This window comes from Adiantum capillus-veneris, chromosome 27, assembly GCF_014529385.1.
Source record: "Adiantum capillus-veneris isolate H3 chromosome 27, ASM1452938v2, whole genome shotgun sequence".
Classification (NCBI taxonomy): Eukaryota; Viridiplantae; Streptophyta; class Polypodiopsida; order Polypodiales; family Pteridaceae; genus Adiantum; species Adiantum capillus-veneris.
In genome coordinates, this window is record NC_140957.1 from 18,214,750 (window position 1) to 18,286,838 (window position 72,089).

At 39.7% G+C, this 72,089-nt stretch overlaps 1 pseudogene; it reads left to right on the forward strand.

Moving 5' to 3' along the window:
- The first annotated feature begins 36,061 nt into the window (after positions 1-36,061).
- LOC147421583 (uncharacterized) lies at positions 36,062-44,193 on the forward strand (annotated as a pseudogene).
- The last annotated feature ends 27,896 nt before the right edge of the window (positions 44,194-72,089 follow it).

Consider the following 72,089-nt stretch of genomic DNA (forward strand, 5'->3'; position numbering starts at 1 on the left):
TGACCTTCATAGATTTGCTTCTTCAATGAGGGCACCCTACGTGCATTCAGTCTAGTCCACATGTGACACATGCTCTGACACTGTATCCGCTTGTTTGAAGCCCTGCATGTATACACATGATAATAGATCAGCTTGAGAAAAACCAAGTTTACAGTGTCTGAGTGAGGAGTGTAAATAGATCACTTGAGCATTCTGTTAGTCCAGGATAGTCATTCATGGTCCACATTAGAATGCCTATGATCAAAGCATTCCGTCGACCTGTGTGTCGGCTCATATCCACCACTTCTATGCATTAGGAGAAATATGGACTTTGCATGGGCCTTGTAAGGAATCCTAATTTTTAGGGATTAAGGCTAATGTTGTGTAGGGTTAAGGGGACAAGGACATTCAAGACGCTAGTTTTGAGTAGACTTTTCTAGCCTTTTTTTTAGACACATGCAGGATGTGGACCTAAGAGGTCACTTTCTCTCTCTAGCTTTTGGAAAGTGAAGGGAGTAAAGGGGTGTGGCCACATCAGCAAAAACGTGGGTCACTAAGAGCCAAAATTTGACTTTTTTTCAAAAAAGTAATTTTTACTTATTCTTTACTTAAAACTCCCTCCCAACATATATACACATCAAAAAAGCATTTTTTTTGATATTTTTTTAAACCTATAAACACTAAAAGTCCACTTTTTCAAAAACAAAATCCCCCCCCCAAAAAAAACCTTTGTTCTCTCCTCCTCCTTCCTCCTCTCTCCCTCTCCTCTCCCTCCCTACCCCCTTCTCTCCTCCTGCTCCCCTCTCTCTCCGTCTCCCCCCCTGCCCCCTTCTCTCCTCCCATGTTCCTCCCTCTCCCTCCCCCCTCTTTCTTTTCATTCTTTGCTTCCTCACGCAACAGCTACCATGGTGCTCACGGACATCACAAATCGTATGCCTCCACCACCATGTACTGCACAAAACAAAAGTGTACATATTGCTTATCCGCGGTGTTTGCACCGAAGGCCGCACGTGAGGGTGAGCAGAGGTCATCCCAAGATCGTCATACTGTCGGTGAGACGAATGTGTATGGTTCTTCAATATCTTGGGAGGGGAGAAGTAGTCTTGTTAGGCTATTGCAATTGGTTGTGTATGGGTGCAGGTGCTTCTTTACATTCGTGGATGCACGAATGTCAAGCTCTTCAGCTCAAAACAGTGGCATTACAAGAAACAGTGGATGCAGATTAGAGAGGTCAAGTGTCACCACTTTTCCTCTAAAACAGCCTTCTTTGTTACATCTTGCAGGTAGGTGCTTCAAATCCATCCTTATTAGAGGTGGATAATCTCATCCTAATGCAAGAATGGCTCAAGGAACTGGCATAACATGATGCTTTTACGGTGGCACAAAGCTCTCCTCAAGCAATGTGGCTCCCCCTACACCAAAAATCACTATGCTAACATGGAGAGATCCCTAGTAGGACAATACAACAACTTTTCATTAGCAGCACACCCTTTCCTAACATGAGGGCACCCCCACAAGAGATATTTTTATATTATAGGTCACCCCATGAGCATACCATGTCATGGAATGGATGTAAGAACTATGACTGCACTACCCCTTGGAAGTTGTATACGAATGTATGTTTATAAAAGTTAATGAGAAGAAGTTTGGACTTTTTTGTTTGTTGATGTGTAAGAGCACTCTTGGTCTACCGTATTTTAGATTGTTTGATAAGTTAAATAAGATTTGTAGTCATTTAAAGTGTCAATTTTTTTTTTTTTGTAAGATTGTACACGAGAAGACATGATAAAGTACAAGAGATCTTGATGGAATAAACCTCGATGAGATTCCCACCATGCACTTGTGACACCATACCTCTCCTTGAACCCTTTGACTTCTATCGTTGTGGGGAGTCCAATGGGGGGCTATTTTCAAATTTTTAGCATAACTTTTTTTTGAAGGAAATTTTGGTTATTCTAAAGTTTATACACAGTCTAGGAGTTCATTCTGATTGTTTTTCTTCAGTTTCAAATTTTGACCGAGTGCACTCCTTGGAAGCCACTTTTGAAGGTGCTAGGGCGAGATTTTGGGAAAGTTTTGTATGTAGGAAATACAGTCCTTAACACAATAAAAAACAATGGTTCTTTGAGTATTTTCAGATTCCATGGTTTTAATGCTCACTGGAGCCCGTAGATTAAGAAAAAAGTAAAAAATGTATGTTTTACATCATTTTTAAATAAATTGTCAACTTGCACGTTGATTTTTGGAGAATGCGAGAAAGATATGATTTTTTCTCATCACATGATGGTCGAAGAACGCGATGAGATGAACAAATTCATGTGAGACAAGCCCAGACAGATTCGGAGCCGATTGAAATCTAGAAGCTGCTGAAAACATAACACTTGAATCATAGCCATGCATCAAAAATATGCTCACACGGTGAAGGAGGTGCTTCAAAGCTATGGAAATCAGTATAAAATGCAAGCAATAGAGTTGGAGGCTATTCAAGAAGTTAAAGAGGCTCACATCATTTCAGATGACTTTGCAATGACAAAATGATTAAGAGTTGTGTCTACTGTCTCCATAGTGATTTGGCTTTTCGGTTTATCCAGGTGTTTTAAGTTAAGTGGTTCTGGCCATGAAGAGTTAAATTTAAATCAAATATTAACATTTTTTCCATCCTAAGGGGCAAACAAAGCTAGAAAATGCAAAAAAAGGGTGGCCACAAGGGCGCGCAGATGGTCCATCTAGCAGTTTTGGATGGGCCATCTGCACGCCCTTGTGGCCACCCTCTTTTTTTTTCATTTTCTAGCTTTGTTTGCCCCTTAGGATAGAAAAAATGTTAATAGCTGATGAAACCAGATGTTTATGTAGCATAAGACTAGATTTTTATATTGTGCAATGTAATTTGGCCTTTTGGTGCAGGGAACTAGTAAGTTGAGTTGAAGGAAGGCATAATGTGCTTGAAAAGTTAAATTTTACATTCATCTCACCTTTTCCAAGGTCCTGGAGTGCAACAATAGCCTAATTATGCAAAAAAAAGGGTGGCCATAAGGGCGCGCAGATGGCCCATCCAACAGTTTTGGATGGCTCACCTGCGTGCCCTTGTGGCCACCCTATTTTTTGCATTATATGGCCTTGTCTACCCCTTATAATAGCAAGAATGTTAATATTTGATGAAACCAGATGTTATGCAGCATGAGACTAGATTTTTATACTGTCCAATGTGATTTGCTCTTTTGGTGCAGGGAACTAGTATGTTGAGTTGAAGGAAGGCATAATGTGCTTGAAAAGTTCAATTTTAGATTCATCTCATCTTTTCCAGGGTCCTAGAGTGCAGCAATAGCCTAATTATGCAAAAAAAGGGTGGCCACAAGGGCCCATATATGTCCCATCTAGCAGTTTTGGATGGCTCCCTACGCGCCCTTGTGGCCACCCCTTTTTTTGCATTATATGGCCTTGTCTGCACCCCAGGATACCAATTTTTTTTTAGATTAAGTGAAAGCAAATATTTATGCAACATGACAGTACAAATTCCACTTCTTTTCACTCAGATGTAATTAGAGCTCCCCCCCCCCCTCCCCCCTCTTTCTTTGTGTTCAAAGGTCCGGAGCATTCACTATGTAAAATTTTCCTATATCACGTGCGTTCACTAGAATGGATTAAAAGTACCCCTTATAGGCCTTATCTACACATGTTTTTGCAACTTTACAAGAATATAAAATCCCTTCTGTTGAACACATGTGCTATGTTACATATACTTTAGTGAACTCCCCATGTCAACGGCCTCACAAATCCTGTGCACTAAACATTAAACACTAGAAATCCATCAAACAATGAGCCAATTTTTACTTCCTTGTGTCCACCTAGTGTTCTTGGGAATGTTTTGGTTAAGCCATTTCTTTGGTATTTGAAACCACATGTGACCCCTATTGTTATAGTATCCAACCAAAGGTTTCTTGATTGGAGGTTTACATAGGCTCGAGTGGTACATATCTTCTATGTTAGCAATGCATGTATCTATAATTTATGTTTAGACTTTCTCTATCCAAATGAGCTACATGGTAAAAATAAAATCCGGAATTTAACAGTTAAGTTCACAAGGTGATAGCTATTGGTATCATCTTTAGCAATACCAAAGAAATAGCTACCAATAGCTAATGAATAGGGATATTTAAGAAGATTTCATACCAAAAAGTTGTCAACACTACTCAAAAAGTTGGAAACTCAAAGGCTTTACAATATATGTATGATGAAACAAGAATCAATAATAAGTCACCCCTATACATAGACACCTCCATCTCAAGTGATCATTTCTCTAATCAAGTTTGATATATGCATAGTATGGAAGCAATAACATGTTGGAAAGCAAGAGTTTAGCTTTCTTAACTTGTGAAACATTGCTAATCATATATATTCAACATCCCCAAATGAGGACATCTTGACAAAGTTTATGATCCACTTTAATAAGAATAACCATTAATGATTAAACTGAAATCAAAATATTGCTTGAATTTCTTCAAGGTGAAGTGATTAAGACTTGCGACTTGAATCATCGTACAGGCAAATCAAAATATCCATAAAAGTAAACAATATTTCTCAGATCTGTATGAAACTTCAATAATCTAAATTAAATACTCTCACTCAATGCGACACCATTTAACAAAAAAACATATTTATATTGCATTTATAGAGGAATCCAGCCTCATGAAAAATAATTACAAATGGAGACAATGTTGTTGCTGTTAGGCTTCTCTTACAAGTATTTGTCTTCCTCATCTAGAGATTCATATACACTTGAGTATTTGTGTGTCTATGACACTAGGGAAGATAGTAGTACTATATGGATGGCTTCTATGAGAGCTCCTAGAGAGTCCCTATTGGTTCAAGATTCTAAAAAACACCTACTATTCTTATCAAAATCTTTTAACATGGTAGTGAAAGGTTCCTCAAGGAACAAAAATAGAGTGATTTCCATCTCTGCACATGGTTGCTTGCTCATGTCCTCTTAAAACAAGTTGAATCTATAAGTAAACAAAAGATTATGTGAGCACAAAGTTATAAAGTACAAAATGATATCATTCCAATTATCTAATGACAATTATACGAAGAATAAATTACAAGAAAAATCTTTGACAACTCTCCATAGATAACACAACTTACTTACATTGTGAGACTCAAATCACATGCTACACAACTATAGATGGCGCACCAAAGCCATCAACAAAATAGCACCACCCACATTAGGGAAAATTTGGACTCACAAAGGGGCCTTATAAGGAGTTTGACTTCCTCTCTCATGTCCAAAACGGGCGTGCGGTAAATTCTTTTTAACATCAACTCTAAACTTGGCGGAGATTTGGCAATTAGAATCTACTCTTCAAGCTCTTTCTATTGATATATACCACGCCACAAGATTCCTCATATTTTGAAAGATTCTATTTTTGACTCTCTAGATTCTAGACGGAGTTGTCACATCACAAGAGAATAAAAAATAGAATCTTTCAAAATATGAAGAATCTCATGGCGTGCTATATATCAAGAGAAAGAGCTTGAAGAGTAGATTCTAACTGTCAAATCTCCGTCAAGTTTAGAGTTGATTTGTAAAAAATTTACCGCACGCCCGTTTTGGACATGAGAGAGGAAGTCAAACTCCTTATAAGGCCCCTTTGTGAGTCCAAATTTTGCCTAATGGTTTTATGAGGTGTGAAGCCTAAACACTGAAAGCCATAAAGAGGTTAATTCTCTCCATCATGATAAACTTAAAGATGGAGATGATGTTAAGCTCTGAATGTAAGCTACAAGGGTAGTTTTCTTACCATTCTATCTTTATGTTGGAGATGAACCCTTGCAATGCCCAGTCGATATTCACACGTCCTATTGTTGTGGTATGCAACTCATGTGAGTTCATAGTTTTGCCACCTTCGGGAGTAGAGGTTTCCATGTAGTGTGAATGAATGAAAGTAGAAGGAGTAGAATCTTGTTTCATGTTGTAATGGAGGTGAGAGAAGGGAGAGGAGCTAGCTTGGTGTGAAACTATGTGGTGGGCAAGGGGAAGAGATGGAGGAGGAGCTTGCTTGGTGCTACAATGGAGGTGGGAGAAAGCTAGCAGAGAGATAATGATGGACTAAAGGGGGTGCATGTGGTTGTGGCAGCAATGGAGAGCTTGAAAAAGGGTTTGTAGAGAGAGAAAAACACTTTTAACTATAGAATAGGTTTGGAAAGACTTTGGAGGGTGAAAATGATGTTTTGATTTGTTTTTTTAAAAAATAATTTTTTTGGATTTTTTAATGCACGTTTTTAACTTTTGAAGGTCAAAAATACTTTTTTGACCATGAAATAGGTTTGGGGATCTTTTAAGGAGGGAAAACTTGAAATTTGAATTTTTTTGAAAATTTGAAAATTTTTGAAAATTTTTAAATCCGGGCCAAAAAGTGGGGGAAAAGAGGTCAAAGTGGTCCCCCCCCACCCCACCCCTCTTTCCCCTAGCCACCTCCCTTACCTTCTCACTAGGCAAGAGGCAATTAAGAGGTGTAAGGCTACCTTGTCCCCCTACTTTTTGGAGGGTATAGAGTGTGTCCACCACCCTCTTCCTATTGGCTGACCTCTAATTAACCTTAATCCCAAAGGGCCCCTAGGGTCATATTTTTCCTAATGACCAATCCACAATTGTTGTAGCTCTTCCAATAGTGGACGAAGATACACATCCATATTCTTCACTTTATATCACCCCAGCACAATCAAGCTTAGCCATAGGTGCCCCTTCTTCGTAGTCAACCACGGGGGAATGTTGTAGTTGATGATGACAACGGGCCATACACTACAAGATGTTGATCTTTGACCAAATGGATTTACGCCATCCATAGCCAGGCCTAAGCATAAATTTCGAGCTTTCCTAGCAAAAATCCACTACAAGAGGTATTTAATAGTAGCGACGCTCGTAGTGCGACGCTCAAACATGAAAAACCACGGCGTCGCTATGTTACAAGTAACATAGAGACACCTATAGCAACGCCGCCAGGGCTAAAACAAATAACCGAGAGCGTCCGAAAACTCAGATCTCAGAGTTGAGTTTTTGACGCGTGCTCAAGCAAAGAAGGTAACACGCGCTCTCCCTCTCTCTCTATTTCTTCTCCACACACACACACACACATACAAATACACACACACGAGGAGAGTGAGGAGAGCCAGGTATGCTCCTTCCCTCTCGTCACTCTCATGTTCCCTTCCTCTCTTTCTCTCTCCCCCTCTCTCTCTCTCTCTCTCTCTCACACACACACACACACACACATTGTGTTTTAGAGAGCTAAGTTGCATTATTCGTTTTTTGGGGGACGTATAATACGTGAATAATGGACGTATTATTCGTTTATCTAAATTATACGACCGTATTATATGGTGCCACATCAGCATAAACGGCCAATCGTATAACTTATTGGTTTTTCGATCGAAAAACTTTTCGATCGAAATTATTTTCGATCAAAAATTATAACGATCGAATATGTTAGTATATATAGCAGCACGCGACAGGCCTCACACCATCTTTCACAGTCAGTGTTTTCCATGTGAGTACTCTCACCAAACTATCAAAAAAGTAATTTGTAAAAAAATAAAACAATTTGAATTTAATAAAAATTAAAATTCAATAGAATTTAAGTTTTGTGATTCAAATTTATGTATTTGTTTTGAAAAACTTAGTAAATAGTTGAAAGTTTGTATTTTGTGAAGAGCTTAATCTCTCACCTGATACAAACTGTAATTATAAGAATCACTTGTCAATGTGTTCAATTAATTGACACTTGAAAGTGACTAATATAAAAAAAGTAAGATATTATCGTTGTGTGTAGAGTGTTCTCTCACATGAGATAATTAGTTTAAAAATATAATTACATAAAAATTAATTTTATGTAATTTAAAGTTTGATTTTGATGTGTAGAGACTTTCTCTCACTTCAAAATGAATATAATGAAACAAAATTACATTTTTTCCTTTTGTGTAGAGCTGTTCACACTGCTATGCTCTCACTAGAGTAAAAATTTAGGAAAAACATGTCCAAAAATATTGATATTCTCTTATCTTTATTTGGACTGCAAAATCTACCGTACTGTGTGAGAGCATACACATGCTCACATTGTAGATAGATAATCGCTTAAAAATCTATGGTAAAGTGTAAGAACTTTTTGTTCGCACTTTACATAGATATGATAATTATCAAGTATTGTAAGTGATTATCGTTTTGACATTTAAAAATGTCACTTATAGCTCTTGTATGTATAGCAATTTATAATGATAATCATTTTAATACTTGATTTAATTGTAATTATTGATTATCGTAATGTGTTAAAGCTACAAGCTTGCACTTTAGATAAATCGATGTAATTTATATGTAATCCAATGGTATTGTTTTTTATTATTGTATTTTTGTTCAATCATTGTTTTTAATTATTTTAATTTCGTTCAATCATTGTTAGTTAAATTAATTTAATGTTTTAATTGATTTTGATTATGAAAATGATCATTGACTTTGTTTTTACTAGCAAATTACTTTTGTGCATCATGGTGAAAGGACAAGAGTGGAGTTATGTGCATGAGTTGAAAGCTGGGAGAAATACATTTCGACTTAAATGTAAATTTTGTGGCCACGAGTTCAGTGGTAATGCAACCAGAATTAAAGAGCATTTATTTAAAGTCCCTGGCAATGTTGAAAAGTGCGGAGTACCACCAAAAGATATTCATGAAAAATTTGCCATGTATTCTCGCAAAGTAAAGTTGATTCTTGCAGCTAAACATAAAGGTGATGTTTCTAAAGATATTCATGCGAATATTGAACCATATGTATGCAATGAGAGAGGCAATAGAAGAGGTGTGTACCACTCAAGTAAACGATCAAAGTTCTCAATTGAACCCTCTTCATGGACATGCTTCTACATCAGGAGGAGTTCCTAGCACAAGCAAATCTGGCAGAGCGTCATCCAATGGACAGACAATGCCTGAAGCATTAGGTAAACAATGGTTGCTTGAGTTGCATTTGAAATGGACACAAGCATTTGTTGCGTGTGGCATATCGTTCAATGCTATGCGCAATCCAATATTTCAAGATGCTTTGATGAGTACAGCCAAAAAAGGATTTGTGCTTCCTGACTGTAACAAGATGCGAACTGAATATCTTGATAAAGTCAAAGACAATACTGAAGCCATTCTCAAACGCACAGTTCTAGAGTTTGTTCTAGCATATGGATGCACCATAGCATTGGATGGATGGACTAATTGTCAGAAAAAACCTTTAATCAATGTAATGCTTATTAACCTAACCCTAGAGGGGCTATGTTCGTGGAAGCAATTGACAGCTCATTGAAAGAGAAGACTATCACCTACCTAGCAGGGATGTATGAGCGTGCAATTGCAAAGGCAGGTGGACCAAAGAATGTGACTTCTATTGTCACAGATAATGCGGCCAACTACAAAGGAGTAGGAAGAGCTATTTAAGTCAAGTATCCGGAGATTTCTTGGGTACCATGTGCAACTCACACTTTAAAGTTGCTTTTAAAAGATATTGGTAAAATGGCATGTGTGAAGCAAACTTTATTGGATGCAAATCATGTGGTGAAATTCATTAGAGAGCATCAATTTTTGTATACTCTTTTTTGAACCAAGTCACCAAATAAAGCTTTGCAAATATTTTGCGCGACAAGGTTTGCTACGGCATACTATGTTCTTGCTGCTTTGCAAGAGTTGAAGCCTGCATTGATGGAAACCTTAGCAGACAGAAGATGGGATGGATGGCTCAGCAAGTATCCAAGTTATCAGGAAGCAGCTGGTCGATGTGCGCAAATAGTAAACTCGCGAGTCTTTTGACGTAATGTAGAAAGAATAGTAACTGTGTCAAAGCCATTTGTAGATCTTTTGAGAGCAGTTGACACAGATTCTTTTATTTTTGGTCGGCTCTACTGGTATATGTCAGAGGCTATACGGAAGCTAAGAGAAAATGTCAGTTTTGGTACAAAGGATAAAGCTACCATGATTACAATTGTTAACAAGCATTGGGTGCAGTTGCATTCGCCATTGCATGGTGCGGCTTTTGTATTGGATCCTAAGTTTCAAATGCATCAGCAATCTGCCAACAAAGAAGTTATGTCCGACTTCAAAATAGTGTGCTCCCAACTCTTAGGACACGAAGATGAAAAAACATCTTTCCATCAGCGAGTAGATTATGCCAACAGAACTGGTATGTTTCAGGATCCGTGGTATATAGATGCCATTGGCAAAACAGGTGCACCTTTATGATGGAAGGAGTATGGTGGAGAGAAAGTGGAGTTGCAACACATTGCAGTTAGAGTTTTATCAGTAGCTGCATCAAGTGGAAGTTGTGAGCGAAACTGGTTAGCATTCGACTTTGTGCACACTAAAAAGAGAAACAGACTTCATACTAAATGGGCTGCTGATTTGGTGTATGTTTTTTGCAATATGAGACTTATTTATAAGCCTCAAAACATTGCAACTAGAGCCGCTCCAAAGAAATATGGAGTCTTCCAAACACATGAAGCTATTTCTACAGAAGTTGATAATGATGATGATATGGAATGGGAGATAGTTTCGGAATACTCAGATATGGACGAAGTAGATGATATGGTTGCAGTTTTTGAAGATGGAGATGATTTGTGAGAGTACCATTGTAATACTTACTCAACAAGTTTTTGTATATGATGAAAGAAAGTGTTATCTCGTTGCCGTTCACATCAAAACGTCTCTCTTTCTCTCTCTCTCTCTCTCTCTCTCTCTCTCTCTCTCTCTCTCTCTCTCTCTCTCTCTCTCTCTCTCTCTCTCTCTCTCTCAGACGCACATATTCACTCACACTCAAATATAAACTGCCGATAATATCTTGTCGAATAAAAATTACATAAAGTCGATGTAGGTTTGAAATTACAACAAGGTTCTGGGAAATTACTCAATCGAAAAGATTTTGATATAATTTTGAGATTACAAAAAGCTTCTGAGTGACTTATGAGTTTGATAGATTTTCTATAAGTTCGTCTATGGTAAAATCTGTAATTCCTAGCTCAGGGGATGGTTGAGAAACATCCTTATGTGAAGTGGTAGTATCATCTGGCAAAGGTCCATACAATGATTCATATCGTTGAAGCTTTGCTTGTGCATCACTTAACTCTATTTCAAGCTCAAGAATATGGCCACGAAGCATGTCCGGTGTTTCTCCTTGGCTGGCAAGGTCTTGTCCTAGGCTGGCTAATTTAGTCAGTGTTTTTGACTCTTCAAGAAGTAAAACAATAGGACGCTTGCGAGGAGGCATCGGATCATTTGCATTGCATGCTGCCACCTTTTCTGCAATGTGTCCACGTCCAACGCCAGCGGTGCCTGGACGATCTGACCAATCCACTCTCTTCAGCAAAACATATCGAACATAGCATTGATGGATAAATTGAATTGCTACTTGGTTGTTGTTTGGTAGGCATCTCTCTTGTCGTATAAACCTTTGTAGCAATACACGTTGTCGAGAAATTTGCGGTCTATGAGAGGTAGTATAATGGGATCCTTTCTGGGCCAAAGAGAAACACTATACGTTGTTGAAAGTGTATTTTACGGCTAATCCATACGTTAATTCTAATACATCGTACAGAGTGAAAGCGATAGAAATGATCATCATGTGGGTTATTCATCTAGGATAGTATGTGAGAAATGTAGATATGAGAGAAGCAAAGAGATGAGAAGTTTCCCTCCCAAGCCCTATTCTTGCCCGTAGGCAATAAGGATACTGCGGGGAGAGATGTACCTGTAGCAAAGAGAACCTAGAATTTGTAGAGAGGATGAATTACTAAGAATGAGAGAGATAGGTTTGGTTAAGGAGATTAGATACATATATATATATATATATATATATATGTTGGATTAGAGATGAAAAAGAAAACAACAAGAAATCAAGAAAACATCAATGTAGAACACATCTTACTTGACAAATCCTTCGGCACCATTATTGATGGAGAGAGAAGAAGAGTGGAGAATTCCACTTTGATTGATACACCAAGTCCAATATCTTCTTTGATTAGAGTTGATCTTCCAAAGATAGCGTACAAGAATGGCTAGTCTTCCTCTAGGAGAAAGTGTAGGCTTGGGCTTATGTTAATGGCTAAGTACAATTAGGCATTACTACTCACTCCCTCAAGAATTCCTCTCATCAATGGCTTGAATGCTTCAGTTTTTTCCAAAGAAGAAGAGGTCCCCTTTTATAGGTGAAGGGAACCCCCAAGGGTTTACACAAGAAGAGAGGAGCCAGTGTGAATAGAAACTGGAAAAGTTGGAAATGAGCTGTCCCTGCATGATGTGGGCAGACTGGGGTCCAGTATTTTGATCATATCTCCTCAACCGTGGTTCCAAATAAAAAAGTAAAAATATGGATAAAAACTTCAGCTCATTAGCTATGATTTTCATTTTAAAATCGTTTTCCAATTCGGATTGGAACCTTGTGTAAAAAATTCATCAAAATAGGGTCCATTTATGGCAGCAAAAGCCTTCATGTGGTCTCCTTAGCCTAGACTTTCATTTAATTCCAAAGGACACCTCATGCCATATGAAAGCATGACATTGCTCCTTGAAAAAGTTTTGTAATCATGCTTGCAATAATGCATTAAAATAAGTGTATCTTTGAAATCATGCCACCTAGTGTCCCACTAGGATTTGATTCTCTCCTAGTAGCTATTTAAAAAGAAATATAAGAAAAGTATAAAAAGTACATAGAATATATATATATTGGAGTTTACCCTAGATATAGGATCTAGATAGGGTGTGAGATGATAATGAAATAGTAGAAATAAAAAATCAATGCTTTTTGCCCCAAGTTAAAAAGGCGGAGCTATTGATGCTTTTCCCATAGTATTTTCTGATGGTAAAGTAAGGATAGGTTACCCTTGAGAAAAATAATAGGATGAGATAGAAGGCTTATTATTATACTTAAATATGCATATGTACATTATAGGAAAGATAATTATGTATCTAAAAAATTACAAGATAACTCTTGTAGGATGCGTTCCCACTATGTACGTGTCACAGCACGACATCCACCCCCTCTAAACCTGCACATCCTCCGGTATGTGCCAACCTTGTGGTAACTTGTGGAAGCAATTGTATCCCGTGTCATCCCATGACCTCCTCCCTGATCATATGGGTAACTCAAAAACTTGTATTGTACTAAGCATTGAGATTCTCCCCATCTTTTAATTCCTCTCGGATCAGAAGGAATTGTTATATACATCTGTCTCCAAAACATCTGTAACAAATCTCCATTATGCGCAAAATCTTCATGATGAAGAGACATAAGTTCCTTATCCTCCTCTTCAAAAAACACTTCTAGGCTTCCTGTAATATACTCGAAAGATTTTTAAAATTGCACTTTAACCTTCTCACCAACCTCTAAATCCATATGTACCTCTTTCGCATAGAAGTCTGAATCTACATCTTCACTCTCACAAGAATACTCTAGGTAGCCTTTCTCAACATCGAGGGAAACCTCAAAAATATGCATAGTAAACCTCTCATCAATTCTCTCACCTTTTACCAAATACCTCTCCAGCTTTACATCATAAAACTTTGCATACCTCTCAAATATGGTGTCTAATTCCCTTTCCAAATCATCCTGGTAGGTATGCACCCGGTCACTTGTAATTGATAGCTCAAAAACCTTCTTGGAGTTAGTCTCTGACACAATATCTTCACCCCTTCTTCCTTTTTGACCCATCGCTAAATTATCTTCAACTGAATCATGTCTCCACTCATCTAGGGAGAACCCTTCTTCATTACATGACTCTGGTGTCAGCATAGAGCTAGCATCCTCTTCTTGCTTCAAGGCATCACCATGTATACCCTTCCTATCCATAGCAGATAGATGCTCACAAACCTGCTTGCAATTTTTACCCTGTGACACAAGACCTAAATCCCTTTTATGCCTCAGATATTGTTTGCATACCTGCAGGAAACCGAAATTCTTAGAACCCTGTATAGTAGGCACTTTATGGCAAGCATCTTTATTTGCATCTTCACACAGATAAGAAATATCACCCCAATCACAGACCATATCCGAAGAGGTTTCTTGCTCTTCTACTCTATCCTCTGATGTCACTTCAACCTATATAGCATAACCAAACACTTCTCTATCTTTGATTTGTGAATCTTGAAGATTCATAGCTTCATCCGTAGAACCCCAATCCTCATGCAAAGAATCTGCATCTGTCATTCTTTCCTCTACCATGGAATTGTGAAAGCTTGCTGCATCTAGCTAAAAATAAGGCACAATTTCATGAGTCATCTACATCACATCTGCTACCCCATATATAGAAGACATAAATATTACTTTGTCAATGCACTCCTCTTCTTCCACCTCGTCTAACTGATGTACTTCACAATCCGCAATGCTACTAGCAGAACTATACTCACAAAGGAAGAGATTTTCAGTCACCCCCTCTAAATTAGCACTTTTGCAGCTAGGTATATCCATTTGGGTAGTACCACATGCATCAAACTCGCATAGGAAAGCATTGACCGGCTATTCTAAACTTGGTAAAATCTCCTGGATCTGCTCAAAAGTAGATTGTAGCACATCACTAATATATCCATCTTCCACCTGTTTTCCCTTCACATGCTCTGTCAAAACCATAGCATCCTTATCCTTGTATATACACTCATGTGCATCTTCAAACAAATCAAAAGGGGCGTCCAAATCATCTATCATAGCCGACGAGTTTGCATCATCCTCTAAGTCGCTTTGAGCCGTTTCAGGCGCTTGGATAGCATCATGAGAGTCATTATCTTGAGATACGAAGGTTACAAGACCCAAACATGCATAAATAGCTTCGACTATGTCTACTTCATCTACATACAATAAATTTGCATCTTGCAAAAGATATGCATCTATTACTGCTTCTAAATTAGCCTGTATGGATGTGTTGACGCTTGCATGGCTTACAGGAGACACCAACTCTAGCTGGTCACATCTACTTCCACTCTGCTCCATCTCTTGGTCTTGATGTTCCAAGCATACCTGTGTTATAGCTATAGAAAACTCACCCCAGTTGCTTGCATATACACTTGCATAGTCTTGAACTTGGTGCTTGAAATCATCACTCACAAGTTCAAAAAATGCTGCAATCATCCGAGCTTCTGGAATTGCTTGAAGCCTCATATCTGTCACATAGCACTCAAGATATCCTTCTGGATCATAGCTTTCAAATATATTAAGCTCATTATATACGGATTGCATAGCGCTTTCAATCGCTTTTTAAATCCGGTCTTCTTCTTCAAGCCATTTGCATCTGTCTGCAAGCTCTTTCATTTCAGCATATAGCTGCTCCACTTTGCTAGCCATCTTTATGTACTCTCACCCCGGCTTGTTCACGTCGGGTTCACCAAAAATATGTCGAGAAATTTGCGGTCTTGCCGGGAAAGCACCGGGCTTATGGCTGTGAGAGTTTGTGAGAGAACTCAACAAAAACTATATGAAGGAGTTAAACCATAGATGCCATGAAGACTAGGGTTTGGAAAGAAGTACAATCAAAGAAGACCCACTCTTTCTCTCTTGCACTCACACACACAAAGAAAGAACACAAAAGAGAATGTCAAAATAACACAAAGATGAAAACATCAAGGCTATGGTCATATCGTATCATGGGTAGTATGAAAGGGTTAATAGATGAGTTAATGGCATTCAATCTTGGCTGACCAAATATGCCACGAATTGTTCTTTGGAATTGTAGCTTTGTGCTTACCATAATACATATATTTTGTCTAGTGATTGGGATTAATTGTGTGTACAAAACCTCTTGGTTCATAGCAAGATAACTACGCTTACGTCAAAAGAAAAGTTATAGTCTATGAGAGGTAGTATAATGGGATCCTTTATGGGCCAAAGAGAAACACTATACGTTGTTGAAAGTGTATTTTACGGCTAATCCATACGTTAATTCTAATACATCGTACAGAGTAAAAGCGATAGAAATGATCATCATGTGGGTTATTCATCTAGGATAGTATGTGAGAAATGTAGATATGAGAGAAGCAAAGAGATGAGAAGTTTCCCTCTCAAGCCCTATTCTTGCCCGTAGGCAATAAGGATACTGCGGGGAGAGATGTACCTGTAGCAAAGAGAACCTAGAATTTGTAGAGAGGATGAATTACTAAGAATGAGAGAGATAGGTTTGGTTAAGGAGATTAGATACATATATATATATATATATATATGTTGGATTAGAGATGAAAAAGAAAACAACAAGAAATCAAGAAAACATCAATGTAGAACACATCTTACTTGACAAATCCTTCGGCACCATTATTGATGGAGAGAGAAGAAGAGTGGAGAATTCCACTTTGATTGATACACCAAGTCCAATATCTTCTTTGATTAGAGTTGATCTTCCAAAGATAGCGTACAAGAATGGCTAGTCTTCCTCTAGGAGAAAGTGTAGGCTTGGGCTTATGTTAATGGCTAAGTACAATTAGGCATTACTACTCACTCCCTCAAGAATTCCTCTCATCAATGGCTTGAATGCTTCAGTTTTTTCCAAGGAAGAAGAGGTCCCCTTTTATAGGTGAAGGGAACCCCCAAGGGTTTACACAAGAAGAGAGGAGCCAGTGTGAATAGAAACTGGAAAAGTTGGAAATGAGCTGTCCCTGCATGATGTGGGCAAACTGGGGTCCAGTATTTTGATTATATCTCCTCAACCGTGGCTCCAAATAAAAAAGTAAAAATATGGACAAAAACTTCAGCTCATTAGCTATGATTTTCATTTTAAAATCGTTTTCCAATTCGGATTGGAACGTTGTGTAAACAATTCATCAAAATAGGGTCCATTTATGGCAGCAAAAGCCTTCATGTGGTCTCCTTAGCCTAGACTTTCATTTAATTCCAAACGACACCTCATGCCATATGAAAGCATGACATTGCTCCTTGACAAAGTTTTGTAATCATGCTTGCAATAATGCATTAAAATAAGTGTATCTTTGAAATCATGCCACCTAGTGTCCCACTAGGATTTGATTCTCTCCTAGTAGCTATTTAAAAAGAAATATAAGAAAAGTATAAAAAATACATAGAATATATATATATTGGAGTTTACCCTAGATATAGGATCTAGCTAGGGTGTGAGATGATAATGAAATAGTAGAAATAAAAAATCAATGCTTTTTGCCCCAAGTTAAAAAGGCGGAGCTATTGATGCTTTTCCCGTAGTATTTTCTGATGGTAAAGTAAGGATAGGTTACCCTTGAGAAAAATAATAGGATGAGATAGAAGGCTTATTATTATACTTAAATATGCATATGTACATTATAGGAAAGATAATTATGTATCTAAAAAATTACAAGATAACTCTTGTAGGATGCGTTCCCACTATGTACGTGTCACAGCACGACAACATGCCAATCCTTTATGTTGCAAATCAGAGAGCTTTAACGGAGATGTATCTTTTGCATTGCGTACAAAAAATATTTTTTCACTCTTTAAGGGTTAATGGTTCGCCCTACAACTCAGATTCATCTTCTTCAATGTTGGCAATAATAGAAAGATCTGCTTGTCCACATCTAACTTGTTCTTCTTTAAAAATTGCGTGAGCTTCAATGTGGTTGAGTTCTTCTTTCATATCTGCATATCAGGTGAACATGTCATTACTTTTAAATAACCATTCAATTAATTTGACATTGGACAGTATATCGAATGACAAACATAGATATTTTGTTCAATTAAACATAGAATTAAATCTGACACGAAAAGTAAAACAATGATGAAATCATGAGACTGTGTTTTCATTAATCATCAGCTAGTCGTAAGCCAGATGTAATTACAATGTTGTAACCCACTCTATGGGCACTATTTAAACATAAGGAGAGATCAAAAGCATTAGGCAGGGTTTTGGGGTGAACGCGCTTGCCGGTTTCAAGATGAGCAAGTACATTACTCAAAAAATGTCTCTTGCTTTGTTCTTGGGGCTCTGGTAAGCACTTCAAAATGCGTTTACATGTATGACACATGGAATAAATATCCATAGCTTTGGTCCAGGAGGGAAGATTACTAGATATACATTGGGGGTCTGCCCATGGATAATCTCTCTCATATTGTTTTCTAGTTTCTATCTGCATATCGCATAGAGGAGGAAAATCGGCTGTCGTATTTGTTTTGGTGCATGAACCCCAATCCACAATGCCGGCGTAAACACCTTTTTCGCCAAAATGCAACATCATATTGCGAGAGTGTAGATCATTGTGGAGGTAGTTATGCGTATGTATATACTTCAAAGTTTGGAGGAGAGCATTGATGATCTGCAAAATATTCTCCTAGAATAGCTCTACTGTTCCTGCAGTGACTAAGTAATCGTGAATGACAGGCTGGCTGCCGTTTGCAGTGCATTCTTTGATCCATTGCTCCACATGGCCACCATTGCAAAATCGTGAAATGAGCATTGGTCGCTCCACATGGCGCACCATGGCAAGAGGGTAGATAATACCTCGATGTGAAATATCCAAAATTGTTGCTTCGTCTTTGACCTGTTGCTCCATGGTGGGCCCATGTAAGTGTACTTTGAACACTTTTGCAGCATACACTTGATCTTTGAAAGCGGGATTTGTGACACCACAAGGCTTCACATGTGCCCATGTTCCCTCTCCCAGCTGTGGAGCTTGGATATTGAAGACGGATGTGTCGGGTAAAAGGTGTAAAATAGGTGGTAGCTGAGAGAGATCTAATGTAGCAACGGATGACGCTGCAGGCTCTGTTCTAAGAATGATTTCTGGTTCAACAGCAGCTTCAGAAGAGCTGGCTTCCACTCTTGCACGCTTTGCTGCTCTTTCTAACTTTTCCTTGCTCTTGAACTCCATGTAAAGCTGTTGCACAAGATGTATGCGCTCAACTATGTTTGGCAAGGAAGTAATTGCAGGATTTTTCAATTCTTGAAAGGTTTTCATAATCTGTCCAATAGTTTGTTTGACCATGTTTACTAAAGCACCTGATGTCAGGAGGGCTACGTCAAAAATAGCTGACGCAAACTCTGCCTGGAGCTGCTCAAACACAGACTTGGTCAGAGTCTCTGTAAGCTGATAAAAATGCTCTGGAGTGATAGGGTTTAAACAACACCTAATCTCTGCCTCTGACGTGTAATGAAAGTTTCTCACAATCACTTCGGAGACGAACTTTCGTTGATGTTTCGCTAGCTTCATGTCTGCCATATCTGTATGACAAAATTATAAATTAAGAATCTTACGAAAAGATTGTACACCATAGTAACATAGTTATTATATAATGAGTGTTAACCCTATATATATTAAATGATGATACAAATTTATTAAACAATATTAAATTATTGCAAATTAAAGAGAAAATCTTATGATTACAAACCACATTGTGCGAATCGACCATGAAAATTAAATTAGAGAGAGAGAGAGAGAGAGAGAGAGAGAGAGAGAGAGAGAGAGAGAGAGAGAAAGAGAGAGAGAGAGAGAGAGAGAGAGAGAGAGAGAGAGAGAGAGAGAGAAACAGGCCAGGAGTGTGAGATGCTCTCAGCACAAGAATTGGACCCTGCTATGTGCAAAAGTGTGAGATGATGAAAGAAATTACATCTAAAGGGTTGGAAAATCGTACATGTGAACAACTCAGCTAGTGTGAGATATTCTCAGCACAAGTCTTGGATGCTGTTGTAAAATAGATTGATAGCTTTTATCAATCTAATCCCTGATAAAGTGTGTGGAACTCACAACACAACTATCAGTGGATAAATTAGCAATTACAGATGTAATTTACCTATCATATGTGTTTACGTCCAAAACAACACCAAGTCATTTAATGATGAAAAATGATGTTCTTTTGGAATATGAAACACACGAGTAACCAGTATGTCACATTAAGATGAAGAGGGCATGAAAATATGTATCTCTTCACTCTTAATATAACGAGTGGTAACGCTTGTGTTTCTATGTAACACATATGACAAAAAAACTTAATATAAAATTGTAAATTTTATAAGCTATTTCTAATGGAGTGTGTGGAACGCACAACACAACCATCATCAAACAACTCAACAATCTCAAATGTAAATCAATTGTTGTATATATCTACGTTCAGAGTAACACCAAGTCATCTGCTGATGAACAATGATGTTACTACAGAAATAGAAGCACAAAAATAACAAAAGTCGCATTAAGATGAAGAGGGCATAAAGTATGCATCTCTACACTCTTAATGACGAACGTTTATCTTTGTGCTTCTATGTAGAATAATCAATAATGATTTACTTTAAGATTGTACATTTTATAGGCCACTCTGAAGTGAGAGGTGTAGCATCATGCCTACTACACTCCACGAGTCGACCTCTAATCCTAACTCATCTCTATGGTGAGAGATATACTACTACACCATACGAGTGAGAATCTAAATTTACCCTAAGCCTTTCCTAGAGTGAGTTATATAACTACACACCACGGGAAAGGAAACTATATTCTACACACCTCTGGAGTGAGCCATATGGCTACACACCACGAAGTGGCCTACGACCTGCAAGCCAACTTTGTGGTGAGAGCCGAAACTACTGCACCACACAAGTTTGGCACAACACAAAAAAAAGTTACTATTTATTGAAAATTTAAAAAACATACCTGAAAACCGCTGTAAACCAAAGAGGCTGTTGCTATCTGCTAATCTCTCAAAAGCTCCAAGCTCTCCAAACTCCAAAAAAGTCCACAATGCTTTTCGATCGAATACGGCGACGATTGTATATATATACAGTTTTTCGATCGAGATATTTTTCGATCGAAAAATATCTCGATCAAAAATGGTTTTATACGGACAATCGGTAATTATTCGGAAATACGGCGTATATTGACGTTTTATACATATAATTTTTTTTATAAGGGCGTATAAATGCAACGCAATTAGAGAGAGAGAGAGAGAGAGAGAGAGAGAGAGAGAGAGCACAAGCATAAACAAAAAACACACACACACATGCATAAACAAAGAATGCACACACACTTTGAGAGAGGAAAAGAGAGAAAGAGCATGCATAAACCAAAAACGCACACACACATGCATAAACAAAGAATGCACACACACATTGAGAGAGGAAGAGAGAGAGAGAGAGAGAGAGAGAGAGAGAGAGAGAGAGAGAGAGAGAGAGAGAGAAAGAAGAAGAAGAAGAAGAGAGTCTTAATATCGTAGGAAACTATCCCAAGAGGATCTAGTTGACAGGAGTTGAACTCAAGACCTGTTATTCATGAGGGAAATGGCATAACCAATCTATCACACTTTGGTGATAGAAAAGTTATACCATTTTTCTCTTTTTTTTTTTGGCATGTACACACACCCGAGAAGAAGAGAGTTTAATTTAACGTCGTAGGAAACTAATTAAAGAGACCTAAAGATCTAGCCGACGAGGAGTTGAACTCAAGACCTATTATTCAAGAGGAAAATGGCATAACCAATCTACCACACTTGGGTGATAGAAAGGTTATACCATTTTTCTCTTTTTATTAGCACACACACACACAAGAAGAAGAGAGTTTTAACGTCGTAGAAAACTATCCCAAAAGACGTTAAAGATTAGGTTAGATGTAGACTTACGTTAAATTAGATTTAGATTTATTTAAGTTAAATTAGATTAGATTTAGGTTTATTTTTAGTTAGATTTACGTTTGATTAGATTTAGGTTTATTTACGTTAGATTTAGATTTACGTTATATTAGATTAGATTTAGGTTTATTTATGCTAGATTTAGATTTACGTTATATTAGAATAGAATTAGGTTTATTTACGTTATTTACCTGTTATTGAAGAGGGAATGGCAGAATTTTTGTTAGTGACGTTTTCTACATAACAGGTGTCTTAAAGTCTTCTACGGTTTGTGTTATATAGCAGGTGTTGTTTTCGCTCCGTTTCTCCTTTTTTCGAGCAGGTTTCACATCAGGTGTAGCATTTACCATGGTTGACAACAACACAGATGTCTTCAAGATATTTGTTGCTGCGGACAAAGGGTTATGCATAGCAAAAAGGCATAGATTATGAAGAGACTTTTGCTCCCATTTGTCGTATGACTACTGCGCATTTTCTATGTGCATTGGGAGCTCATTTTGGTTGGGATGTACATCAATCGAACATTGTTACTGCTTTCTTGAATGGTGACATATTTGAGAAAGTTTATGTAACGCAACCTCGCGGTTTTGTCATAAAAGGACGAGGACAAAGTGTGCAGATGTAAGAAGGCTTTGTATGGGTTGAAGCAATCTCCTCGTGCTTGGTATGAGAAAGCTGACACTCATTTGGTCAAACGAGGCTTTCGTAACAGTCCAACAGAAAGCACATTGTATGTAAAGCGTGAGGATGATGTACTTCTCAAAGAGAGAAGAGAGAGAGACAGATGGGTGTAAGCGGCGGAGGTTTTGAGTGGTGCACTTAATGCAACCCTTCAGTCGGTGATACCAAAGGTGTATATTGTAGCTCGGAGAGTTTCTTCTCATGATACCAAAGGTGTATATTGCAGCTCGGTGAGTTCCCTTCCATGAGACGAACAACCCCTTCAAACTCAGCACCTCGATCACGTTAATCTCCATACATGCCAAATAGCATATAGGCAACCAGCTCGCCATAGATAGTAGTCTCCTCCACACCAGGAAGATGGAGGCTGACACCATCGTGTACAACACATTGCGCACCTTTTGATCGCTCAAAAAAACAAAGTAGGGGCTTCAAAGGAGGACTTCAACCCATAATCTCTCTAATGCCACAAACTTGTTGGTAAATATACCGTTTTTCCCCATTGTAACGTACTTTGAGGGGTTTCCAGTTGTTTTTCCAGTATGCTCCAAGAATGAAAGGGGTAAGCGGCCTGATCAAACTGTTCTACACCTCAAATATGCCCATTAACTTGCAATCAGCACTTGTGTAAAATTCTATGGTTCATATCACATTGGAGTGACCTTTTCTTGAACTAAGAGTTGTGGAGTAGGGTGATTGTGGAACTTAGGCAGTCAGAACGAGGGGAATAAGGCGTTTGTAGCAGATGGGAATGAGAGGACTCTGAACATGGTGCAAGCAAGAAGACATTGCTACAAAGTGGTAGACATGTGGTAGATGCAGGCCACATGTACAAATGGTCTGGGTGGAATAGGGCAGTAGGACTCATTGTAGCATGGGGTGTCAGTAGGTGCAGAGGAATTCGTACTTCAAGGAAAAATTTCAAAACTTCAATTGTATCCTACTATCCACTTTGATCAACACAAGCACACTGGCGGATCTAACGAAGGTGCAACTCTATTTTAAGCTTGATGGCACCGAGAAATTTTCTAAAAAGCCCTTTTGTAGAACCAAGAGCAACCACGCAACTAGGTATGGTAGGGGAGTGGATGCCCTTGTTCTTGGGTTCCGACAACTTTTTTATTTTTCACAAATCAACCACTACCACATGGCTTGCTTCCCTTTTCTTCATTGCAAAAATCACTATTACCTACACAAAACAAACAATGAAGGTAAACAATTCTCTCTCTCTCTCTCTCTCTCTCTCTCTTTCACACACACACACAAACACGAGGAGGAAGTTTAACGTTGTGGAGACCTGGGATCTCTCCAGGGGCCCCGCCCAGGCCTTAAATTGCGTGCGTATAATTGCGCGTGTGCTTTTCTTTGATTCATCCCTTGTATCTATACTAATAGATAAAGGGGGAGGAGATTCGGGCTCCCCCCCTGACACGCGTCAAATGGAGATCCATCCGGCAGTGTCGCCTGTAGGCCCGGGCAACACAGTGACGCAGAGAGAGAGAGAGAGAGAGAGAGAGAGAGAGAGAGAGAGAGAGAGAGAGAGAGAGAGAGAGAGAGAGAGAGAGAGAGAGAGAGAGAGAGAGAGAGAGAGAGAGGCGGCTTCCGGCTACACTAGTTGCAAATTATGGGGCGTCGATGTCTCAGACACACTACTTTCCGTGCAGGTTAGAATGCTATCTCTGGCTACGGGCGCAAGAAATCTTGAAACTGAGTAATCAATGAATTAGTTTAAAGAGATGCAAAATTTCATACCCAAAAGTGAAGCTGCCGATCAACTTTAATAAGAGCTTCAAAATTAATAAGAGCATCAACTTTAATAAGAGCTTCAAATTTTGACCGGAAAAAGCTTCAAATTTTGACCTGATTTCTATCGTTACATCCTTTATGAACAAACTATCCAGGGCTTGCTTTTCTGTGATTATTATTCAATCCTTTTTGACATCTACACGTATCCCACAAGCACAGTTAAGGAGGTTCAGGAATTGATTTAAGGATAACTCATGTGCATTTTTTCTCTACATTTTTTGGGTGGATCACATATAGGAGTGGGGATCAATATGATAAAGGCTGAGACGCATCAATCAAGTACTTGCGATGAAGAAAACGGTGAGGAGAATCCCCATAGTCGATACCATAACCGGGAGGAGGGTGCAGATCTGGGCGCCCCTTTCTCCGGTCACCTTAGCTATAATACACTTCATCCACAGCTGCACACATGGAGGTTCAGCCATGTAACTTTTGGCCATTACAGCAGCTAGTGCCATGTGAAGTAGGGATGCAAAGGATGAGATACACAAGCAAACGTAGGCGCGCTTGGGCACTCCTTGAAAGATACCACCGACTGAAGCTACAAAACATGCAAGGGCATATTGGAAGAAGCACTTACAGGGGTCGCACAATAGAGGGGATCGATGATGAGGCTTGCCAGGGCCGTTGGATTGTAACGACAGGTAAATTCGGGTGGAGTAAAGCTACGTCTTATTTCCTAACAACTGGTATCAGAGCAAGGTTTGCTCGTAGCTAAATTATCTCAAGGAAAGGATTCCTTGAATTGAGTGGGAGTTATGGCGGAGAAAGGGAAGCTCAAGATTGAGAAGTTCAACAGCAAAAACTACCAACATTGGAAGATGTAGATTGAAGACTATCTCTACCAGAAGGACCTCTATTTGCCACTAGGCGGTCTTGCGAAGAAGCCCGCAACAATGGTAGATGAAGCATGGATTGTCCTTGATCGAAAGGCACTGGGAACAATCCGGTTAAGCTTGGCGTCAATGGTGGCCTTCAATGTTTCGGAGATGAAGACCACGGAGGACTTGATGAAGTCACTTGAAGACTTCTACGAGAAACCATCGGCATCCAATAAGGTATTTCTTATGAAGCGCTTGTTCAATCTAAAGATGGCAGAGAATGGTTCAGTTGCAGAACACCTAAATGACTTTAACACAAACATAAGTCAACTTCGATCAGTGAAAATCAATTTCGATGACGAAGTGCGAGCTCTCCTTATACTATCATCTCTACCAGATAGTTGGGACAGCCTTGTGATGGCTGTAAGTAATTCTATCTCTGGCACAAATACTCTTAAGTTTGATGATGTTGTGGGTGTTCTCCTAAGCGAGGAAATACGAAGGAGAAGCACACGAGAATCATCAAGTGCTACACTATCAGTGGAAACAAGAGGAAGGCTTAAGGAGAGGTTCAAAAACCAAAAGGGTCGTGATCGCTCAAGGCGGAGCAAGTCACGCACAAAGTCAGTTCTTGAATGTTGGAACTGCGGCAAGAAGGGCCACGTCAAGAAGGATTGCTGGTCCAAGAAGAAGAAGGAGACAGAGTCTCAAGACAACAAGCCAACATCGGAGGCCAATGTGGCAGGTAAAGTAGAGCAAGATGCTCTAATTCTCTCATTAGACAATGTGTCTAATTCCTGGATAGTAGATTCCGGGGCTTCATTCCATGCGACACCACACAAGCAACATTCCAAGATTACACCAAAGGTAATTTTGAGTATGTATACTTGGGAGATGATGAAGCTTGTGAGATTGTCGGCAAAGGTACAGTTTCTGTCAAAACTGCTAACGGAAATGAATGGAAGCTTAAAGATGTTAGGCATGTTCCTTCTCTTTGCAAAAATTTGATCTCTACAGGACAATTGGACGATGAAGGTCACAACATTGCATTCGGAAACAAACGGTGGAAGATCTCAAAGGGATCTTTGGTGGTTGCCAAGGGTGAAAAAGTCGGTACACTTTACTTGTGTACTGTTAGCACGCAACCTTCAGCTTGTGCAACAACTACAGAAGTTGACAGTGCGGTGTGGCACTACCGACTTGGGCATATGAGTGCCAAAGGAATGCAAATCCTTCAAACAAAGAAGCTTCTACCAGGTTTGAAAGAAGTGGACTTAGAGTTCTGTGAAGATTGTGTTTATGGTAAACAAAAGAGGGTAAAATTTCAAAAATCAGGAAATGAAAGAAAAAATAAAAAACTTGAGTTGGTTCATTCTGATGTTTGGGGTCCTGCAAGTACACCATCACTTGGTGGCTCATTGTACTATGTAACATTCATAGACGATGCGACTAGGAAAACATGGGTTTATGTCATGAAGAATAAATCCGATGTATTTTCCATATTTCAAAGGTGGAAAGCCTTTGTGGAGAATGAAACAGGTACTAAGGTTAAATGCCTCAGATCCGACAATGGAGGCGAATATTGCAGCCAAGCTTTTGAAAGCTTTTGTGTTAGCAATGGCATTCGGAGGCAAAGGACAACCCCAAGGACACCTCAACAAAATGGGATTTCGGAAAGGATGAACAGGACAATCATGGAACGAGCACGAAGCATGCGGCTACATGCAGGCCTACCGCTTGAGCTTTGGGCGGAAGCTGTAAGTACGTCTGTGTACTTAATCAATCGATCACCCTCAACGGCATTGGATGGGAGAGTTCCAGAAGAGGCATGGACAAGTAAACCGGTGAATTATACATTTCTCAAAGTGTTTGGGTGTGAGGCTTTCATGCACATAGATATAAGCCTAAGATCAAAGTTAGATGCAAAGTCCAAAAAGTGTTTCTTCATTGGCTATGGAGAAGGAGACTTTGGGTATCGCCTATGGAATCCTGAAGATGGTAAAATCTTAAGGAGTAGGGATGTAATTTTTAACGAACAAAATATGTACAAAGATTACTTGGAAAGAAAACAAAGAAAAGAAACAGGTGATGAGTACATGGAGCTTGAGGACGGTGAAGACTCAAGGACTGCAAACGGTGACAATGTGCAACAACGTCAACCAAATGAGGAGCCTCAACCTATTCCCCGAAGATCTACAAGAGCAAGTAGACCTCCAGAAAGGCTTGTTCCTTCCTTCAACCATCTCTTGATCTCAGATTCTGGAGAGCCGGAATCATATGAAGAAGCTATGCAACATGAATCCAAAGAAGAATGGACGAAGAGCATGCAAGTGGAGATGGACTCACTACATCGCAACCAAACATGGGAGTTGGTTGAGTTGCCTAAAGGTAAGCGGGCACTTCAAAACAAATGGGTGTACAAGCTAAAGGAAGAAGAAGGTGGGAAGAAAAGGTACAAGTCTAGGCTTGTGGTAAAAGGTTTTTCTCAAAAGAAAGGTATTGACTTCAATGAAATATTTTCTCCTGTTGTAAAAATGAACTCAATTAGGCTTGTCTTAAGCCTTGTGGCTGCTCATGATCTAAATCTCGAGCAAATGGATGTAAATACGGCATTCCCTCATGGTGACTTAGAGGAGGAAATCTACATGCTTCAACCAAAGGGGTATGAAGTAAAAGGTAAGGAGAAAATGGTTTGCAGATTAAAGAAGAGCTTGTATGGTTTAAAGCAAGCATCAAGACAATGGTACTTGAAGTTTGATCGATGGATGTTGGATCATGGATTCACAAGATGCAACTCGGATCACTGCGTCTACACGGAGAATTTGGGAGATGGGAAAATCATCATCCTAATGTTGTATGTTGATGACATGTTGATTGCAAGTGCTAACATGCAGGACATCAAAGACCTAAAAGAGGAGTTGCCCAAATCTTTTTCAATGAAAGATTTAGGTGCTGCAAAGAGGATACTTGGTATGAAAATATCAAGGAACAGGACGAAGAAGACAATAAAGCTATCTCAAGAAGATTACATCAAGAAGGTACTAGAAAGGTTTGCAATGCAAAATGCAAAACCAGTTTCTACACCTTTGGTTGGTCATTTTAAACTAATGAAGGATATGTGTCCAAAGACACAAGAGGAGATAGCCTATATGTCTAAAGTTCCATATGCTGCAGCGGTAGGTTCTCTAATGTATGCTATGGTCTGGACAAGGCCAGACATTGCACATGCAGTGGGAGTTGTGAGTAGGTTCATGGACAACCCAGGTAAAGAGCATTGGCAAGCTCTGAAGTGGATACTTAGGTATCTAAAAGGGACAACAACAAATGCTTTGTATTTTGGAGGAACTGATATTTTTCTAGAAGGGTATGCTGATGCAGATACGGCAGGTGAAAAAAATACTCGAAGGAGCACTACTGGCTATGTGTTCACGGTTGGAGGCACAGCAGTAAGCTGGGCTTCAAAGCTGCAGAAAGTGGTTTCACTTTCTACCACGGAAGCAGAGTATATAGCAATGACGGAGGCAAGTAATGACGGAGGCAAGTAAAGAAATCCTGTGGCTTCACAGATTCTTAGAAGAGCTTGGATTCAAACAAGACAATTGTGTCTTGTACAGTGATAGCCAAAGCGCTATCCATCTTGCAAAGAACTCAGCCTTTCATTCAAGGACAAAGCACATTGAGGTGAGATATCACTTCATACGCACTCTTTTAGAAGAGGGACAGCTAAAGCTAGGAAAGGTGCATACAAGTGAAAATCCTGCAGACATGTTTACAAAGGTGGTCAACAAGGAGAAGTTGAGCTTTTGCTCATCTTCAATCGGCATTCAAGGATAAGAAGCCAGAATGGAAAGCAGTCACAGGTTTGGTTTGGAGATCAGTCTCCAAGTGGGAGATTGTTAAGTATGGAGCCTGATTTACCCTTGTAATTTTCTGTGGTAAAAGCGCACATTTGTAAGGCCCCCATTATGAGGAGAAGCCATCGTGCGTGAAGGAAAATCACTCACCGGAAACCAAAATTTTCACGGACAAGAATCAGGGGCAACTTTAAAGGCCTTGCGGGTGGAGGCCCCTGAGACTTTTTTTTCGCCGAAATATTCTTTTTCGCCAGAATATCATGGCCGGACGACGGCCGGAAAGTGGTCAGAAAACAACCGGTCGGTTGGCCGGTGGCCGGTAGTCAATGGCCGATGGTCGGAAGTCAGTGGCAGGTGGTCAGAAGTCAATGGCCGGTGGCCGGTGGCGGAATTCAATGGCCGGTGGCCGAATTCAAAAGCGGACTTGTCTTCTCAAGGGCGGCCACACATGGGCGGATTGGAGGGTCCGATTTGGACTTATTCGCACAAGGGCGGCTACACATGGCTGTCTCTCATAAGAGAGGGCAGCCCTTTTGGCCTATAAAAGGAGGCCGTTTCTACACACATTTCATAGTGTGAAGTTGATGCAACAAGGTGAGTGTGAGGTGGTGAGAGTGAAGCAAGGCGGGAGCTCCATTAAGGGTATAATCCCTTTGTAAACTACTTCTTGTTTTGAAGTACTAAAGCCATTCAATGGCTGCTTTCCCGTAGACGTAGCCCACATTGGGTGAACCACGTATATCGTGTGTACTCTCTCTCTACTCTATAATCTCGTGTATATAAATCTGTCTCTCTCCATTAAGTAATCTACTCAATTATCTATTTAGCTACGTCTTATTTCCTAACAAGGATGACAACCCGCAAAGCTCCACGAGGGTTTAACTCCAGCATGTGCTTACAAAAAGCCTCAGTACCCGCAAATATTGGAGCTATGAAGATGGCATCAAAGGGGACGTCTAATCATGCTTGTAAATCAAAACTAAGTCTCACGAAGAGGAGAGGCGAGTCTTCCTCCTCGCATTCACAACGAGATAGGGGCGCATACGAGACAGAGGTCATGGTATGATCGATGCACCTCTTCTTGCATCTACATTTTTGAGAGAAGGATCTTTGTGAAATATAATGTGATTAAATTGATCCTTTTTTGGTTTTGTGTATATATTGGAGAGAGAGAGAGAGAGAGAGAGAGAGAGAGAGAGAGAGAGAGACTGTTAATGTCCAAACAAAGCAACTCTTCATTGAGGAGTTTAGGGAAAGAGATTGGGGCGCTTGTCCGCTATTGTCGAGTAGACAAAACCTGTCCAAAGTGAAATAGAGCATGGGAGAAATGTGTTGATCTTATCCACCATACGAAAGAGTGCCATGGTGTTATCGTCGACGTTCCTCGTAGAGTTGCGGGGAGACCAAAGGGTAGTCAAAAGCTCAAATTGGTTAATGGATCACGGTCCTGTAGGCAAGCCAAAATGCGTTTTCAAAGCATCGAGACTCACATAAAACTTGCCCCAAAAAAGCATTTAAATATCTCATTGCAAATGGTGAGAAGAGATGGCGACTAAGCTCTTCCTTGCAAAAGATGACATACGAAGAATGGTTTCCAAACCATCTGCAAGAGGAGATGACAAAGTGGGAGAGTGACATGCCAACTCGAGTGACGAAGATGAAAACAAATATTGCAAAAAGGATACGAGAGGATGGTACGAGATGCTCTCATTCTTTGCTTCAATGCTTTCATAATTGCATCTTATGTACAAAATTCTAAGCTTAAGACTATTTGCATGCTTAAATGTCTCTCTAGTCAAGAAAATACAAGAATAACAAACATGAGGAAGAAGAAGAAAAGGAGATGGAAGTAGAGCACACTCTCTGACCTACTAAGAGTATGGAGAGTGAAGACGAATATAAATCACAAATGGAGGATGAGGAACATCCCCTAACCATAAACCCGGTAATTTACTACGTATTGCTTGTTTTATTACTTTATAAGTTGTAACCATAAATTGTTACGGCTTTATTTTCAATTTTTAACTTTTTTGTTTTATTTTCTTTCTATTCTCATTAAGCAAAATGAGAAGGATCTTTGTGAAATATGATGTGATTAAATTGATCCTTTTTTGGTTTTGTGTATATATTGGAGAGAGAGAGAGAGAGAGAGAGAGAGAGAGAGAGAGAGAGAGAGAGAGAGAGAGAGAGATTCTTACCAAATTTTGATAAGCGTCAAGCTTAGCTGCTTCTATGTCCAGAGAAGGATAGTTTTTCCATTTGTTTTCCATGTTTTCGTCTGCTTTAAGTCCTGCATGGTAAGCTTCCAAGGCTGCATTAATAGGCTCTAAAATTTTGTCAACCAAAATTCATCCTCCAGATTTCACAGTTGTTTCTTTGAGTTCGCTTCCAGTTTCCTTCACCTTTTCCTGGAGTAGCTTTTTTGTTTTCTCCTCGATTTCAGCTCGTTGTTTTTGTTTTCTCATATCATATCCTTTGTTTCAGCTTCTTTTGATCCTTTGAGAGGAAATTTTTGTATTCTCAGAATCATCAGAGGAGTTGTGTTTCTTTTTCTTAGCCTGGGCTCTAGTGATTACCTTGATTGAAACAATTGGTTCACTCTCAGACGAGCTACTAGGTATCACTTGGACTACATTTACTACTATTTTACCCTTGTTTAAAAGATTTTTAATTCAATCTTCCAGGAAGTGTCCTCCCTTTTTGGAACATTGTATGCAATAAGCTTCAATTGGGTTGAGGTTTTTGTCAGGCTCTGGGCATTCATTTTTCCAATGATCATCTGCACCACAGTTATGACAGTTTTTCGTTCTTGGCTTAATCATGGGTCTTACCATAGGAGGTCTGACACCTTGATTAGCTACGTAATAATTGGTGTGAGCTCTGGTGGAGCATAAGTCACAGGTTGTTCGAGTGGTGATGGATGTGACTTATACGAATCTCCTTCTACCATTACTCCCGGGGGATTCACTCTATATACAAAAGGGGACGCCACCTGCGAGCAGACAACTTGGATAAAACCCCTATATATGACTCATACTAGGAAATATGACCCCCCTTTCTACGCTTATACGACAACCAATGAAGAAAACTATGATACCCCTATCTTACATATAAAATATAGGTCTCACATGATCTAACTAAGTAAAACTAGTCAAAGAGTGTGTAGCATAGTGACTGGCAACGTACTAAGGAACAACTTCTTTTGATAACTAGATGTACCCTCAATGTGTCTTAGTTTGACTTTCAAACTATGTGCCCGATCAGCCTACACTTTGGCTACTTGTCCAATTCTAACCCATCTAAATTACTCAAAAAACATGGTTCTAATATTGTGTTAGTCTCTCCGTGTAAATTTGCATCTATACAAACTGTTTATAGATTTCCTCCCTCAAAAAATGTACTATAATCACAAAACAAGAAACTGATACAAAGTATTGTTAGTTTTTGCATGTATTTGTGTAGCTATTGACTTACAAGTTTGAGGTTAGAATATTTTGGGAAGCCATGATTTTGAAACACAAAAACTTCCTCTCATTCTCCCTTTTCTCACCACCACCACCCCTCCCCCCTTCCCCCAAACAAATATGATACCCCCCTCCTTTATTTTTAAGCTTGGGAGATAGATTATTGGGGGACTGCCCCTAACTTATACGCTTATGTAACATGTAAAAAAAAACCCCTCCCTTGCACTTATGTGGTGCAGTAAGTTTTCCATGGTGAATCCCCCGGGACCATTACTGTAGATGGACTAGGCTCAGCATAAGGTGTAACACGCACTAGTGCTTGTTCATCTATGACTCCCTCTAGATGCATGTACTTTACCGGCACTGCATTATGTTCTGGATACGGAGGTTGTTGACCCAACATGGGTTGAGGTCTTTTCATACCCATCAGTGGTCTTTGAGCTTGGGCCATATTAGGCTGATATCTATACATGGGTTGTCCATGTGGCCTCATACTTTGGTAGGAAGAAGCACTCATTGGTCTCATGCTTGGGCCATTTACCCTCGATTGCACACCATTTTTGTGGCCTAAATGGCTGTCCCTGTTGAGGTATCCTTTAGGTTCTTTTTGCATGTTGTTTATCATGTCATTCATCCTTTTGAGCATGTCTTCTATAGATGAAAGTGGTGATGCAGCAGTCGTTCCTAATTGTGCTAGTTTGGGGGATGTTGTTTTCTCGCTTTGGTTATCCTTAGGGACATCTTCTGCGTTGAAAATATCACAATTGTCTCCTAAGTCAATAGCATCTGACACACACTCTTCTAGGGTTGTATGCTTCTTGATATACAGTATAGCATGAAGTTCTTTGTTTAGCAGTTCCTCTAGAAAAAAAGATACTAGCCGTTCTTTTGCAGGTATCTCTAGCTCTGGGCATCTGGCAATGTACTGCTTCATTTGAGTTGCACAATCCCTAACAGACTCACCTTGTTTCTGTTTGAAGCTGTAGATTTGGGCTACCCTATTGTTTTTGATCCTCGTTTTGAAACAAGCAGCTACAAACCACTGAGCTAATGTGTTCCAAGTCCATGATTGACCTTGGTGGAATGTTCTAGAACCATGTCTGCTTTTCCTTCTAATGTCATTCCAAACCCCTCGAATTGAGTATGGAAATCGAATATACATTCTGCTCTTAGCACTTGCTTAAAGCTTGCTAAGTGGTCATATGGATCCACCGATCCGCTGTATTTTCTTACCCATTTCTGAAAATCAGCTGGTCTGATGCGTCTATTTGGTTCAACTCCCGCTCTCCTGGCAGTGGGTCCTGTTTCGAGTCCTTCAAACCAGTCCTGTCGCAAATAGTGACTCATGTAGCCCTAGATTGGCCTTAGTGTCACCCGGTTTTCTGTGTGTGACGAGGTGGTTTCTTGTTTCTTAACATTACTCTCAGAAGATCTCTCAGGGTGTTCGTCTCTTGGAATAGTTTCTGGTCATGATGAAGGCTGGGAGCATGAATCAAGTACTTGCGATGAAGAAAACGGCAAGGAGAATCCCCATAGTCGATACCATAACCGGGAGGAGGGTGCAGATCTGAGCACCCCTTTCTTCGGCCACCTGAGCTATAATACACTTCATCCACAGCTGCACACATGGAGGTTCAGCCATGTAACTTTCGGCCATTGCAGCAGCTAGTGCCATGTGAAGCAGGGATGCAAAGGATGAGATACACAAGTAAACGTAGATGCGCTTGGGCACTCCTTGAAAGATACCACCGACTGAAGCTACAAAGCATGCAAGGGCATATTGGAACAAACGCTTGCACGGGTATTTTCTGATTCCATGGTTTTCTGGCGGACTTGCCATCCGAGCAATGTGTGTGTGTGTGTGTGTGTGTGTGTGTGTGTGTGTGAGAGAGAGAGAGAGAGAGAGAGAGAGAGAGAGAGAGAGAGAGAGAGAGAGAGAGAGAGAGAGAGAGAGAGAGAGAGAGAGAGAGAGAGAGAGAGAGAGAGAGAGAAAGAGAGTTAACAGAAGCGTGCGTCGATTTCTTTTATAGGGGTCGGCCGAGGCAAGCAAATCCAACATTGTGCTTTCCATGCAACTACACTTTCTGCAAAGAGCTTCCATAGGGAATGTAGGACCCCCTAATAAAAAACGTAGTACTATTGTGCCTTTTGACTTGTTGATTGTTGCATTTTAGGCGAAGGACCTTTAGTGACTATATATGGATAATGGCACGTCACACAATAGAGGGGATCGATAATGAGGCTTTCCAGGGCTGTTGGATTGTAACGGTAGGTAAATCCGGGTGGGGTAAAGCTTCGAGTGGAGGAATCAAGGCGCATAATGAGGGAATTTGAAAACTCTGCGGGGGCGAATAACAGCGAGGCAAGATTTACACTGCATAGGTGACAACGACATTGGGGACTGCAATGTGGCCTCCCTCTGCTTCTGCCTTTACGTTCTTCTCTCTCGTCATAGCTCTACGCAGGTAACGAGTAGCGTTTCCACTTCATCAAGCATTGTCATATAACAATCAGGCTCAATTGAGTGAGGCAGTCTGAATTTACCTGCCGGTTTTCCCCCTTCTATTCGTTGGCTAGGCTCTGGCGAATCCTGCTTCCTTGCGAACCTAAATTTACAAAACTGCACCTTCACTGCCTCATTCAGAGAACTTTTCAAGCTTTTCCTTTTCTTAAGGTTGATTGAGCACGGGAAAGATATACATTTAAAAACCTTAAGAAAAGGGTCGCGTGCTGCGAGGAGAGGAGGGCCACGTGAGAGGGAGCCGGTGGACCGTGGATTGCATTGAAGCCGTTGTCAAGCTCAACCTTAGGTGTGCTCGTCAAAAGATCTTCAAATTGCAAGAGGATGACAACCCGCAAAGCTCCACGACGGTCTAACTCGAGCATGTGCCTACAAAAAGCCTCAGTACCCGCAAATATTGGAGCTATGAAGATGGCATCAAAGGGGACGTCTAATCGTGCTTGTAAAGCAAAACGAAGTCTCATGAAGAGGAGAGGCGAGTCTTCCTTCTCACATTCACAATGAGATAGGGGTGCATACGAAACAGAGGTCATGGTATGATCGACACACCTCTTCTTGCATCTACATTTTTGAGAGAAGGATCTTTGCGAAATATGATGTGATTGAATTGATCCTTTTTTGGTTTTGTGTATATATTGGAGGAGAGAGAGAGAGAGAGAGAGAGAGATAGAGAGAGAGACATTGTTAATGTCCAAACAAAGCAACTCTTCATTGAGGAGTTTAGGAAAAGAGATTGGGGCGCTTGTCCGCTATTGTCGAGTAGACGAAACCTGTTCAAAGTGAAATAGAGCATGGGAGAAACGTGTTGACCTTATCCACCATATCAAAGAGAGCCATGGTCTTATCGTCGACATTCCTCGTAGAGCTGCTGGGAGACCAAAGGGTAGTCAAAAGCTCGAATTGGTTAATGGATCACGGTCCTATAGGCAAGCCAAAATGCGGTTTCAAAGCATCGATACTCGCATAAAACTTGCCCCAAAGAAGCATTTAAATATCTCAATGCAAATGGTGAGAAGAGATGGCGCTTAAGCTCTTCCTTCCAAAAGATGGTATACAAAGAATGGTTTGCAAACCATGTGTAAGAGAAAATGACAAAGTGGAAGAGTGACATGCCAACTCGAGTTATGAAGATGAAAACAAATATTGCAAAAAGGATACGAGAGGATGGTAAGAGATGCTCTCATTCTTTGCTTCAATGCTTTCATAATTGTATCTTATGTACAAAATTCTAAGCTTAAGACTATTTGCATGCTTAAATTTCTCTTTAGTCAAGAAAATACAACAACAAACATGAGGAAGAAGAAGAAAAGGAGATTGAAGTAGAACACACTCTCTCACCTACTAAGAGTATGGAGAGTGAAGATAAATATACATCACAAATGGAGGATGAGGAACATCCCCTAACCATAACTCCGGTAATTTACTAAGTATTGCTTGTTTTATTACTTTGTAACCATAAATTATCACGGCTTTATTTTCAATTTTTTACTTTTTTGTTTTATTTTCTTTCTATTCCATTAAGCAAAATAAGGTGATCATGTCGCCAATGAAAAATGTTAAAGGAAAAATCCAAACACATATAGACATTTCTTCTCCAAGTGGGAATACTTATGTGCATGACCTCTTGATGGGCTCAAACACGGCACGGTACGCCCTCTTCCATATAATGGCTTATTTCTTTTTTGACATAGTATGTAATGAGTGACCGATCTTAATAGGTCTTCTAAGGGTATCCCCATCCAATTGTGCTCATCAAGATATCTACTTGAGATAACAATATATGACGCTAAACTTGTAACTGAAATAACAAGCAAGAGGGCAAGTTCACGTGCACTCATTTTCTTTTTCATGTAAGTCTATTGTTGCTTGTTAGAGTTGATTTTTGATTGAATGTTTTACGGATATGTAGCATAATAAGGCCATGACCTTGTAGGTGGATGGAGCATATTTTTGAAGAGGAGTTCTCAATCATGTTTGGTTCATTGATAGCTTGCGGTTGTCTTTTGTTCAACCTTGCCTAGTAAGAAGGCAATGCAAAACTACTTTGGTAGAGTTGACCTTTCCAATCGCATGTTCATTTTTTTTCTGATTGTGGATGAGTATGGAGATGCTAGTAATGTATGAATTATTCATATGCGTTTACCTCAACTTTTACATATATTGTGCAAATGTCTTCTGATAGAGGCCATTGGACGCTTGATGTATTTTTCAATCACTGCAAGAGGTTGTGTGCTCTTGTGACGTTGTTAGCGACGGAAATACATTGGGTTTTTATAACCCCCGACAATTATAGCGACGTTTGCAAGCCATCTATAGCGACGTTTATAGCGACACTGCAGAGCTTTATATAGCGACGTTCAAACGACGCGCGAGAGGAAAAAAATTTGGTGGCAGGGCATTGAATTCCCTGCTACCTATCAACCATATTGAATGTTTCATTAATTGATTCACCTTTGAAAAAAAGTGCAAAGGTATATATAGACCCAAAATAGTCACCCACAAGACAATATAACCTTTAACTCCATCATCCATAGTACATATTGTTCGCAAAATAAAGATACAAAACTGACAGGCATGAATTGATGAAAGTAAATCAATGACAATTGTACACATCATATGCAAAATCACTTGATTGTTAAACTTAGCAAATGTAATAGTTACAACACTACTGTCATTATTGAAAAAATATACATGGTTTTCAAAAAGACGTATAAAAGTCGTTTCATGATACATAAGCTATGACAAAAAGAAACTAATGCTATCCAGCTATGGCTAGACTGACGTCGTCTAATCAGACGTCTCATCGGGTCCAAGCGGCGTATCTGTCGGATTCTGCAAAATAAAACAATAAACCAGCTTTTTGTAAGTATAAACATATAGCGACGTTTATAAAACAATACAACAAATAGAAAAGAGTAACCCTAATACTAACCATGCCGCCGCGAGAACTCAGAATATCCATCAGGGCGTTTAAGCCCTTCCTGCCTGCGTACTCGTGCTCGTACGGTGTGAGATGATGTCCTGTCATCGACCATTGTCAAAACATACAAAGAATCCATTATGTTAGAATTTAAAAACCCATAAACCCTAAACTATCAAACATAAAGAGAAATGCAAAAACACTTACAAAATCGGCCTCAAATGATGCCCACCCACCGCTCCCCAAGTGGTGTGAGCTCCCTGCCTCTACTTGTCGGGATTCTCGCGTGCTGCTTTCTTTGCATTCTTCCAATCTTCTTTGGCCAGCCAAGCTGGTCTGTTCCACCCATGCTTGATTGCTTTTTGCACTTCGGAACGCTTGTGCTTGCAGTATTCGCGCATTCGAACCTTCATCATGTCTTCATTGAAGCGCTCATCCCGTGTTGGGATGGGAAACTCGTCATGAAGCATGCTGATGGTTCTATCTTTTAAATCATTCGGTAATTCAATCCAGGGGTTTAGTATGTAGTGTCTAAACACCTGAGAGCAAAGACCGCGCATGTGCAAAATCACCTTCTTACCTTCATCATCCAAGATGATGCCGCCGCTGAAGTCGACGGACTAAGGCAACCCCTCTCGCCGTTGACGCGTGAACCTGGGTGTCCTTGCAGGGGTCTCTAGCGGCGTGTCGACGGGGGTACGGACGTCAGGTGTCTCCACTGGAGTCTGAGCCCTGAAGCGAGGAGTGTCCACTGGAGTGACTCCTGGAGGAGTAGCTAGTGGTGTGTAGCCGCTAGGAATGGCAATCAACCGTGCAAAACCTGGTGTCGATGACGATGCCCTGGCTGGTGTCACGGCGGGCAAAGAAGGGGAGGGTAAGAGCCTTGTCAAACACGAGGCGGTGTCGAAGCATCGACGGCAGCATCTTCACAACAACCACCACTGCCACCACTAGAGCGGGTTGATCGGGTGAAAGAGACACTAAGAAGCAATAGTAGTGCTTCTTAGCGTCTCTTTCACCACTAAATCTAGTTGATCTGGTAAAAGAGATGTTAAGTAAGCAGTAGTAGTGCTTCTTAGCGTCTCTTTCACCCGATCAACTAGATCTAGCGGTGAGACGAGTTGCATCTATGAGCAGAGACATATCACTCCCTTCGCGATTGTATCTTCAGTCTCCATCGCACCCGGAGCGCAGTGCTCGTCGTCCCTGCTTGTGAGAACATACCTAGAGCATACGTACCTGGAGTGGACGCAAAGACCATTAAATACAATGATGCAATGACGCATATAAATAGAAATGGACAAAAAGCCACGTGAACACAATATATATTATAAAACGGAGAAAAATTGTTCAAAACGGAGAATCGTGCAAGAATCCCAACTATCTCTTTCTTTTTTGACATAGAACTTGAAGGTGCTTGTAGCTTTGGAATGTTCAAAGGCTAGCAGCACAATAAAACATATTCTTCTTCTATTCAACTTGAGTGATTGAAGAGGCAAGTCGATAACTCAGAATTTTCAATCGAGAGAGAGAGAGAGAGAGAGAGAGAGAGAGAGAGAGAGAGAGAGAGAGAGAGAGAGAGAGAGCGCACACAATCAAATCTTGCTGTGTTTGCACATGGTAGCCTTCATACTTCCATGCACTACGAGGGGCTACCTCTATGACATACCACCATTTTGATGCAAACTTTGTAGAATGAAATATCACCTACCAAAGCCACATAACTTACATGAGAGCTTCCAAGTAAATAAATTCTAAAATGGGATGTTAACTATTTACATACTTACTTGTTCACAATGCTCAGGTAGTACGAAAGTGTCTCTTAGGTCAGCCCATTTCTTAGTTGAATCCACCTCAAGAAAACCAGACTCTCCTCTACGCACAATAGCGTTGCGACCCTCCATGATTATCTTGAACCATTGAACGTCGAACAAGTCGACAAAAAATCCTCTATAATCGATCCTCAAAATCTCTTGTAGCGCACTGAAGTAAGTGAATTCCACCACCACAGGATCTGCATCAGAGGACCGTCGTCAACTAGAGTGTTCAAATTTTGCCATGATTCCACAATCTTGAGTAAAACGCTTTCTGTCGATATGTTCCACCCTAAAATGTGGACCTTTACACGTGACTCTGATACCACCCAACCTTCTGCCATGCTACCCTCCGGACGTGCCTTTTGACGCACATATCCCTTGAGCGTTTTCATGAAATGTTCTAAAAAGAACATCCATCTGGAATGTACTGTGCCAGATATTTGCACCTCATCAACTATGTGAACAAGAAGATGCACCTGAATGGTTAGCATGGCAGTAGGAAAATGTTTCTCAAACATGCACACAACCTCCACAGCGTTTAGTTTGGTGAATGGTATGCAGTCTACGTTGATCTCCTTTTGTGAGATCCATTGCACCAACTTCGCAAGTTTGTAGATTGTGTTATAGACGTCAAGAGACAAACATCCCTCAATGGCAACCGGTAAAATAAACTGCAAAACACGTGCACCAATGATATTAAAGTCCACACACGAATTTGTTACACAATTCTCACTATGATATATTCCACTATGAACATACCTGACACATTTTATGCCACTCGTGTGACTTCAAACCGGTAAGCTTTCCTTCTTTAGTAAAACATGTTCGGGGCGAGTGTATTACGCTAGTGGGGGTCCGCAAAGATTGAATGGTCTCTTTTACTTTGCGTTCTTGGGCTCCTGTGAAAATCCATGGTACTTTAGGGAGTTTTATCAATCCATCAGACGCTATTTGCGGCCAATATTGCTCCATACGATCCACATTTCTAAGGTCAACCCTGGCTCCCAAAGTATCTTTCTTGTCGGTCAAACGGTCCCATAGTAGATTATCCATGTCTATTGGGTTGCAGGATTGCTGCCTGTTGGCCACCGTCAGAGTCCGACAAGTTATAATTTGCAACAACTCGATCTATAATAGATGGGTCGATCTTGCCAAATTTGTGAACATGCTGCAAAGAAATGTGTATTGTTTGTCGCACAACATGCTTGCATTGATTACAAGGACATAAGATCCTCATTGAGAGATAGGTGTTTCGGTTGGACGACCCCACATCCTCGTCACTACTCATAATGAGGGTAAAAATCTTATAACCTGGATAAAAAATGTAATCTTCTATTGGTATTCTTCGTCTTTTATCTCTCTCTCTCTCTCTCTCTCTCTCTCTCTCTCTCTCTCTCTCTCTCTCTCTCTCTCTCTCTCTCTCTCTTTGTTCATACTGTAAACTATCTCACATTCTCTAGTCATGTCCAATCCCCGCACACCTGGGTCTAGAGGTGCACGGAGATCAGAACCACCGGGTTATAATCTTGTCTTTATTGGTCAAAGCCTATATTTGTGGGTACAAGAAATCTACGCACCCACGTCTACATGATAGTGCATGTAGTGGAAAAAACCCCTTTGCCTCTTCTCTAGCTGTAGCATTTCCTAGCATCTTAACATCTTTTCACAGTAGATCTTTTCACCGTTCGTCTAACTCTAATTTTTTTACCATAATCTCGAAGGTAGACTCTAATATCAAAACTCAATCCAAAATATTATCTTAGATCTAACCTAATTGAACATGTGGTGATTCGCTCCATTGAAGGGTAAAAGACATGCCAATGGGGCTACTAGCTCTGTAGATGTGAATGGGCCTCACATATACAAATACTTCAATGCAAGAGTTTAATACTCTCACCTCTCCACCCCGTCAATCCATGAACCAGGTGATGGGACAAAATCCTCCTCGAAGCTGGCCAAGTCGCCACTCCCCAGGTGAAGGGATAATCCTATCTTGATGCAAACTCTTGCTGTGTCACTTTACTGCCACCACCTATCTAGATTGGTTGTCCTCTCCTCCGTGATACCCAGCCCCTCCACTCCTCTCTTTCACGCCAATCAGGTCTGGCATCTGTGCATCTGACCTCCGATGCTTCATGTAGTCGCGCATGCGTCTCCTCATCCAAGCATCATTCAATGTATTCTCCAGAGATAGAACTAGAAACTCCCGATGCAGCGTCACAATAAGATAATCTTTAGAGGCTTTATCATGATCCCTCCAAGAGACCATGACAGACTACAGTGTGTCAAAAAACCTGTTTACACAACTGTTGTACGCGACCCATCACTTGCTTCCCCTTAAGGGTCATAATGGTCTCATCTGACATATGATTGATGAGGTAGGTGTATCACTTTGGCATGTCCCTCTCGTGAACTATAGCAACCCTGTCCGATGAATGATCATCATCCACGCCTCTAGGTGACTCCGACATAGTGTTCGGGTCACTCCTCAGCATCTCCGACGTAGTGGCCGGGACACCACTCTCAAACGCGTAGGCAGTGTAATCCTTCGGTGTACTCAAAATAAACCTAAATCTAATCTAATCTAACCTAAATAAACCTAAATCTAATCTAACGTAAATCTAAATCTAACATTATCTTAAACGATAAAAAGAAAAAAATGGTATAACCTTTCTATCACCCAAGTGTGGTAGATTGGTTATGCCATTTCCCTCTTCAATAACAGGTAAATAACGTAAATAAACATAAATCTAATCTAATATAACATAAATCTAAATCTAACGTAAATAAACCTAAATCTAATCTAATAAAACGTAAATCTAAATCTAACGTAAATAAACCTAAATCTAATCAAACGTAAATCTAACTAAAAGTAAACCTAAATCTAATCTAATTTTACTTAAATAAACCTAAATCTAATCTAACGTAAGTCTACATCTAGCCTAATCTTTAACGCCTTTTGGGATAGTTTCCTACGACGTTAAAACTCTCTTCTTCTCGTGTTCGTGTGTGGGTGTGTGTGTGTGACAATAAAAAGAGAAAAATGGTATAACCTTTCTATCACCCAAGTGTGGTAGATTAGTTATGCCATTTCCCTCTTGAATAACAGGTCTTGAGTTCAACTCCTCGTCGGCTAGATCTTTAAGGTCTCTTGAATTAGTTTCCTACAATGTTAAATTAAACTCTCTTCTTTCCGGGTGTGTGTGTGTGGGTGTGTGTGCACGCCAATAAAAGAAGAAAAATGGTATAACTTTTCTATCACCCAAGTGTGATAGATTGGTTATGCCATTTCCCTCATGAATAACAGGTCTTGAGTTCAACTCCTTGTTGACTAGATCTTTAAGGTCTCTTGCGATAGTTTCCTACAACGTTAAGACTCTCTGCTTCTTCTTCTTCTTCTCTCTCTCTCTCTATCTTTGTTTTATATCTTTCTCTCTCTCTCTCTCTCTCTCTCTCTCTCTCTCTCTCTCTCTCTCTCTCTCTTCCTCTCTCAATGTGTGTGTGCATTCTTTGTTTATGTATGTGTGTGTGAGTTTTTTGTTTATGCATGTGCTCTCTCTCTCTCTCTCTCTCTCTCTCTCTCTCTCTCTCTCTCTCTCTCTCTCTCTCTTTTCCTCTCTCAATGTGTGTGTGCATTATTTGTTTATGCATGTGTGTGTGCGTTTTTTGTTTATTCATGTGCTCTCTCTCTCTCTCTCTCTCTCTCTCTCTCTCTCTCTCTCTCTCAAAAACACAATTGTGCACTGTGTGTGTGAGAGAGAGAGAGAGAGGGAGAGAGAAGAGGGAAAGTGAACATGAGAGTGAGGAGAGGGAAGAAGCATACCTGGCTCTTTTTGCTCTCCTCGTGTGTGTGTGTGTATGTGTGTGTGGAGAAGAAAGAGAGAGAGAGAGCGCTACCTTTGCTTTCTTGAGCGCGCGCCGAAAACTTAGATTTGAGATCTAAGTTTTTCGACGCTCTCAGTTATTTTTTTTACCCCTGACGGCGTCGCTTTAGGCGTCGCTAAGTTACTTATAAGTTAGCGACGGTCATAGCGACGCCGTGGGTTTTCACGTTTGAGCGTCGCACTACGAGCGTCGCTAATATTAAGTACCTCTTGTAGGGAATTTCCATGTATGGCATGTGTCTCGCTTACAAAAAGACAAGAGTGCAATTTCGTTCTTTGACTCTCTTGCCTTGCAAGAAATTGATCGATATATTATCCCCTTAAGGAGGTATGTGTAGTTCTCCTCTACATTGTTGTGGTGTCGATGTGGAGATTAAATAAGATAGTGATATTTTGCATTTTTAGAGTTTTACAGTATTTTGGACCTAAACACCGTATCCCGTTCTTAGAAAAGAGGTTTTAAATTTGAAAAATTTTCATGTTAGAACAATGGAGGTACATGGGGTATTGTGTTGAGAAAAAAATTAATGATTTGGCTTCTATACAAGTTTTATAAGTGGCGTTTTTTTATTTTTGTTTAGATGCCAAGGCAAGCAAATACTAAGGATTGTGGGTACTACATTATGCTTGTTATGAAGTTACTCATAAAAAGTGGTGTGAATAATCGCACACAAAAAAGGTAGGTAAGTATATCGTGAGCTTGTGCTTTTGGTGATACTTATTACTAGAATGGATTATGATTCTAAAATGTGTCAATCACTTTAAAAAAATTGCAATTCACTTCACGATGGTTCTCTCATGTTTCCATGGAGACGCTCAAGCTGGAGCTTAGTGCTTGGACATAGCGTGATGCTTCGTAGATCACCTAGCTAGTAGCAAGCCGTCACAATGATCTATGGGTTTTCTTTCTTTGATGAACAACAATTCAAGACCAAGTATCCTTTTTGAGGGATATGCACATATTTATGCGTCTTTTGAAGATATGTATACGTATTTATGCGTCTTTTTTGTATGACTACATTAAAGGGTGCTAATGAGAAGATTTGGTTTGTTCCATGGTTTATGCTTTGGTCTCTTTATTAAGGATTTTGTAGGTGTGGTTTAGTAGTGGTGTAAAGAATGAACAATGTTGTCATCAAGCTAGTGTATGGTTTTGTACGTGGGATTTGTAAGATCCCCAATTTTTAGGTCTCTTTTACAAAATAGAAAAAATACCTTTTAATATTCATTTTGTCAAATTTTTATTTAAGATGCTTGATTGGCAGTATTGGAAGGTTGTAAACTAAATAGAAAAGTCATCCCCATGTTCTAGTGGATTAGACGGACATTTGGTTCAGTTTTAGAAAAAAACCACTATTTTTAGTTTTTTCACGTTTTTAATGCTTTTAGGTGTGTTTTTGCAAAAAACAGGGCCAGATCCTTAATCTACATGTTTCAAGGAAGGCATGATTCACTTTTGTAAAAATCTGGTTTTTGAGTGCTTTTCACGCTATTTTTAGCTTTTCATGATTTTTAGTGCTTTTTAGTGAAAAGTGAGTTCGCTTTCTTATTCCAGTAGACAAGGAAAACCCGTGGTTTAATTTTAGAAACTTTTGCTTCTTTTCGTACTTTTGGCGTTTTTGAAAAGCAATGTGCTTTTTATGATGACCTAGATATAAAAATATTAACTTTACTCTCCGTCGGATTTTTAAAAATGATCACTGAAGCAAAAACGAGACCAAACTGAATTTTTACGAGAATTATTTTTATAAAAATAGGTACCGTAAATACACCGGGGCAGTACAAAAAAGTCGTAATTATGTCGGGACATTACGCTGCGGCATAGTCTAGCTAAGGTTCCATTAGTTGGCCATATACTGTTCAATTGGTCAATTTTACTGTAAAAATTGGATGATAAGTGGGAAAGTTGGTCACCAAAAAGCAAAGGCATGTTTTTGGCAAAGTTCCCAAAAGCAGGAAGCTAGTCGTGGCTCAAAAACTAGTGCTACCTTCTGGCTTGAGCATCACTCTGGCCTGCTGCACTTGCCTATAAATTGCCGGTTTGTGCTCATTTCTCAGTGCCGTCTGTTGCATCTACTACCGCAAGGCTATACGTATCTACTATATGGAGTGGTGTAAGCTCTTCATCACCATCTCCATAAGATCTTCTCTCGAGAAGAAGAAGACGAAGAAGAAGAGAAGGAGAGGAAGAAGAATAAGGACATTCTCTCTCTACTTGCTTACTATCTTGTCTCTCGTTTCACGGTGTACATGCTCTCCAAAAGCTCTTGTGCTAAATACCTCTCTGTAGTTCTCATCACTGCTCTGTTGCGGAAAAGCAGGAAGCCATTCGACAACCCCTAATTGATTCTAAAGCACGGTGAGAAGCTGTAAACTCCATAGCCATCAACTCTCTCTCTCTCTCTCTCTCTCTCTCTCTCTCTCTCTCTCTCTCTCTCTCTCTCTCTCTCTCTCTCTCTCTGTGTGTGTGTGTGTGTGTGTGTGTGTGTCGATTTTTTTGAGTAGTCACCCTCTCGGTGATTGTTTTTTTGATTACTAGTGCATGTATGGATTAATCGAGTACATATGAAGTTGTACCATGATTATTTCATTATCTTTAACACCCTAATTTATGCACATGATGCGTTTATGATCACGTGTGTGCATAAAAAGCGCTTTTACTTTCACGTTATAGAGGCAGTAGAAATACTGTTTTGGCTATAACTCAAAAACCGTTATGAATCAGCACGAACCATTTATACGAGAGATAAAACACATCACTTAGAACCTTTTCTCTCTTTGGTGTCATGTGAAAATCACGTATGAGCTAAAAGCTATGGTCAAAAAATAGCCTGCTACCCACTGCACAAACCAATTTTTTCGACTCCAGACTCCTTGGAGAACCACTATATAGAATTACCGGGTGGGCAAACTTACTTAACCAATTTAAAATCTTGATAAAAATTAATGATAAATGTATTTAGGTCTCTGTTATCACCTCAAGAATGCGAGTTTTTAATCATTCCATAACCGGTTTGACCTACACGTATAGGGGTGCTACCAAGGAGGAGTCCCATATGACGTCATGAGTTAACCGAGTCGCTTATGTATGATTTATGATTATTTTTTTGTGAGTTGATTTCAGTTATTAGGTGCCCATAAACTTATGTGAGGGTATATGGTTAGTCGACCCGAACCGCATAGGCAGATATGATTAAACTGGCTTTCTTTTAGGGTTACCATTTATTGTGTGAGTATCATATGGGTAAACATATGTGATGGAGTGTTAGTCTATATTATGGATCTGAGCTTGATGCATTGGTTTGAGGTCAAATACTTTCAATTGCATGTTATGCGTGCTCCCAAAAATGTCAAGAAAGTTGTTTTTTGCATATGCATATATGTGTAAGTTATGGTTTATGGTTGACCCAAAGGTCGGAGTTGTTTTGCATCATGTTTATGGTGATGGAATGTGATCATATGATGTATGAAACCTTATGGATTGATGTGGATGCCTCATGTGCATGGTTATAATTGCTTTCCACCTTTCTAGGTCAAAACTAGCTCTGTGTGCTAGAGGGTGAAGTGCAGATGTGATTTATCAACTTTGCATGGTTGGATGTTGTCAAGATTGGATTTTATATCATGATTAGTTGCTGGTCGAAATCTTTTTATGCATGAAAGAATCATGTCTTACTAGCAGCATGGAGATTCATTTCCCAGTCTGTCCTTCCTGAACTAACCACTTTAGTCGATACCGAGCTAAGAATTTTGTTCGTATGCTCAGCTTGTCCGTTTGATTGTGGGTGATAGGGAGCTGATTTGTTATGGATGACCCTAAAGTCATTAAGCAAATACTCGATTACCTCATTGAGGAAATGAGCTCCCCGATCACTGGAAATTTCTATTGGCAGTCCATATCTCGTGATTACATACTCATATAACAACGCGACAGTGGTTCTGGCATCATTCTTTTGAGTTGCTTTAGCCTCGGCCCACTTGGTCAAATAGTCCGTAGCTACAATGATATACTAAGCTTGGGTTCTATAAGCAGGTGGCTATATTGGACCAAAAACATTTAAACCCCATTTTGCAAAAGCTCTAGCCCCCATCATTGGTCTTAAGGGCATGCTATCTACACGTGTTGACATTTTTTCTCATTGACAAGCATCACACCTTCAAACATATTCTTTGTCATCTGCAAAAAGTGTTGGCCACCATATGCCTTCCATTGCTCTTGCGGTGGTCTCACTAGAAAAGTGACCTCCAGCTAATCTAGCATGTGCTTGTTCTATAATCGGAATCTACTCGTCTTTATTTGCACAAAGACGCAAGCGTTGATCCTTACCTCTCCGATACAATTGGTTTCCAATAAGAGCATAGTATCTTGCTTTAGTTTCAAGTGCTCTTTGACCACGTTTACTCATATCCTCGGGAAATGTTTGGCTTGATAAGTAAGTAACTAGATAATTACTCCACTTAGGAACATGTGACATTAGGAACAATGTTACATGAGATATGGGTGTTTGTTTTTCACATTGAGGACAATCCTTTACAAAAGAACGAATGTCACTCTTCATAGTTGGACTAAATATTCCAAGTCTCAAAATTTGTCGCATAGTTTGATCTTCCGCAAAATGAAGTCCCACTATGGTAATATGTAATTGACTTAGGTACTGGTTTTTCTCTTCAGGATTAATGCATAAGAGAAATATTCCATCTCGATTTCTTTTGTATAGCCTGCCATCTAGTAATTGATATTTAGTCGATTGCTTGATTAATCGGATTGTAATAGGAAGTGGTATTTGTGAATCCACTTGAGCTATTGTCATCAATGATACCATATTTTTTGACCATCAGGTATCATTTCTACGGAGATCAAATAGGCATATGGTAGATCATCGTGTACCCCTTTAGGTGATTCTCCTGAACCAATCCTTGACAAATGATCTGCTCTTTGATGTGTAGTACTCTTTTTTACACCCATAGTGAAATCAAATTCGAGAAGAATGATGAACCATCTCACTATTCTTCCTGTGCTGCATGGCTTGTTGACCAAGTACAACAAAGCTTGGTGGTCCACAAAGAACACAAACTTGCTGGCAATAGGTAATGTCTATACCTTTTAACGGCATAGATCATTTCTAATCCTCCCCTTTTAGTGGTAGTGTAATTGTTTTTTTGCCATGCTCAGCTGTCGGCTAGCATAAGAAATAGGAAAGTCAAATTTTCCGTCTCTTGGTTGAGCTAGTATACAACCGATGGAAAAATTGGAAGCATCTACATGTATGTGGAATAAATTATTCCAATATGGTGCTTTCAATATTGGAGCTAAGGTGAGAGCTTCGTTAAGCTTCATGAAGGATTCTTCACATGCCTCGGTCCACTCAAAGTGTGTAATCAAGCTATACACGGGTTTTGCAATTATAGCATACATGTAAATGAAACGTTTGTAATATCCACAATGTCCCATGAAGGCTTGAACCCCCTTGATTCTTGTTGGTCTAGGTAAATCACCAATGACATGAATTTTTTCAATATTAGTAGATATGCCATTTATAGACACTATATGTTCAAGAAGTTTTCCTTGTCTACCCATGAATGTGCACTTTTCAGGATTTAAACAAATCTTATAAAGCCTATATTTTTCGAATACCTTTTTGAGGTGTTCAAAATGATCAGCCCGGATTGACAAATGTACACATAGATCATCCATATATACTTCCAAGAATTTTCTTAGATATTCTATAAAAGCATGGCTCATCAATCTTTGAAAGGTGGCAGGAGCATTAGTCAAGCCAAAAGGCATAATCGGATAGGCAAAAATACCCCATTCGGTTGCAAAAGCAATTTTATGATGATCCTTTGGGTAACCAAAAGTTGATTGTATCTCAAAAAGCTATCTAAGAAACTGTAAGCTTCTTTTTTTGCAACTTGTTCTAAAACATGCTTAGTGATTGGAAGAGGAAAGTTGTCTCTAATGGTAGCTGCATTCACTTTTTTGAGATTGACAGACACGCGTAATTTTCTATTCTTCTTGGGTACTATCACAATTGGAGACACCCAATCGGTGTGTTCAATTTCATAAATGAATTTGGCTTCCTTCAGTTTTTCAATCTCTTCTTCGATCTTCCTGGCAAATGTCTCATTATATGTGTATGGCCTTTGTCTACTTGGTTTCGCATCATCTCTCATGGGTATGGTATGTTAACAGATTTCTGGATCAACACCCTTGAGATCCTTATAAGACTAAGGGAAGATCTTGGTATTATTTTAGTAAGCTTAACAAAAGCTCTTCTTCTTCTTCTGTTACGTCATTTGCAATGTAGGCAAGGCTCTTCTCTTGGTTTAGCGAGATCTATTTTTTTCACGTTTTTAGGCCCTTCGTAGGACTCATCTTGCTTTCGTAACTCCCTAACAGGTTGTTTGACTATGACTTTTCTATCTTGGAGAGTATATTTCTTGTAATGGGATGGAACACTCATTACAATTTTACTATCCTCTTGTATGGTTTTTGTTTCAGTCATATATATCTCCTCTGGAGATTTTTTCAACTCTTGATACTTCTTTTTCCTCTCAACGCGTGTCATGGTTGACTGCTTTTCTTGTTTCTTTGGTTTTGCTTGAGTATCCTTCCTCTTTTTTCTCGATGTTTTTGACATCTCTGGATCTTTGTTTGAAGGATATATGCCCGTGATTTTGTCCTTGAAACAATCATGTGCATCTATTTGCATTAGGAATTATGTTCTACTGGAGACTAATGGCATAGGTCTAGCTTTCACGTTTCTGGTGTCTCTTTTTAATCTATACCATTTCTGTCTTCTCGGTTTCTGGTTAGGAAAGTCAAAAAACTTTTCCTCCCCTCCTTTCATGAGTAGCTTAGCTCTCACATGTTATTTTTACGACCCCGAATCATTTGAGGTAGCTGAACGTTCTTCTAACTCATCTGCTGCATCGTAGTAGAGGTCTGAAAAGACTTGTTGAGCTTTCATCAAGTCCTTGGTTTCCTCAATTTCATCTTCAATGTGGAGGGTTGAGATCATTTGTATGGGAAGTATATCATAGCCGTACTTATTACTAAATTGAGTAGGCATAGACGTATTCACACATACATATATTGTCGCTAAAATTTGAGTCCACTCAAATGACTCAAACAAATGTTCTGGAAAAGGTTCAGGTACATAAGCTTTGTCTGTGCAATCCCTTTCTAAGATACATTCTTCTCGTTTTAAGCTTCCATAAGTGTCTTGGTCAATCTTCCTCCACGAATGGAATTCTGTCTAAGGCATCTTCGCAGTCCGGCACTACAAGTTCTAGTTCTTTTGCTTCAAGGTGGGTTTCTAACACCACTTCGGATTTTTGTTAGTTTTTCTTACCACGAGCTCTTCAAGTTTTGCGATACTTTCAAGCTTGGGTTTTTGTTTTTCCAGCATTTCTTGCGTGATTCTTACCAAATTTTGATAAGCTTCAAGAATAGCTGCTTGCATGTCTAGAGAAGGTAGTTTTTTCATTTGTTTTCCATGTTTTGGTCTGCTTCAAGTCCTGCTTGGTAAGCTTCCAAGGCTGTATTAATAGGCTCAAAAATTTTGTCAACCAAAATTGATCCTTCAGATTTCACAGTTGTTTCTTTGAGCTCGCTTCCAGTTTCTTTCACCTTTTCATGGAATAGCTTTTTTGTTTCCTCCTCGATTTCAGCTCATTGGTTTTTTTTTTCTCATCTCATATCTTTTGCTTCTGCTTCTTTTGATCGTTTGAGAGGAAATTTTTGTATTCTCCGAATCATTAGAGGAGTTGTGTTTCTTTTTCTTAGCCTGGGCTCTAGTGATTACCTTGATTGGAACAATCGGTTCACTCTCAAACGAGCTACTAGGTATCACTTGGACTCCATTTACTACTGTTTTACCCTTGTTTAAAGAATTTTTAGGACAATCTTCCAGGAAGTGTCCTCCCTTTTTGGAACATTGTATGCAATAAGCTTCAACTGGCTTGAGGTTTTTGTCAGGCTCTCGGCATTCATTTTTCCAATGATCATATGTACCACAATTATGACAATTTTCCATTCTTTGCTTAATCATGGGTCTTACCATAGGAGGTTTGACACCTTGATTAGCTACGTAATACATTGGTGTGAGCTCTAGTGGAGCATGAGTCACAGGTTCTTCCATTGGTAATGGATGTGAATTATACCAATCTCCTTCTACCATTACTGTAGATGGACTAGGACTCGGCATAGGGTGTAACAGGCACTAGTGCTTCTTCATCTATGACTCCCTCTGGATGCACGTACTTTAACGACACTTCATTATGTTCTTGATATGGAGGTTATTTACCCAACACGGGTTGAGGTCTTTCCATACCCATCGGTGGTCTTTGAGCTTGGGCCATATTAGGGTGATATCTGTACATGGGTTGTCCTTGTGGCCTTATAGGAACGTACTGAACATTTCCATCATACTTTGGTCAGAAGAAGCACTCATTGGTCTCATGGTTGGTCCATTTACCCTCGATTGCACACCATGTTTGTGGCCTAATTGGTTGTCCCTGTTGAGGTATCCCTTGTCTTGGTCCCCTCATAGGTGCTTTTTGCATGTTGTTCATCATGTCATTCATCCTTTTGAGCATGTCTTCTATGGCTAAAAGCGGTGCTCCAGTAGCCGTTCCTACTTGTGGTGGTTTGGTGGATGTTGTTTTCTTGCTTTGGTTATCCTTAGGGACATCTTCTACGTTGAAAATATCACAATTGTCTCCTAAGTCAATAGAATCTGACACACACTCTTCTAGGGTTGTATGCTTCTTGCTATACAGTATAGCATGAAGTTCTTTGTTTAGCAGTTCCCCTAGAAACAAAGATACTAGCCATTCTTTTGTAGGTACTTCTAGCTCTGGGCATCTAGCAATGTATTTCTTCTTTTGAGTTGCACAATCCCTAACAGACTCACCTCGTTTCTGTTCGAAGTTGTAGATTTGGGCTACCGTATTGTGTTTGATCCCCGTTTTGGAAGAAGCAGCTACAAACCCTTGAGCTAATGTATTCCAAGTCCATGATTGACCTTGGTGGAATGTTCTAGAACCATGTCAATGCTTTTCCTTCTAATGTCATTCCAAACCTCTCAAATTGAGTATAGAAATCGAATATACATTCTGCTCTTAGCACTTGCTTATAGCTTGCTAAGTGGTTGTATGGATCCCCTGACCCACTGTATTTCTGACCCATTTCTGAAAATGAGCTCATCTAACGCGTCTATTTGGTTCAACTCTCGGTCTCCTGGAAGTGGGTCCTGTTTTGAGTCTTTCAAACCAGTCTGTTGAAAATAGTGACTCAAGTAGCCCTGGACTGGACTTAATGTCACCCGGTTTTCTGCGTGATGAGGTGGTTTCTGGTTTTTTAACTTTACTCTCAGAAGATCTCTCACGGTGTTCGTCTCTTGGAATAGTTTCTGGTCCTTGGCCCAATATCCAATCCCTTATGGAATACCCTTGATATTTGGTTTGTTCTACCTCCTCATGAGTCATCATAGCAAAGTTATTGTTATAACAATCCCTAAATAGGTAGGTTGGTAGATCTGCTAATCCCTTATCCTTGATCATGAAGATATAGATGATCTTCATGGGTTTAGTTGTCCTGATTTGGCATGCGAAGTCCACAAAAGATCTTTTACATGTCTATCCTCCCAACAATAGACTCCGATCGTAGAATTATCCGTACTAAGCCATTTCAAAGGCTTCAAATCTACTTGATCGTATCCTTGGAATTCTATGGTTGGTGGTCCTTCTTTTCCTGACATATCTGGGATTATGGTGTCTACTTCTAATCCCCATTTGTCTATCACGTCAGGGTTTTCGACTTGTAAATATTGAGTTCCATTTCTGTCCATGTACATTTTTCCTTGTTTGTTTGCCCTGATTTCTTCTTGAAACTGAATACCATGGTCATCAATGAGAATAGCATACTCTTCGTTAGGATCCAGGTAAACCTGAGCTCCCTGGCGATTAGTCTTATAAAATGAGAGTTTATGCTTATAGCGTACTGTCGTTCCGGTATCTGAGTAAGTTGAATAGGACGACATTTCAGATGTTCAATCTGAAAAAGTGTATGAGCCTTCTTCAAGGATAGTGTGCAAGGAACTGCCTTGATTCACGCTTTCTTCGGTGGATACTCAACTGGAGGTTTCTCAGAATATACCTTGATTTCCTAGTACACGACTAGATCTAAGGTTCATAAAGACTTGTGAAGCCCTGGATAGAGTACTTACCTTTGGATTGACTTGTCAATTTTCACTTGATTCGATTGCAGCTTTCTGTCAAGCTACGAATTCCTTGTCTGCAACCTGATTCATGTATCAATTTGATAAAGTTAGCTATTCTTTCACAAAGAAGATAAAATTACTGCTAACTATTGTGGTTGATTTGTGTGTATCACTGCAAATTGAGCTATGGGAGTCAGCAATTCACTTTTAGATTTGACTTTGGTAAAAATCAAAGGATTAATCTGTAACTTGGAAACTGAGTGAACATGTACCAATTTGGATCCGATTGAACCCAAGATTTCCTGGTGGCTTTGTATTATGTTAGTCTAACACTATACAAGTTCAAAAGTTAAAACTGTTGTCTCTATGTAGCAATAGTAAATAATCATAATTATTTACTTTTGTCAGTTTTTTGCAATTTTTGGCTTGTTTTGCCAAGTATACAACTTGTTAAAGTCTCTGGACAAGTTTCGACAAGTCTGGTCAAAATCTGTTTAAGTTTATCAATTGTTTCGTGTCTGCAGACTATAATTTCAAGAATCTGGCCGAAGTCTCACTTTTGTGATCCAAATTTCACCAAAATTGAGTTGTGTGGTTTACTTGATATGCTTGACCTTGTGGTATACTCAAATATGCAAAATTATCAATTTCTGAAGCAAATGTAAATAATCACGATTATTTACTCCAGCTAAATTTTTGCAATTTTTTGTCCCAACTCTGACATAGATCTGTTAAGTACTTCAACTAAAGGTCCCTAGCCAAGTTTCAACAAGTTTGGACAATTTTTGGTCAAATGGTCATCAATTTTCAATCCAATGATCCAAATCTTACCAATTTGGTTTGTGGGCTTATTACAACATAGTAAAGCTAGTGGTATGCCACCCTCGTCAAAAAAGTTAAAAAATGGGACAGATGTAAATAATCGCGATTATTTACAATTGGAAACTTTTTGCATCTTTTTGGTCAACTGAGCATGTATACATGTTTATCACATCAATATAAGCCTATAAATCAAATTTCATCAAGTTTGTACAATTTTTTTCCCAATTTACACTCAAAATTCAGAAAGTCGGTACAAACTTTAGTTTTTTGCCAGTTTGGTGATCCAAATCTTTTGTGCCTTTACAAAATTTATTTGTACACATGCAATGAGTCAATGGTATGAACCTTGGTCAAATCTGAGTTGAAAGTTAATAATCACAATTATTAACTTCAGCTTTGAAATGAAGCAATTTTTGCACTTTTTTCAAGGACAATCCTTTTGAGTTATTTTAAGCCTTTAAATCAAGTCAAAACTTACTTTGGCCTAGAATGTCAAGAAAAAATAAATAATCTGAGTTTTGGTCAACTCTTGAAATTTTGACTTCAAAGTGTCCTTGAGCTTACCCACTGGTTTATACAACCTCTAAGATTACTCTACAATCGGATTGAGTGGTTTGGAGTCTTTTCGTGCTATTTCTAGCCGTACACCTGAAATTTTGCAACTTCCAATAACAATTCACACTTGATTCTTTTAGAGGGAGCAATGTTCTGAAATCCACCTCGGATCCTACTTACCCTACTCCTAGATTCTCATGCAATGGGGTTGTGGAAAGTGTCCACAGACACTCATTCTCTTGTTTTTTTATGGTTTTCTGAGCATTGATCTTAAGACTTGTCTCGTCTATCAACCATCCTCAAAATTTTAATCTAGTTCTATAATCCTACAATTCTAAAGGCACTCAGCAAGTACGATTACCTCCAAGCTACCTCTACATAGCAAAAGCCGACAATCTTAAGCCATGCGGTTTCTAAAAGAAAGTTTTGAACTCTAGGAGATCCTAAAGAAAGTTAAAGGATAACTTCACAAGACACTTGTGTTTTTTCCTAGTTTAGGTCTCTTCAATCCCCGGCAGCGGCGCCAAATGTGGGACGTGTGCATAACCTCACTATCCTATCTTCTTGCAGTATTACCGAGAACCACGATTAAATTGTCAATATTCCATGGGATGAAGCTAACTCGACTAGTGCATAGAGGCTACAAGAGGTTTTCAATCTCTCAGAAAACAACTAACAACTCGCATCTAACTCAAGCTACACTCAAGTGACAGAAATCACCAAAAGCCAATCGCTCATCGGCAAAAAAATCACATCCGTTGCAACATCAAATGACATCCAACCGTAACAAAACTAGGACATGTTTATAAGACCTAAGAAGGCATGCTTATGGTCTCAAACCCCACTTTAGGTCAAGTGCCAAAATCATGATTATTAACAGCAGTGGATTTTTGACCTATTCGTTTTCGACCGAGAATGCACCTAAATGCTTAGCAATGATGCCCCAATATCCCTCCTGTGCTTCATTTTTTATTTTGAAGTGTAAATTCCCACGTATGATGAAATTAGGCCGCAGGTCGACGATGCCAAAAGCTAAGAAATAATGTGATGTGTTTACGTCAATGCGTAGAGCTCTTACCTGCGGTTGTAATGCAATAAACATGACTGCAATGTGACAACCAGGGAGGGAATAGAAAGCACAAGAAGGAGAGAAGTGAGCGTTGTTAGCTCACGCTGTGTATTTCATTATCCAAAACCTACAAAAATTGGCTTTTATACCTTAGCCAAGGTTTTTGGTGGTCAAAATTAATAATCTAGGAGTTCTACCAAAGATGGATAGTGACACGTTGATACAATTCTGAAGCTTGTAGCCCCAGCTCATCAATTATAAGGTTTATTCAAAAAATAGGAGTTACAATATTCCTGATTTATCAAAATAATAAGTGTTTATACAATGAGAACTCCGAACAATGGTATCTGTTGTATCCGTGTTAGCCTGCTGCTAACAAATGCTAGGTGCTTTCACTCCTGGCTCTTCAATTATAGGTCCCCCTATCTCTTTTTGAGATTGAGCTAGTGTGATAACCTGTATCGGTAATATTGTTTTGTTTTCTGAACCACTGCTTGAAGGGATCACCTCTAAAATGTTTAAAGTTGTTTTAACCGCTTTGTTTGGAATTTTTGGACAATCAGCGATCAAATGATTGATGCCGCAGTCTGGACAATAAGCATTGATTCAGACAATTTTTGTATGAGGGCAGTCTTTCATCAGGTGGTCGCCCCCACATTTATAGCATGATCCCAGTGGTTGTCGTTAATCTCCTTGAACTCCCTTCTATTGGTAAGCAGGTCTCGGTCCATTGAAGCCTCCATTGGCTATGAACAACAATGTTCTTGCATCCAAACTATATCTACTTTCTCCTGTAGCATGTGCCGTTGTTGGTGGTCCAACATTGCCGATCATGTTCCATGGTTCTTGTGCTCTCAACTCTTCTGGTGAGTAGTATGTAGGAAAAGCCATAGTTCCACTTGGCTCTTTGTAATGGACTAGTACAGGCACTAAGGCTTGTTCTTTTAGTTCTTCCACAGTGGGCATATACCTCACCCCTATTGGTCTTGCTCCTGGGAGTGGTGGTTGTTTCCCCAAAACTGGCTATGGTCGTTCAACCCCAACTGGTCCTAGCGAATTCCATGACGTATATCTAGGTATTGGTGGTACTTAAGGTGGTGCTACCTGCGGTTGTGGAACATACTGTTGTTCTTTAAATAGCCATTACTGTAGTAGCATTCCTCAGTCACATGATTCGTCCATTTCTGTTCGATGGTGCACCACTTTAGTTGCTTAGCCTGTGGCTTGGTAAATGAGCTAATCCTCTTCAACACGTCCTCTATGAGTTGCTCTTGATTTACCTTGAGTTGTGCTGATTTCACAAGCTTAGTTCCACTTTGTTGAGATGACAAATCATCATATCTATCTCTTTGATCTCTATTCTTGTAGATTGCACAATTATCTACCAGGAATAAAGCCTCTTTGGTTAACTCATTCAGAGTGTGGATTTTCTTCATATAAAAATCCCTTTGAGGGTCTGCATTTCCTAAGCCTTGGATAAATATCAACATAAGTCTGGATGGAGTAGATAATTCTTCCATTGGACATAATTTTACATATTTTTTCAACCGTAGGCTGCCTTTCTGATAGATTCCCCCTCCTTTTGCTTGAACTTGTGGATTTGAGAGACAATATTGTGGGCCATCCCTCTTTGAAAGAATTCCTCCACAAATTCATCAAAAATTTCTTGGATGGTCTCAAAATCTTGTCTTTCAGCAGAATCAAACTAGGTGGTGGCGTCCTCCTCTAAGGTGAGTCCAAATCTTGCAAATTGTGTATCGAAGTCTCTAACCTCTTTTGCTTGGATCACTCTCAAGAACGTTTCGAGGTGATCTCTAGGGTCTCCTCTCCTAAATACCTCTTGTGGACCCATTTCTAGACTTGAGAAGGTCTAACACATCTATCATCTATTGGCCTAACTGTGGAATCTCCTCGCCCTTCTCCCCTCACAAGGTCTCGTTCATGTCTCAATCTTTTGTCAGCTGCTTCTTCCATCCCATATCCTCTATATGACCTTTCAATAGGTGGTTCATTTACAAATCTTCTTTCCATTTTGATTCTCTCCATATAGGGGAATCTTGTTGTGGTCGGCATCATTGTTGGTCCCTTACTCTTCTTGGGATAAGAATAAGAGTAAGTGTCCATGGGAGAGACTATAGGGGTCACATATAATCCGTCTGTAATAGTGACTTCTCCTCTATAGAACTCTTGTTCCCTTGTCACTGTGGGTCGCAACCATGATTGCAACATTTCAAGATTTGGATTGAGATACGAAGGAGAATTTGGTCTTTCTACCGTTCTAGCTTGCCGAATTGGAAATGTGGCCGTATCCTCTATTTCCTCAAAGGGATCGGTAGATTTACTAGGGGTAGGGTTTAATCCTTGAGTGGCAACGAGGTCTGCTGGAATTACTCCAGTGGCTATGAATCTTGCTACCTCTGCCTTCTCTATCGGCATATACTCTTGCTTGTATTTGTCAACATAGATTATGAGACCCCCTTCACCTGATTCATATGAGAAAAGGTACAAAAGAATTTCTGTGGCTAACTGAAAGGCATATGGTGTTAGACATCGACTTGAATCTCCCATTAGTTATTCATAGATTCCTACCATTCCTTGGTTAGTCACTAGTTTAGACACCTTGTCAAACACTAGGGTGACATTAGGAAGGTCTATCCGAAGATGTATTTCGGTGATTTCAAAAACCATCTTACCTTTTACCACATTATCCCCGTATTTTTTGTAGTTCTCTGGATCTGTAACAATGAGGTAATGTGCTTCCTCATCATCACGAAATCTATCCCCATCATCATAAACTAGAAGGGACACACTCTCCTCAGTAGACACTAAGTTGACCTGATCTCCTTGTGATATTTGGTCTCTTGGAGGTTTCTCCCTGATCTTATATACATTAATTCCTTAACACACCACTATCAATCCAAACCTTTTATCTTAAATGTTCACTCTGTCGTTCCTTACTCTGCCTATTTTTTGTTGGTTGATTGATTGCACTCCTGATTGGTCTTGACTTGATGGGCTTTGTTGCTAGCTATCTATACAAACTTTAGACTCTGCAAATTTTTGTCAATAGTAATTCTCACTTTAGTAACATTCAGTATTGATTAGTAAGACCATGCGAGTACTTCCCATTCAAAGTTTGTTTTGAGAAGGGTTGGGTCCCTGTGTATGTTCTTCTCATTGATTTGACTGGTAAAATGGGTTGTTAGAGTTAAGCGGAACACTCTGGTAGGCTTAATTTAATCAAATAAGCTCTAATTCTGGCCCTTAGACATTATACACGTATAATGTCTCTCTTGCCAAAATAAGATATTTCTTCTCCTAATATTCTCTACCATGCAAGTAACTCTCAGAAGCTTCCAAATTGAAAATTGAACCAATTTTGTGAAAGCTATAATCAAATCAAGCCTGACTCTAGCCCAATTTTTGTTCTTTGGCACTTAGTGGGCCAAATATGCTCCAAAGTGATTGCAATCTTGGATATTGGCTTCTAAGGTCCCTTAGAATGCTAGGATATGCCCAAGTTTAGACTTTGGAGTCAATAGGGTCAAAAACACATTATACGCATATAATGTCTTTTTGCCCAGAATGAAGAAGTTTTTGCAGCTCTATGCTTAGAATAGTGTGTTCATACACCTTGTATAGTCTGGAGTTCAAAAAGTGTTCAACATCATAAAAAACACATCATACACGTATGACGTCTTTTTGATCAAATGAGATGAATCTTGCTCCAGAGGTAGTCCAACACTTAAGGACATCACAGATTCTCTTTGACTTGAGTTTTGAATCAATTTTGTTCAAATTATTGCCAAAATGTGTGTGCAAAATGTTTGAATTGTTTCTTGGTCTTTTCAACCTCAAAATTTGGTCCAAATACAATGAAATTTAAGCTATGGACTCCCTCAATGCTCTAGAACACTTGGGAATTCACACTTGTACAATTTGAGTCTATTGTAGGCCAAAATACACCATACACATATGATGTCTTTCCTCTCAAGGTTCTCCTCTATGTGTACACCAACCATTTGTGCTCAAAACCAGGTTTTGGTGCCAATGTTTCACCAATTCACCACTTTTCTTTATTATTGGCTAAAATTTGCAAAATTCTCTCTAAATGCCAAGTTGGTTGTCCAAATGGTGTGAAATCTTGCAATCAAGCTTATAACTACCTTCCAAGTGCTTTAGTGATGACAAATATGTAGGTTAACACCCAAATCTAAGTTGGAGACGTCATACGCGTATGATGTCTATCACCTCAGAATTCAGACCTGTTTTTATTCTAAGTTACCCTCTTTATCAGCAACATATACATGCATTTACAGTAAAATGTAAAGCTCAAAAGTGCTCACAAATACAAGTTTTTGCTTTTTCAATCACAACCACCCCATCTTTTGGTGTTTGGTCCCCAAATCTATGCCAAAACCTTCCACTCAAGGTGTTCCTAGGGTATAAGGACTCTTTTGAACACACTTGTACAACCAATTTTCACAGTTTTAGTTTCTTTTTAGCCTTGGAGACATTATACGCGTATAATGTCTAACTTGTGATTTTTATGTGCAGAACCCTCCTGAATGTCTTCTTAGGTTCTCAGCAACCCTCAGTCATGCCGAACCTTTTTTCTGTTTCAACTAAGAATCAACCTCTTTTCAAGGTTTCAATCCAAATAACAACTCAAGCAAATCTTCAATGATGGACAACTCTAGATCAAGATCAAATCATCTACCTAAAGCTACTCCTTAACATAAAAAATGGGATTTTGCAATTGTGATTAGATAAACACTTAGATGACACACATAGGCTAGCTAATTCTTTTATCATCTCATCAACCTTCTTGACCTTCTAAGACAATCTCTAATGGAGGAAATCAAATCTAAGCATTCTATGCACTAGTGAAAGCAACCCAACCTATGATGGTCATGCTATCCAAAACTAGGACAAATGCATTCAAAATGTTATGAAACTCACAGGATACACTCTCCTTATCCACGAGATCAATACCCTATGGACTATGACTTGGTATCCGCCCTTAAACTACCTCGTGCAACAATCACGTATAAAGTCAGGCAACAAAATACAAGTCACCATTTTTCGTTGTGCATGGTCCTAATGTGTATCTCGAGTTGTGTGAACCCATAGGTACAAAGAAATCACCAAACAGACACCCAGTTTGCAAGAAAACTCACCCGGAAGCTCGTAGGAGGTCGCTTTGTGATGTCGCCAAAATCGTACAAACTTGGTGTTGTATGGAATCCCTCACTGTTTCTAACACATTGACGGTGTCATTTTGTAATAGACCAAGTTGAAGAAACTTCTTCTGTGTTCCGCTGTCAACAATCATTCCAAGGAAAGAAAAAAGAATCATATGCATATGCTTACGCCACAAAAAATAGATCCATCCTAGAGTTTCAATCCATGAAGTTGATTTGTGGTCATTAAGGGGTGGGTTGCAATTGCATGAAGTATTGGAATCACAAGATATCCTTGCTAAACTAATCTTCCTGAAGACCATGGGTAAATGAGGTCAGAATTCAAAATACAAGCAACATCACTATCATCAATCAATGACATTTTGTAACTTAAGCCCAAATCCAAGCTGTGCCATAGTTTGAGTGTGGGACGCATGTCTAACCTCACCATCCTATCTTATTGTAGTATTAGTAAGAACCACAATTAATTTGTCAAACCATGGAACCAAGCTGACTTTAATAGTGCATAGAGGCTACAAGAGGGTGTCAATGTCTCAGAAAATAACTAACAACTCGCATCTAACTCAAGATACACTCAAGTGACTGAAATCACCAAAAGCCAATCGCTCATCGGCAAACAAATCACATCCGTTATAGCATCAAATGACATCCAAACGTAACGAAACTTCTAGGACAAGTTTATAAGACCTAAGCACACATGCTTATGGTCTCAAACCCCACTTTAGGTCAAGTTCCAAAATCGCGATTATTAACAGCAGTGGATTTTTGACCTAGTCGTTTTCGACCCAGAATGTATCTAAATGCTTAGCAATGATGTCCCAATACCCCGCCTATGCTTAGTTTTTTATTTGAAAGTGTAAATTCCTAGTTATGATGAAATTAGGCTGCGGGTCGACGATGCCAAAAGCTATAAAATACTGTGAACTGCTTACGTCAATGCGTAGAGCTTTTACCTCCGGTTGCAATGCAACAAACGCAATCGGAATGTGAGAACTGGGGAGGGAGTAGGAAGTGCAAGAAGGAGAGGAGTGAGTGTCGTTAGCTCACCTGTGTGTTTCTTATCCAAAAACTTATTAAAAACTTACAAAAATTGGCTTTTATACCTTAGCCAAGGATTTTGGGTGGTCAAAACTAATAATTTGGAGTTCTACCAAAGCTGGATAATGATTGGCTGATACAATCTAGAAGCTTGTAGCCCCATCTCATTAATTACAGAGTTTATCTGAGAAAATAGGAGTTACAATATTCTCGATTTATCAAAAAAATAAATATTTTACAAATAGAACTCTGAAAAATGGTGTCCGTGTTAGCTTGCTGCTAAAATCCCCCCCCCTCCTCGCTTGTGTCGTCCCTTGAAACACCTTTATGGGTTGAAATAGTCTTCGGGTTGACGGCTGGCAAGGCGGTCTTTAAGTGCATCCAGTGCCTTCTAGTATCTGATTTTTCTTTCTTTGTCGGGCACTTGCAAAAATTGCACGGTCACTTTATTCTTCAGCTCCACCATTGAGTAGCCTACAAACCTGGATGTAAGGTTGCTGATCATCGGTGCAAATATCTTTGTTCGCTAGGTAAAGAATCCAGTTTAGAAAGCTTCTTCAAAGGCCAACATATTATTCGATGGCAAGAACATACATCTGGCATAGGAGCCGTAAAGGACTTCTTCGAAGGTTCCCCACTCAGATCGTAGCATAAGCCTTTGTTAGCTTCTAAAGATGATATCCATGGGGCTCCTATTTGCTCAAACTCATTAAAAAATTGGATGCATGTGAGCAACATTCTGCAGATCTTATATAACATGGCACAGGGAGATCTTGTAGACTCTTGAAGAAAGACATGGCACCCGTTAGGGTTTTCACCATGTATTCCTTTGTCGCTTGTCCTCTCTCTGGAGCTGGCAGTCTGGGGTAGTTAAGCCAAGTTGGCCTTCTCTTTGTCAGTGCTTCATGCTCTTACCATGTCCTTACTCTGGGTACATGACAAAAATTTGGATCTCTTTGAAGGGTTGCAAATGCTCTTGTGAACAGAATCAGGTATCTCGGATTCTTGTTCAACCAGCTTAACCTCCACTTTCAATGGTCTTTATCTGCGCCACCTTCTTGTATATCTTTGTACAGTCTCTCTTTCACTTGTAGTAATTCCACTTTAATGAGAGGGTATGGCATGGATTGTTGATGCCATTGCACATTGATTTGATTGGGAATGAGTAAGTGACATTGACAGAGTGTAAAACTCTCAACTCCCAATCCATTGCGGCTTTCCACTGCTCATCCACCTCTGGGGTGATCTTATCTTTCAGTGCATCTTCTTCAGCTTTTAACAGCTGGACCATTGGCACTGTGTCTGCATCTGTGATGTGAATCTGGAAATCCTCTTCACCACTCGGCTCTGATGTGGACTGTGTTTCAAACTCAACAAATGAGACTGAGGGTATGTCTATCTGTGGCGGCTCTGAATTACCTGCCTCTTCTTGCGTGTCTCGTTTTCCATCTCTGAGGAGTTGGTTAACTCGCTTGAGCTCTATTATTTCCTTTAGGACTCCTCTTCTCTCTGAACCCGCATCAGTGCCAGGTCCCTGCGCTATGATTGCTCCAGATTTAATTCCAACTCCAGATCTTTGTTCTTATTTTCCAGCGCCTCGTATACTTCGTCAGTCCCTTTGATCGAGGCCACGACTAGATTTTCTCTTATTTGCGGTAAGAAGATTTCCTGATCATTGATCCACTATTCAGAGTACTGCAGAGAACCATTGGTAGCATCTAATTGCACTTGAATTTTTTGAGCTGACAGAGATATCGTAAGAAGTTCATACGTAACTTTTGTCAGCTGTTCGTATTTTGCTTTGTAGGCATCAGATAATCTGGTGAGCAAATCATCTAATTCCTCCATTTCTTTTTGCTGTCTATCCCTAGCTAGCTGGTGCTGTTCAGCTTCTGCCTTCATCTCCTGCACCTGCCTTTCAAGATCGGTGATGATAGTCATCCTATCTTCTAACTCTCCTTCAAGAGCGTCGATCACCATCTCAAGCTCTTTGTCCTTTGTGTTGCGGCTTAGTGCAACGGAGTCTCTCCTTCATTTCTTGCATCTGCCATGCATATTCATTTACTTGTACTATTACCTCATTGTTGGACTACCAATCATCCTGTCTTGCTAGCTGAGATGTGCCTGCAGTCTCATGTGTGTCTTTCTGTTGCGTCGTAGCTGCTGGTTGTTCTTGTGTGGAGGTAAATGGTTGGTCTTTTGCTTCATCATCCTGAGGCCTTGTTGCCTTGGCGGTTTCTGGCTGAGGGGAAGTAGAAGGTGTTTCATCCTTCTCTTGCTGTGCTGTAGTGGAGGGTGCTGGCTCAGTTTCTGTTGTCTCTTCTGGTGCCGGCCTTTCTTCCTCCTCTGGCTCGAGTTCTTTCTCTTGTGCAGTGGTAGCCTCTTTTTCTAGATCTGCTTCTTTATCTTTCTCTTTCTCTTGCTGGTCCGCCTCTTGTGCAGATTCTATTTCTTTGCTGGATTTAGATTCATTGGTTTTCTTTGGCTCCGCTTCTTTATTGGACTCTTTCCCTGCCAGTGATGGTGATGGGCTTGGCATGGGGTGTTCCTATTGTTCGGTAGGCGGTGAGGTGGGTCTCGGAGATCCAAAGATTTCTTCTTGGGCTTGTGCTCTAGCCGTCTCCTTGGATTTCCTCGTCGACATTCCTTGCCGTGTCATCTGCTTCCTTCAGCTTGAGGGCATTGGCTTCTTGGTACATTCTTTCCAATCTCTCTGTCGGATCTTCAGCCTCTTTTCTTCTGTGATGCTTCGTTCTAGGGCCTTTAAGCCCAACAGACACCCATTTCTTTGGGTCCTTCCCTTGTATTTGTCTATTACGCTGGTAGGCCTGTTTCTCTCTTTCAAAGAATGCTTGCTTTTGGGCTGGCTCTTCTTGGTGTGCTGCCACAACTTTTCTTTTCATTTCTTCTCTATGAGCTCTCTTTTTCTCGTTGTCAGAACTTTCACTGCTGTGCCTTTCCGGCGAACTGTCAGCTGATTCTTCATTGGATTTATAGGATATTTTTCCTGACCTTGTAGCTCCCGGAAAGGGTTGTGCTGCCAATATCCAGGTGTTCTGGTCATGAGCAGGTGGTAAATTGTTGGCCATGCCAATGGCATGGTATGCTATCCTCATCAAGACCTCTGGCGCACCTAAGTAAGTGATTTTACCTTCTTTCTTGGTGCCCTTCAAAGTGGTCAGGACATACTGTGCGTGGTCCATTGGTTTCCTTGTTGTCGACTTGAGAGCTTAAGTGAATGTGGTGGCCACGGCGTGATTTGGCGTAGTGTACCTTGGTGGCCTTTTTGCCTAGAAATGGAAGTGCTGGTGGTACAAGCGGGCTGGCTCTTCCACTTGTTTGTGAATTAAATCAGTGAAGGTAGCCGCGACTCTCTCTTTTGTAAATGTTACTGCTATTTTCCTGTCCCTTGCTCCCAGGTCATTCCTTCTGTGGGCAGGCTGAGTGTCTCTATCACTATCTCTTTAGTGATGACCACTTCGACCTTGTTTCCTTGGGTGTTAGATATCTGTGCAGTTCCATGTTCTTTAATTGTGGATAGAAGCTCGTAAGCCTTCTGAAAATCCACTCTGCAAGGCTCTTGTTCATAGAAATCCCTGAGTCCCAGCTTGCGGTTAGCTTATTTGGTTTTTGGCTTGGCGGCTATATCATAGACTTCCTTGGGCAGGAGTTGCAACTCCACCTGATTCCCCTCTTCACTCTTGAATCTGCCAATGAGGATTGTAGTGTGGTGCTCTTCTAGCTGTTCTCTGGAGAGGTATGATGCCTTGGTTGCTTTGACTGACTCGGGGTCTAGTTGATAAGCCGGCAATTCCTGTAGTTTCTCCTTTTGGTTGAGCTTCTTCTTGGCCCTCTCCATTGCTTGCATGGCTCCTGTTCAGTGAATAGAGTGCAAAGTTAGCAGATTTGTTGGAATTTTCTCTAAAATGTCCTTTAGGCCGAAATGACAACAATTTTGGTCCAATTTGCTTCAAATCAATTTTTGAACAAGCAAAGATGCATAAAAACATGCAAGGAACAAAATTGTGAAGTCAAAATAACTATTTGCAACCAAAGTCAAAATAACTTTTTGCAAACTTGGCTTCATAGGCTTGAAGTATATACCAAATACATGCTTTGAGTGAAATATGGGCTCATTTGGATGCAGAGGGTGAAAATGGTACCAGATATTGGCTTTAGGTCTCTGAAATAGTAGATATAAAGGAAATTTGAGATTTTGGGCTCCAAATTGGTTCAAATTTGGCTTGTGGCTCAACACATTATGTACTTTGGATGTATGATGGCAAAATATCAAAACTCCCCAATTTTGAAATAACCGCGATTATTAACTTTTCTTCCAAAATTGGTGTTTTTGGTACAAATTGGTTCTAGCCATTGTATAGACCCTGTATATGAGATATAAGGTGATTTGGATCAAGAAAGGTGGTCCATAACCCAAAATTTCGCTTGCAAAGACATCTTTGCATTTTTTTGATAATTTTCCAAGTAATGGGTGGTCATTTTGGCTCATACTTGATTTTTGGCATGTAATAGGTGTGCACATGATAGGTGAGGTGAGGTGACAATTTCCAAGCAAAACTGATGCAAAAGTAAATAATCGTGATTATTTACTACAATGACAATTTGTTTACAAAACTCACAAATTTTCACCTAGACATATTCCATACACCTAATGCAAGTCCTAAATTGAATTTGGTCAAGTTTTGTCATGCCGGCATCACTTTGTGCTTTGTCGACTCTGAAATCACCGCGTTTTGTGACTACACTGCCTGTTGGGTTGGTTGGTCAACTGTGAGGCTTTGGACTTGTCTGCAACATAGTCGTGAAGCAACCTGTCAATTCTGGCTCATTCGGAGTCAATTTGACCCCGTATTCAAATTTGACACTTTGTAATCTTTGAGTTGTTTTCTGATTTTCGAGGGCTTTGCTTGATGTATTTCACCAAACCAATCATATACATTGTATATGGACCTCATAAGCAAGCCATCTGTGGAGTCAGGTCAGAATTCTGGCATTTGCGAAAAACCTAGCTTTTCTACTGGGGGCCCCCTCAACCCTTACCTAATGGTCATATGATGATATAGAAAGGTTCTATTATGTTAGGACATGCTATGGTTCAAATCCCATCTGATTTGGTCAAGCTGGCAGGCCGCTATGGTCAGTTTTAGGCCGTAGGTCTTCGTGCACTACTCGATTTCTAGGGTTTTTTCTAGGGCTTTAGACTAGCTACCGGCCATACAAAATGGATCATTGACGAGTAAAGAACTTATCTCTCATGTCTCGTGTGAGATGGCACTGAAAATGGTCAACCTTGGGGTCCGCAAAAGTCGCACGAAAGAGCTCGAAAGCTCTATCTGCAAAGGCTGCAAGTGGAAATGAGGTGGTTTTAGCCTACCTTGGATATCTATACCCGGACTTCCCGAACCAATTTCCTAGGATCTCCCCGTTAGTCCTACTAGGCCATGAAATCTATGTTAGACTCAAAAATTTCCCTGATTGGATTCCTGTAGCTCATTTAGCAAGAATTTTGCAAAAGTAGGTCTGGCCGCCTAATTTAAGCTTCCCGCTTTCATCTTCTGATTTCATTGAAAATTTTTGTGCTTGTTTGCCTTGCCTTTTTTATCACCATCGTGTCTTCCATTTTTTCATATGAGCTTCCCTACTATTTATTATTAATTTTTGACCTATTTATTTAAAAAAATCAAAGAAAATAGAAAAATGCTCTAGAAAAGTGAAGTAAAAATCCAGTAATTAAGAAAATCCATTGAAAAACACAGCTTTGCTATTTTTTGTTGGATTTTTTCTATTTTTAAGCCTCATTATCAATAAAAATGATGAAAAATATCCAAAAAATGACTATTTTTGATGATTTTTTGATAGTATATACACTATTTACACTCATCGGGAAGATATTATCAGTGAATTTTTCCTTGATGATAAATTATAAGGGCATTATTAGGCAATTTTGCAAAAAATCACACGTTAACATCAAACTTTTTCCTCCCTCTTCAAACATTGCCCTTAATTACTTATTACTTAGTTCTCTTCCACCCCTCCTAGATGGCATACTCCCGGACGACTGTGTGCATGGGTTGAGCGATTGTGTCTATGCATAGCCATGGCTGGCTCTACTATGCTATGAAGATCAATGCAATTCAAACCAATATGCTGTGCAATAGCTGGGTCTTGAGTAATTAACTCAAGGGTTTCTGATGTCGAGGTTTGCTGCTGATGTCTTCCAAAGAGAAAATCTTGTAACTTGTGTGCTCTCTATTTAATTGTACCATTAGGATGCTTTAGGAAATTGATTTCTTGAATTGTTGGTAGTACTTTTGATTGTTGTCGAGCTTTTTCCTAGCATTGGTAGCTTGGTTGGCTTGGTGCTGCATGGTGTGGTGGAGTCTTTTGAGACTTAACTTGCCATTGCTTGATTGGTTTTGCGGTTTGTGGAGAAGATAAGTGCTCCTTTTTTCTTCCAAACCATTTTCATGTTAGGTTCCTTGCTCCGAGATGCTTGTATCTGTGTTTTATCCCTTGGAACCTTCTTTTGTTTTGTCGGTGAAGTTTTAGGCACCCAGATCTGAATCCGTTTATCCTTAAGCTGCTTGACTCCTTGCATGCTACTTGTAGCATTTGATTGTCAAGGGGACGGAGAAGATTGACTACTCCGTGGTCTGGTTTGTTGATTGCTTCTTTTTCATTCCTCCTTGCTTGGTTCAATTGGAACAATGAGTTGTCCTCCTTTAGGTGATAGCCTCAATTGATTTCTATCCCAATCTGGTAGTGCTTTGTATGTTCGCATCCAGGGAATTCCAAAAATCATCGTTGCATTCATGTGTTCATCTGGTAAGCATACAAACTGATGAGGACATGAACATCCATGTACTATCACGTTCAAGTTGACTAGTCCCAATGTTGGGGTTGGGTTCTTGTTGAACCCTTTGATTGTTGTTATTCCTGTCGTCAATGCTTGACTCGTTGCCTTCTTGTATTGGAATAACTGACTGCATTTACTCTAGCTCCTGTGTCGATCATTGGTGCTATGATTGTTGAGCTGTACTTTGATGTGCAGGTCCATTCCATCTAAACAGTCATCATCTGTTAAAACTGCGTCTTTAGGTAATTCCCATTATCGATAATCTATTTTCAGAGTTCTGATGGGAATCTGTATCTGTTGATTCTTGAGAGGAGCTTTCTGCTTGAGTACCTGAAGCCGAGCTTCCACTTGAGTACCTGAAGCCGAGCTTCCTCTTGAGATTCATCAATAACGTGATGTCGTTTAATCTTCCTTTGCTTGGCTGCATGCATTCTTTCTAGTAATTCATTGGTTAATTGAAAATTGTATTTCTTTAACGACATCCACTAATCCAATTAGCCATTGGTTCACAATCTAGGGTGGACAATTTTACTGCTCCACTTGGAGATACATCTTTATTGATAAACGGTCTGTTTCCCTTTTTCTTAAACTTGGGAATGTGTTGCTTAAGGGAATAGACTAAAACTAAGTCCCCTTTTTTTAAGATTGTTGTGATTAAGTGGGAATCAAAAAACTGTTTTTGTTTCCACTTTTGTGCATAGATATGAGCTACACCAGTTAGCCTTTGCTCATCTAGCTTTTCCAAATCTTGAAGTCTTTCTGACAATTTGTGTCCAGTCCACTCAAGATTCTGTGCTACCCTTAATGTCGGCAATAGAAATTCTAATCGCATTATGGAATCAAGACCATAAACAAGGTTAAAGGGTGTAGCATTTAAAGCTGTTATGAATGAAACTCGATAAGCTTTAGTCAGCATCAAGCTAAGAATTTTATTCGTATGCTCAGCTTGTTTGTTTGCTTGTGGGTGATAGGGAGCTGATTTGTTATGGATGACCATAAACTCGTTAAGCACTTGATTACCTCATTGAAGAAATGAGTTCCTCGATCACTGACAATCTCTATTGGTAGTCCATATCTCGTGAATACATACTCATATAACAATGCAGCAGTGGTTCTGGCATCATTCTTTTGAGTTGCTTTAGCCTTAGCAGACTTGGTCAAATAGTCCATAGCTACAATGATATATTGAGCTTGGGTTCTATAAGCAGGTAGTTGTATTGGTCCAACAAAATCTATACCCCATTTTACGAAAGCTCTAGCACCCATCATTGGTCTTAAGCACATGCTATCTACTCATGTTGTCATTTTTGCTCGTTGACAAGCATCACACCTTCGAACATATTCTTTGGCATCTGTAAAAAGTGTTGGCCACCATATGCCTGCCATCAAGATTTCTCTTGTGGTGGTCTCACTAGAAAAGTGACCTCCAGCTAATCCAGCATGTGCTTGTTCTAATATACTCGTTTTCATTTGCACAAAGATGCAAATGTTGATCTTTACCTCTCCGATACAATTGGTTCCCAATAAGAGCATAGTCCCTTGCTTCAGTTTCAATTTCTCTTTGACAATGTTTACTCATATCCTCAGGAACTCGATAAGGAAGTAACCAGATAATTACTCCACTTAGGAACATGTGACATTTGAAACAATGTTACATGAGATATGGGTGTTTCTTTTTGACATGAGGGCAATCCTTTACAAAAGATCGAACATCTCTCCTCATAGTCGGCCAAAATACTCAAGTCTCAAGATTCGTTGCATAGTTTGGTCTTTCGCAAGGTGAAGTCCTACTATGGTAACATGTGCTTGACTTAGGTACTGATCTTTTTCTTCAAGATTAACGCATAAAAGCAATATCCCGTCCCAATTTCTTTTGTATAGTCCCAGCTAGTAATTGATACATAGATGATTGCTCGATTAATCCAATTGTGATAGGAAGTGGCATTTGTGAATCCACTTGAGCTATTGTCATCAGTGACACAATGTTTTCCGATCATCAAGGTATCATTTCCATGGAGAACAATAGGCATCTGGTAGATCATCGCCTACCCCTTTAGGTGATTCCCCTGAAACAATCCCATGAATGTGCACTTTTTAGGATTTAAGCAAATCCTATAAAGTCTATATTTTTCGAATATCTTTTTGAAATGTTCAAAATGATAAGCCCGGATTGATGAATGTACACATAGATCATCCATATATACTTCTAAGAATTTCCTAAGATATTCTTTGAAATCATGGCTCATCAACCTTTGAAACGTGCCTGGAGCATTAGTTAACTCAAACGGCATTACCCGATAGACAAATATACCCCATTCTGTTGCAAACGCAGTTTTATGCTGATCTTTTGGGTCAACCAAAAGTTGATTGTATCCTGAAAAGCCGTCTAAGAAGTTGTAAGATTCTTTTCCTGCTACTCATTCTAAAACATGCTCAGTTATCGGAAGAGGAAATTTGTCTCTAATGATAGTTGCGTTCACCTTTTTGAGATTAACACAACTCGTAATTTTCCATTCTTCTTGGGTACCACCACAATTGGAGACACCCAATCTATGTGTTCAATTTCGTAAATGAATTCGGCTTCCTTTAGTTTTTCAATCTCTTCTTTTATCTTCCTTGAAATTTTTTTGTTATACGTGTATGGTCTCTGTCTACTTTGTTTTGCATCATCTCTCATGGGTATGGTATGTTGACAAATTTCTAGATCAACACCCTTGAGATCCTTGTAAGACCAAGCGAAGATATCTCGGTATTCCTTTAACAAGCTCAACAAAAGCTTTTCTTCTTCTTCTGTAAGGTCATTCGCAATGTAAGCAGGTCTAGGTTCTTCTCCTAGTTCAGCCAAGCCTATCCTTTTAGTGTTTTTAGGTCCTCCGTAAGACTTGCCCCGTTTTCGTAGTTCCCTAAAAGGTTGTTCAACTATAATTTTCGATCTTGGAGAGTATATTTTTTATAATGGGATGGA